Source organism: Numenius arquata, chromosome Z, assembly GCF_964106895.1.
Source record: "Numenius arquata chromosome Z, bNumArq3.hap1.1, whole genome shotgun sequence".
In the NCBI taxonomy this organism is placed as follows: domain Eukaryota; kingdom Metazoa; phylum Chordata; class Aves; order Charadriiformes; family Scolopacidae; genus Numenius; species Numenius arquata.
The window spans coordinates 1,175,475-1,236,422 of NC_133616.1; the positions used below are offsets into that span (position 1 = coordinate 1,175,475).

The window sequence follows — 60,948 nt, forward strand, 5'->3', positions numbered from 1 at the left end:
CGGGGAGCACGCCCTGCTCTTCTGCCTGCAGTAGCACAACGATGCTCCTTCGCCTCCCAGCACACCGCGTTATTTACCGTGATTTATGCCCTGGGACCAATTGGGAGCCTGGGGCTGGGAGCTGGAGAGCCATGGGGAGAGGGGAGGGCTGGGGTGGTGAGTGTGGACACCCCCCCAGGGTATGGGATCCCCCCAGCCCTATGGGTGCACTGGGCATCATCCCTTGAAGGATGATGCCTGACCCAGAGACTGATGCTGCTGGGTCACATCCCCGGAGGGAGGGGAGGCAGTGGCAGGAGGGTGCAGGAATGGCTGTTTCACCCCAATTCCTGGGCCAGGGTGACGTGCAAGAGCGTGGGCCAGACCCCAAACTGCACCCACTGCAGGTCTGGCTTGTGGGATGCAGCCACCCCCTCTACCTCCCATGCCTTGGCCCCCAGGGGACCAGCATTCGGCACTTTTTCTCTCTACATCAAGTTTTCACATTGTGCTTGTGCAGGAATTGTCTTTATTCCCGTGGCCCACCCCCACTATGGCTATTTTAACAGCTTTTTTTCTTTCCTTTTACTGCCTTTTTATTTTTCCTCATTGCATTTTCCTGGCAGGGGATAATCTCAGGATACTGATGGGCCCTTCTCTGAAACACCAGGGTCTGTGTGCGTTACCTGAGCATCCCTGAAAGGGGTGGGCAGAAAATCCCACCGCACAAAGTAGGCTTGAAACGGCGCTGAGGGTACTTGCAGCCAGACTTGTCACTACAGCAAAAACTTCATACAATTGTCTAGATTGGAAGGGACCTTTCAGATCATGGAGAATGCGTTTCACTGCTCTGCAGAGCCGCAGGCATCCCAAGCTGGATTGAGAATAGTGCCTTTAAAAAGAAAATAAAATAATAAAAATCCCCAAGGTAGTACAGCAGGGGGACGGCAGGAAGGCCGGGGCCAGCTCTCCATCGGCGCTGTGTGGCGAATCACAGATGCGTGTCTAAAACTGAGCCTCAGCCTGCTGCATCCCACAGTGCCATCTAGCGCGGTCCAGCCCGGCGGGACCAGCGGGATGCTGGGGCAACTGGTCCCAGGTGTGGCCAGGCACCTGTGGGATGGGGACCGCATCTCCGGACCCCCACCAGCGTTAGCTCATGGGAAAGCAGTGTTTTTCCTTGCTAAACATACTTGATGCTGTCATTTTGTAGACTCTCCCATCCCTCCTCGCTCTTGGTTTGGTTTGCAGGGGGCAGATGCGCTCGCCTCCATGAGCGTGAGACTGTGCTGGGGAGTGAGAGGGAAGGATGCTCTGCTCTGCTCTGCCACGGCACGCTGGCAAAATATCTTTCCAGGGTCCCCAGAGTCCCCTGGCAGGGTCCCCTGGCTGGGTCAGCCCACGGCGTGTGCCGAGCCACAGGGTGGCAACCAGCAGAAAGACCTGGGAGGGTGAGTCAGTTTGTAACCTCTTCCCGAGCACAAGAGTCTGTTTTAAACTTCTAAATGCCACCATAAATGTAGTCAGGCATATATTTCCATACTGATACTGGATAATAAACACAGTAGGAGCCCAAAGTACCTTGAGGGACATCCTGCTGTGCTTATTATCCTGTACTTCTCCACTAATTACTAGAGCCTAAACTTTAATACTCATGGATTTGTTTACCTACCACTTTATCAGCTGCTCTATCGCTGTTTTGCAGCTTCCCCGTGACTGCGCTGACATTGCCATGTTTTCCCTCCCGAGGGGCTGTGGTTTTTGGCTGTTCACACGTGTGTGGCTCCGGTTCAGGGAACTGTCACCACTGTCCCCGCTTCACCTTGGCTGGCTGTGAGATGCCGGTGGGCTCCCTCACCACCCAGCCACGGGGCACACACAGCCAAGGAGGTGGGATGGAGGCAGTACCGAGCAGAGCTTCAAAGCCACCAACGTCACTTCGGAGCTCAGTTTCCATCCAGGAGCGCTGCCACTGCCCACTTACCCAGAAAACTTCCTTTAGGGAGAGCTGAACTCCTTAAAAACAAGCAGAAGAGGCTGCCCCTGCCCCAACCAGCTGATGAATTGAATCCGAGAGGAAGATGGCACGAGGTGGGGAGCGCCGGGGACCAAAGAGACATCGTCCTGAGAGATGGTGGGCTCAGCATGCTGGTGGAGGTATGGGAGAAGAGCAATGCAGTGTGGTTTTGCAGAGAGGAAGGTGGCCCAGGCAGGAGAGGTGATGTGGGAGGCTCTTGATGATGGTGGATGATGCTCACCTGCGTGGGTGATGCTCACCTGTGTGGGTGATGTAGATCCATGGGCTGCAGAGATGTGGCACTGACCTGCAGCACTGGTGGGGTGGTCTATACACAGAGGACAACACACCATGCAGGTCCCTGAGAGACAGGATGGGTATATATTGTATGTTGTGATGAGGAAAGGGCAGGCAGGAGAACTGGCCATGGGGGGAAAGCAGGTGGATGGAGCAGCCGGTGGATGAGGAGCTCCTCAGGAAGCCCACTGTCCCCAGACCATGAGCTGGAGGTGTTGGGAGCCATCCTGGCTTCCTTGCAGGAATGAAAAGGCTACTGCCAGCCCATGGGAGGCCACCCCAGGGCTGTCGGTGGTCCTTGCTGCCCCTTCTCCTTCAGCTGGCAGGCCAGGCACTGCCACACCACCCATTTAGCCGACAAAACTCAAGAGCATTCATGTCCAATAAATTGGATTATCGCCCTTTTGTTGGATTAAGATGAATGACTTTCCAAATTCTTGGCCTGTTTACTTTGGCTGTGCTCAAATCCTGTGAACTCGGCTTCTGATAACTGTGTTAGAAAGAGGGATATGTGGAAAAAAAGATTGAAATAGAAATGTGTAATCACCAAATGGCTTTCTGGTTGGCTTTTGTTTTATGTCAGAGCTCGGAGTCCGTCCATAATTACCTTCATTACTCTTGACCTGAGAAACAAACTCAAAGGCACTTTTTAAAACAGATTAATAAGAGGATTTCTGAAGGAAGGGAAGGCATTGCAAACCACACTCATGTCTGTCCCACACAAATTGAATCAAGCATCCGTGTGGCCTGTCTGTCTGTCTGTCTGTCTGCCACCCGCCTGGCTCCGTCCCCGTGCAGGGCAGAGGCCTCCCAGCAAACCTCTGCCTGTGGCCCCAGTGCTGCAAAACTGCTTTCAGATGCCAAGTTCCAACTGCTGAGTCGTGTCCCCAGCCAGAAAGGCCCAATTTTAGATCCGCAAACCAAGCTGCATCCTCCACCTTCATTCCCACGGAGCCAGCTCAGCCCCTGGCATGGAGCACCGCAGGACCAGGCACAGGATGCTTTTCCCTCGGGCTGCACAGCCCCTGCATCCCGTGGCCCCGGCACTGGGAGGGGTGACGCTGCCCACAGCCACCCTTTGCCATGTCCTTGCACCCAGGGCACTGATGGAGAGACTCGAAGAGCTTTGCAGAGTGAGTGAGCACAGCGTGGGGGCAGAACGAATCCCTGGCAGCACCCAAGCCAGGCAGAAAGGTTGCAGAAGGCAAGGTCTACCCAGCAAGCCCCCATGCCCACCTTGGTCGGTTGTATTTTCCCCTCCCGGGTCCCATCTGCCTTCTCTGGAGCTGCTGGGGGGACACAAGGCTCAGGCTGTGCACAGAGCTTCCAGCAGCTCTTCCCTGGTAGATTCTAGCTATTTTCAGGTCATTTCCTTCTTCTCTCCCAGCCTCCAGCAAGATAAAGCAGAGCTGGTTGTCCAGGACCATGTTCCAGACAGCTCTGGAATATCTCCAAGGATGGAGAGTCCACAGCCTCTCTGGACAACTTGTTCCTACCATTCATCCACTCTCACAATTTAAAAAAAAAATAGAATCATAAGAATTATAGTGGGATTGTTTGTATTTTGAGCTGGAAATGACCACCGATATGTGCGTGCCGGTGACTGTGGGTGTTTTGGTGATGCACACGAGTGTCTGTTTTGGGGAGAAAGTGACAAATGTGCACTGGGACCCCAATTGCAAAGGGTTTTCATGTCCTACAGCAGTGTATTTTTATTTGCTTTCGAGCAAATAAAGCCCCAGCTCCTGAGCCCTCCTCTCCCTGGGCTGCTGCCTGGGAACCGCTCACATCTGGATGGGGCTGAAGTGTGGGCAGGGAGAGCCGCCAGGTAGCCCCCACCACCCCATGAGCACCCACACCAGGCAGCAAACCCAGACCAGGGCTCGCTGTGAGCAAAAGTCCATCGAGGGAAATGCAAGAGGTCCCCCCAGCGAGCTAATTATCAATGTGATGCCCTCAGTCAGCTAATTATCGATGCAAATGAGGGGTCTGCCCAGGAAGGTCTGCACCCCAACAGGATGCCGCGCTATTTTGGGGGTGTTGGGCAGAGCTGTGAGCAAACTGCAGGCTCTTGGGGAGGAATTTCCACTTACTGCCTTCCATATGTGCGCAGGGAGGAAGGACACGATACGGCACTTCAAAGCCGGCTGGGGACCAGCGTGGTGCGGGGAAAAGGTGCCGAGCGATGCTCCGGCTCCGGGAAAACCTGGCAAAAGTGAGGCAACACCACTCAAACCAGCAGAAAAGGTTTTCAGACAGGGCAGTGCCTGTTACAATCCGTTTTGCAAGAATAGTGCATCTATTTTTGGGGGGTTAAGCCATCTGCTCACCTTGTTTCTGTTTGGAGAGGAATTAATTACAGGCCATCTCCGTTACTGGAAACAGAACCTGCCTAATGGGTTTATTATCAGAACCTGTTTCTAAAGGGTGTCCCGTCCCCATCTGATGCAGCCAGCTAATTACAAAAGCTGGTTTTGATTAACTTGAAAGGTATTGTGACATCCAACTTTGAACATCTGGAATGAAAAATGGGATTTCTTTTAAAAAGGAACTGCCCGAGACAGCTAACGAGGCAGTAGGAATATATTATTTTGTTAAAAAACAATACCCGCGGAGCTGAGACGTTCACCAAAGCACTCCGAAGACATGTGCTAATCCTCCCATTGATCACTGCTTACCTCCCTCCGCATTTGTCTTTATCATTTCCAACGCTCCCTGCAACAAGGAACGTGTTGTTTTATACGCGTAAGGTAATAAAAAGGGACCCTGATGCTAATTAATGACTGCAGGGCTGTGGGAGGACGCAACTTGTCCTTCCCAAATGAGGAGGGCAGAAGGTGGGCAGGGCGCGGGACCCCAGGATCTCCCAGGACACGATGTCCAGCGGCAGCAGAAGAGCCGGCGAGGAGCAGCTTTCGCGCCGGAGAGAAAAACGAAAGGCAACCAGACGCCTGACAAACTGCTGAAAGCAAAACCACAGAAATTCTTGAAGAAAAGGCTTGTGACACCCACGAGGAAGGAAATGGGGGAGAACAACAAGAACGACATAAAAATGTTGGAAATGACAAAAAAAAAAAAAAAAATTAAAAATTAAATATCAAAGGGCATCCTTCAGGCAAGGGGAAAACTTCCTTCCTCCCATGCTGCGTGGGAGGCTTCTCCCATCGTGCCCGTGGCCACAAGCACCGGGGGATGCCTGGCCATGGCAGGGGGTCTGGTTGCCCCTCACCTCGCTGCAGGGATGCAGGATCAGGGGCGTGTGCGGAGGGGCTCGCTCTCAGGGCTCGGGTTTTGGCTCTCTTGGGATGTACGAGGTGTCCCAAGGCACCACCCGACACGTGTGGCACCCAACAGGACCCGCTGCTCCATGGGGGTCTCAGCTCCGCAATGAGGATGCCCCAGCCCCGCTGCTGGCTGGTACCCAGAGAGCTCAGTACCTGCTGTGGATGAGCCCCTGGGGGACACCAGCCAAGACCCTGACTGTCCCCATGCTCAGCCTAACACCCTGCATCATTGGGTCATGGAGATGCTGGGAGGGCTGGAGCCCCTCTGCTGGGAGGACAGGCTGAGAGAGTTGGGGGGGTTCAGCCTGGAGAAGAGAAGGCTCCGGGGAGACCTTAGAGCCCCTTCCAGTCCCTAAAGGGGCTCCAGGAAAGCTGGGAAGGGACTCTGGATCAGGGAGAGGAGCCACAGGATGAGGGAGAACAGCTTTTAACTGAAAGAGGGGAGATTGAGCTGAGATCTGGGGAAGAACTTCTTTGCTGTGAGGGTGGTGAGAGCCTGGCCCAGGTTGCCCGAGAAGCTGTGGCTGCCCCATCCCTGGAGGGGTTCAAGGCCAGGTTGGAGGGGGCTTTGAGCAACCTGGTCTGGTGGGAGGTGTCCCTGCCCAGGGCAGGGGCTGGGACTGGATGATCTTTAAGGTCCCTTCCAACCCAAACCATGCTTTGATTCTATGATTCTATGATTCTCATACTGCAGGTAGAGGGTTGCTGTGCTCCTCCAGTCACCTCCAGCCAAAATCCAGTGACAGTGGCACCTACACACTGAAACCGAGCAAAGAAACAGCCATAAAGACAGAGCGGGATCGGACTAGACCACCTTTAAAGGTATCTCCCAACACCAACTATTTTGTGAAATAGCCAGAAACTCCATCCTGATCATTTCCAGCCTGTCCTGCGTGTTCCCTGCCAGACGGAGCAGGACCAGAACGGGCGTCTGCAGGAGCACCATGCTCTGGTATGAGTGCTACAGGTATTTTGCTTTAACTAGTTTTGCAATTTTTTTTATTCTTTTTTAACTCCCGGGAGAACTAATTACAAACAATTTAATTAAGATCTCTCACTCATTAATGTTCCCGTAGTTTGGCAAGTTTGGGTTCGCTCAGCAGGTTGCAAAGGTTTTATTCTATCCGTTATCCCCCCATTAATTCAGCCTGTGTCAATGGGGTGTTTGCTTTATCCCCCATGGCCCTGGGGAGTTTGAATTCCCCTCAGGCAACAGGTCCTGGGACATCTCTATTTTGGGGTGCACGCCTGGCTGCCGCAGGGCCAGTTCTGTCCCTAGGGGGGACTCGGCTGACACATCCCCCCCCACACCCCAGCATAACTCCAGCAAGCACTGGGGAAATACCAGCACCGTGGGTGATGTAGCTCTGCAGGCACGAGCCTCGGTGTCAAACAAAGCAAACTGGTAGAAAACTCTCAATTTGTTAGAAAGGACCAAGAAAGTTAAAAAAACCCCACCGAACAGGTGAGAAAGGAAGGGATACAAGGAAAAACCGGAACCAGTTCCTTGGGGAACCTCAACCTTATCTGCCCAGGAGAAAGAGAAATCTGAGCACTGAGCCCTGGAAAGTAGGGGGAAAAAAAACATCACAAGTGACTGAGAAAAGAAAGGAAATGTATTTTTAGTCCATTTAGAAATCTGGTTTGGTTTTGTTTTAAATTAGCTTAAAAATCTGGTTTGGGTTTGGCGAATGCTTTAAGTGGAGCGAGGAGCTCTTGAGCAACACACCAGCTCTGCGGCCCGGCAGTGGCCACGTCTCCGGTGGGAGAGCCTCAAGCATCCCGCCGCCGTTGCCGGCTTAACGAACTTTGTTAATTTGGGTGCTGGGTGGGGCCCTGAAGAGCACCATCCTGTTTTCGAAGCCGCGATAAATGCCAAGTCACCCATCAGTCGACGTCGTGCTCCAGGGTCTGCCCCATGGAGGCTGGAGGGGAAGTTCTCTGGCACGTGGAGCTGGGTTTATCCCACCCATTGCCGGGCAGGATACACGTATCGACTCTTTTTTGTTTGGTTTTCCTTTGCTTTTACAGTAAGCGGGCAAACGGCGTATATCTATATCTATTAGATCAGCAGCGCCTGCTCTCACAGCTGGCTGTCAAGTGGAAATGAATACATAAATCATTAAAAGTGGTCTCGCAGGAGACCATAGGCCAATGGTATTTTATTGTGATTTAATGAAAAACTAAAGCGCTGAGAGCACATGGCGCATTTCTCTTTTCATAACAATTGATTATGGGTTTATACTGGGGGACGTGCTGCTCCCGGTGTGGGGGGGGCAACTTGGTTGACCCCTGTGTCCTGTTCCAGGGCTGGGTTCCTTGGTCCCTGCAGGGAATTTTTATAGAAAATCTTATATTTCATAGAATCATAGAATGGTTTGGATTGGAAAGGACCTTAAAGCCCCCCCAGTGCCACCCCCTGCCCTGGGCAGGGACACCTCCCACCAGACCAGGTTGCTCCAAGCCCCCTCCAACCTGGCCTTGAACCCCTCCAGGGATGGGGCAGCCACAGCTTCTCTGGGCAACCTGGGCCAGGGTCTCACCACCCTCACAGCAAAGTTCTTCCCCAGATCTCAGCTCAATCTCCCCTCTTTCAGTGTCAAACTGTTCCCTCTCATCCTATGGCTCTCCTCCCTGATCCAGAGTCCCTCCCCAGCTTTCCTGGAGCCCCTTTAGGGACTGGAAGGGGCTCTAAGGTCTCCCCGGAGCCTTCTCTTCTCCAGGCTGAACCCCCCCAACTCTCTCAGCCTGTCCTCACAGCAGAGGGGCTCCAGCCCTCCCAGCATCTCCGTGGCCTCTTCTGGCCCCGCTCCAACAGGTCCATGTCCTTCTGCTGTTGTCCATGTTCCAGAGCTGGAGGCAGCACTTGGAGGGGGGCAGGATTTTAGGTGAGTTGGATCACAACACACCACTTTGCACTGCACTGCTCAGACGGAGATTAAACCCGAGCTACAGAAAATACTCCCTTTCTTTAAGCAGTGAAGGAGCAGCCTTCGCTCTCCTGTGTCTCTTCCCATCAAGCTAAGGGTCATCCCTGTGGGAAACCGATGCCCTGTGGAGCGGAGAGGTTTCCCAGGACACATAGCCAGGTTTGCACCTCTATAAACTGCCAAGACTCTGCAGAAAAAGCCAACCTTGAGCTGCTAAATATTTTCCGAGCTGGGCAAGAAACCTCACCAGATCTCCCCGGGTGCTTTATTTACGGCGTCCGCTTAGAGAAGAGACAAACCTCGGCTGCCGCGGAGCTCTGAGCAAGGGCAGGCAGATGTGCAGCCACATCTGGAGGGGATCCGCTTGCAGCCCCAGCCTTCTCTCTGTAAACAATTGTCACGTTGAAGCCCGGAACAAGGGGAACCCGCCCTGGGTTGGCAGCTCACGTCCGCCTCCTGATGCCTCCTGGTACCAACAGGAAGGTGCGGAAGCTGCACGCGGGGCTATCGGGCCGACGCGAGTGTATAAATCTTCCACCCAGTTCACCCCAATGCCTCCCATCTGCTTTGGAGCACAGCGTTTAGCCCAGCAGCACACTCGCAATAAAGAAAAAAATATATTTCAGGTAGAGCTACGGCAGCCTCTCTCCCCAGCCTGGGAAATGTTTGTCTCCGCCGCGGAATAAGCCATTAAACTTGGCGGAGAGCTGCCTTTGGTGTGAGATGAAAAGCCCTCGCTCAGGAGGAACTTCTCGCCACCCCTCACTGCCAGGCTGGAGGACAGGGATGCTCCGGGGCACACGGGGTATAAGGTGGGGGGGGGGGGGGGGGGCTTGGAGCTGCTGGTGGAGGGGGACAAACAAAATGAATGTCCCATCGCTAGATGCAGGTGATGAAAAAACTAGTGTACGTGGGCATCTTCGCAGGAAAGACGTACCCTTCTTGGTGGATTGTCGGTGGTTTCTCAGAACTTGTTTATATCGTGTAGGAGCTGCCCTTGGAGTAGTGCCAATTACTGGGGAAAACCCCAAAACAATTGTGTATATATATATATATAAAATATATATATTTATAAATGTTCTGACCAAAACTTGCAAGTGGCAGATGTCTCAGTTCAAGGAAATTTGAGGCATCTGTTATAGGGTAAGGATGACAAAGCTGGGTAGGAAAACCAACGAGAACACTACATTTGTGGACCAGCATCGAAACATCTCCAGATGTGCAGAGGTAGGAGAGTTTGCTAAAAAACTGTGTGCAGGGGACAGCTCTGGATGAAGTATGTCCATTGAAACTCCTTCTGGTTCTAGAAGCATCCAGGGAGGTGGGCAGAAGTTACACAGGTTGCAGCCTCAGGGCACCTGGGGCACTCTGGGGAGGTGCCTCCATCCTGGGGACAGCTTGAATCCTTAAAGGATTTAAGGAAAAAAAAAGGCTAAAAACAAGCCTGGGGCAGAAAAAAGATGCTATAAGCACAAAGACTCCCTGATCTTGGGGTGTCTCAAAGCCCAGTGTCCCCGACCTCTTGGTGGGGCCTCGACCACGGTTGACCAGACGCAGCATCTGACCGGGCACTTACAGTTTTCACCAGGAGATGAGTCTTTTCCACCGGGATATGACTTTATTTCAAACTGAAATGAATTCAAATCACTGCCCAAGATAATGATGTCAATGCCGCCGTATAATCTCGAAGAAGAGCAATATACTGTGAAAGGGCGGCGGGGGAGTTGCTAAATACAATAACCATGCAGAGGGAAAAATAGATGTTCAGGGAGTCACCTGCAGCCTTGATTGAAAAATCAGAGTTACATTAAGATTTTTCCTATTTAATTATCTCACAGATAATATCACTTAGATTGAGTTTCATATCTGAGCAAATTAGTTGTGCCACTATTATTAAAACCTACTTAGGAAACTCAATCAGCGAAAACTACCACTTTGAGGCTTAACACGTGCTAGGAACAGAACTGGAGAGCTTGGCTTTTTTTTTCGATTTGGAAAATGAGCTAAAGTAACTTTATGATATAGATAAATGTAACGTGAGCGAATCCAAATTAACCCTGCTTTAGAAATTGCTGTTCCGCTTAACATTTCTCCGCAAAGTCGGGCTTGAGAAATTTAAGGAGGTCACGATCAGGCTGCTGGAGATGAGTCTCCTCCGCTCCCTGCAGTAAATGGAAATGTCATTTATTATCTACACCGGGCTGGAGGGCTCTCTTTTTGAAGGGTTCTTGCCCAAGTGATGCAAAGAATAGTATGGAAATTGAATTTTTTTTGGTTTTGTTATGTAAATATTTGTTATGTAAATGCAGGCATCCCGGATGGGCTGGAGCACTCATCATTTTCCACCCTTCCATGGTCCTGTCCATGGGAGGAGAGCTGCATCCCAGCCTGGTGCGGTGCAGCCCATCCCATCACACCCAGGAGGTTTGTGCTCTGCATCCCAGCCCGTCCTTCCCGCTCCTCCGCTCTCTGCCGGAGCTGCATCCCGTCCTCGCTGCATCTTCACCTTGCGGCAGGAAAGGCCTCTCCAAGATCTTTATATTGGCACAGCTTCAGGCTGCACGACAGGTTCATTTCGTTCTATATTTTTTAATTGTTTATTTTATGCTCCAAGCAGAATTTTTTCTTCTTTTTTTTTTTTTTCTTTTTTTTCCTTTCTTTTTCTTTTTTTTTTTTTTCCAAATGAATGCTGTCTCCTATCGTTCTTTATTTGCAGAAGTAAGCGGTCTGGGCTTTCCCTGATTTCCCATTTCAGCAAATATCCTGGAATTGGCCTGGCTGCCAGCCCCGTCCCCTCCAGAGAGCTCTGTTTCTGCGGGACGTGGGTGACAGTGGGAGCACTCCGGGGCCAGCATCACTCTCCAATTCCCTTGAAACTTACTGGGAGACCAGAGCCCTAAACCCCTCTGGGGTGATGATTCCCACACCACTGTAAGCAATGGGATGAGATACCAGAGTTCCCTCCCACACTCAGTCCTGGGATGGGCTGAAAACACGGGGAGCCCTGGGGGACCATGGGGATGGAACCACCATGTCCAGCCAACACGGGACTGTAAAACCAAGTAAAACCACTCGGTTGTATGAAGCCATGCCAGTTTGCAGGCGCTGAGGGGACCTCCCGCAGCAGAGATGATGGTGAGACAGCGCAGGGATGTCACCTGCATGGTACAGGGCCTGGGATGTGGGAGCTTGTTATGGTTTGAGGAACCCACAACGATTTATTCTCGTTTAGACAATTATTCTATCACACGATGACCCCTCCCCACCCAGGAAAGGGAGCTGAAAAAAGATAAAGAAACCCGAGGGTTGAAATATAAACAGATTTAATAGAATAAGACTAAATAATTAACATTAATGATACTAAAGAACAAATATACCAACATAAAATACCCAGGGACTCTCCCCAGCCCATTCCATCAGCAAGAAGCCCTGCACTCCCTGCGGGGACAGCCAATGTGGGACACTGTGACCACTGTGGCTTCGGGAGGAAGGGAAGGGCTCAGGGCTCCGGCACCAGGGCAAGGAGTTCTCAGGATGGCAGCCATCAAGGAATAGAAATAACTCCTCAGCAAATTTTCTAATTTCTATTGAATGGGATATTTGTGGTATGAAATAACCCTGTTGGCCAACTTTGGGTCAAGTGCCCGGGCCTCGCTCCTCCTCATCCTGCACCTGCGGAGCTCGAAAATACCAGACCTTGAAACTCACATCCCAGAGCTGGATGTAAAGTAAATATTCTCACAAATTCAGACAGTAGAGTTTCCTCTGACCCCAGATGTCAAACTGGCCCCAAAAGCCCTCCCAGTAGAGGGGATGGGGCTGGCAGGAGGCTGGGGACAACTGTCACCAACCCTGCATCACACATGCGGTTGGATTTTTAAAATCAATCCAAAAGTGGGAATTATTTCATTTTTTTTCTAATTCTGGCACCTAAAATACATGTTCAGGCTTCTATATTCTTAATATTAAGCCAGGCGTATTAACTTTTTAGCTGACATAAGAAAAATACCATTTCAAAGCACTGCAAATTTAGATAAACCCCTCACATTTTGATGTCATCCATTCTGTACAAAACAAGTGGTATTTACAGGAACACTTCTCTATGTAATTACACAATTATTAAAAACATAGTAGTGAAGTAGGAGCTTTTATCAAGTCATTCAAATTAGAGCTGTTTCATTCTAATCACTATCTACTTGAATACGTATCGCTTGGATGAAACTGTAAAAAGCTCATTAAATAAATTTTTCTTTAAAATTTAATTACTGGGAACTTCTTCAGAGAATAATGATTTTGGATCATAATTAGGATCTTTGTTTCTGTTTGTGTTTCGCCTGAAAGGTATAAAGAGTGGGAGAAAAAGAGAGAAATTGCAGATCCAACATTTGGGAAAGAAGCTGTCGGGAGGGGAACAGAATATTAACCAAGCCCGATCCCACGTTACAGAGCAGAAAGACGGTGCTGTAATTTGATAGACTTATTAAGCCCTAAGTTGTCGTCCCCTGCGAACGTGAGATACTAATTGGGTGCTGTTTCCATACAACGCATTTATGGGCATTAACTTGGTTTAAGCGACGAGGATGCCTTTCCAACCCGAGTTTGAGAGTCTTCTGTGTGACGGGTTTAGATCCCAGAACTGGGGAAAAAAATGATGTAAATATTTTCCACTCTATGCCAATTTAAACTTATATATAAAGAAAAATAAATCACCACATTTTTTTTCCCCAGGATGGTGACACGGGATGGAAGTTGCCCCGGAGCAGAGCTGGAGATGGGAGGTGAATGTCAGCGGGCATTGGTGCTGGCAGGGGCAGAATGAGGAATTCTTACAGGAACTGCTCCAAAAGCAAAAAGAACAATGAGAAAAATAGTAATAATAATAAAAAAATGTTCTTAAAAAAATAATTAGGAAAGGAGGAGGGCCTGAGCCTGCAAACCCTAATGCAAATACCCATTTCACTCGCATTCGTGCACACTCAAGTCAGGAGAACTGCTCTCTGAAGGCTGAAGACTTAGATAGTAATCCTAAAATTAAAAATTAAATGCGAGTGATATCAATTGCCTGCAGTTTTCTTGTTTGTTAAGGCTTCATTTTTACTGATAATTTGAACTCAGTTGAAAAAAAGTGGTTTTCTTTACAGGAAACACATTTGGAGATGCTGGGAAACGCTGCAGGTACCAAGCGCAAGATGAGAAAAGCTGGAGCAAGGAAAGGGGAGTTGGATGCTGATCCCCCAGTACCACACTGGGAAACAGCGGAGATGCTCCCAGCTGAGCACGTACCCTTTGCTTCTCTTACCCCATAATTTAAACGCTTCCATCATCTGCTGAAGACACCTTTCTAGTTGAAGAACTTGGATAACAACAATTTATTTTCAAATAGCCTCTGCCCTTCATGTGGAGGAGCCTTGGAGTGGTTTGCCTTCATTTCCTGGGGAACAGGGCGACACCAAACAACGACCCCAGCACCCATCAGGTTTTACAAATATTTTTACTGCCTGCTTCCAGGGTGCCATCAGGAGCCCCAGTTTCTGACGTATCCTGGTAGAAATGACAGAGGTATCACCGCGCTCAGTTTTTTTAGAAAAGATGCATCATGGGCAGGTCTTCATCTGCGCTAAAATGTGGGGAGAAAGTATGGGTTGGACAGAAAGTGAAACATGTCTCTTCCCATGAAGAGTGAGACATTTCCTCTGGTGAGACTCTGGCCCAGGCTGTCCAGAGAAGCTGTGGCTGCCCTATCCCTGGAGGGGTTCAGGGCCAGGTTGGACGGGGCTTTGAGCAACCTGGTGTGGTGGGAGGTGTCCCTGCCCAGGGCAGGGGTGAGACTGGATGGTCTTCAAGGTCCCTTCCAACCCAAACCATTCTATGATTTAGTGATATAAGGGGATGCAGGTTTACACTTGACATCAAAGTACTGACCCAGAGACTCTGATCCTCATGTTGAGGCTCATGAAGCCAACCTTCTCCTGGGCAGGCGTCTTCCAACCATCGCTCCTTTATCCTGGGCATGAAATGCATCTTCCACACATCCTTCCATGATGGGCATCTCCAGGGGTGGCAGGAGGGTGGGCACCACCGGCTCGGTGCCGCACAGGGCTGTCACGGTCCCTCCTCTGCCACCGATCCCACCATTCAATGGGTGCAGCAGGACCTGCTGGGGCTGAACATCTGATAACACCGGTTTTAATGGGATAGTGCCAAACTCGTCCTTTTTCGAGGTGATACGTTGAGGATACCCCCCCTCAAAGCTGCTAGCTGTACATTTTTCTTCTGGAGATGAATCATAGGCGATTAACAGGAACAATTCTAATTAACTGACATAATTAAAAAACTAATAATGTTTAACATTATTGTTTTATACAATGACATTAGCTTTAACAGCCTAGCAACACATCAAGGCTTCATTTGCATAGTCACTGAGTATATTATTTATTCTTGGTTTCTCTGGTAACCAAATTGACAATAAGAACTGCAATGTGAATTCCTAAATTGTTTTGCCATATAGCTTCATAATTTATGCCATTGGCAGTAATTGTAATGTCGGTATAATTTCCTTTTAATTATCAACTAATGAAATTTACATTCATTTGGGTAAAAAAAAAAAAAAAAAAAAAAAAACCAACCGAAAACCAAAACAAATATTCGCATTGCACTTCCAATCACCTGTCCGAATTTCCAATCAATTTGCCGGTGTTCGCTGGGCCTGATGTTTATTTAGATTTTCGAATGTCAAAACGGGGGGAGAAGTGCTGAAACCTCTTTGGCTGTTAATGGCTGGAGGAACGGTGATTACTGGAGCTGCTGCCACTGAGCTCTTCTTCCTCCCGGATTTAGGAGAAGCTCCTTCCCAAAGAAAAGACAGAAGATACAGACTTTTATCACGTTAAACTCTACGGATTTTAAGTGGAATTAATTCTGTAAACTTTAATTGCAGAATAATCTCTGCCTGTTCCCTTATCTCTTGATTTATTACAGACATTTATTTCTAGTTTGGAAATTTCTCATCAGTTTCCCAGGGAATTAATTTAGTTTTTCAAAAAGAAAAGAAAAAAAAAAAAAAAAGGAGAGTTGGGGGAAGGAAATGGCTTCTAAATTCAAATTGAGATGCTAATTACAATAATTATTTCATGAAATTATATAGAAACTTTATACATATGAGTATAGTCATTTCGTAAAAGAAAAAATAATAATATTTGCACATAATCCTAATTGAACTCAACTTCTGAACGGCACAACACTTTTATTTTAGAGAAGGGCAGGTGCTGCACCAGTCCCGGGGTGGGGGGACAGGGGTGCCCTGGTGTGGACCCCCCCCATCGTGGTCCCTGTCCCCAAGGAGACCCCGGGGGTGACGGCCCCGGTGGAAAGTGAGCGATAGGGGTCCATTATCCCCCCTCACCTCGCCGGGATTTCACTCCAGGCTTGATGCGAAGCCGCGTGAGACAAATTAAAACAATTAATGGACAATCTGGGCCGGTCCTCGAAGGGAAGTGCTTATTGTTTGCGGCTGGGTTTTTCTGTTCCATCAAAGATGCCTCCCGCACATAGAACCTATTAACTCCTTTCTGATTAGAAAAAGGAAGCTTAAGAATAATAATTGCTAACGACATGCTGCGCCTCTCCGGGGGGAGCGGCGCTGTGATTTGCAGGACCTGATTCCCAAGAAAGCTGCCCCGGAAAGGGAACGTGTGAGAGTTTGAAAGCTGCTCCCGAGGCGCAGCCCACGCGAGGGGCTCAGAGAACAGGAGCTCCTGAAAAATCCGAAGGAAGGGAGGTGGCGAAGGAGGGAGCATCTGCCAGCAGCCTAATGTCACCCAGCGAGCGGCAATTGCCAGCCCTGTTTGGCTCCGCTGAACAGCGCTCCTACAGCAGCCGAAAATTCATTTCATTTCATTATCTGAACCGTTCGAGCACCCCACTTCGGATCCGCCAAATCTTTTCCAAACCTGCAGGAAACTCATTTACCCCTGCTGAGGCTCCAGCTTCTCTTCTCCTATTAAGGTAGCGTCGCCTTCCTTAGGAATTCTGGCAGATACAGAGGCAAGATTTGTACGGAGGGAGGGAAGGCCCATTTGCTGAAATCCAGAGTGGAAAGGAGCAGCATTATTACTCTTCCCTGCTTTATTTAGGTCTGTTTCAAGGCTACTTTACTGATCTCTCATCTGTTGCAAACACAGTTTGCGATACGTTAGAAAGGAGAGCTGCCTTTGAGGGGATGCGATGTAGAACAAAGAACAGACCATCTACCCGCCGAGATTTTGCTAATGAAGAAACTTGCAGTGTCATTAAGTTGAAAAAGACCGGGAGGGGGGGAGAAAAAGAAAAAAAAAAAGCAGTAATCAAAGTGGGATGTTTTCAAATTAGGGACAAATTAATGCATGGAAAGTCTCTGGCGCAGGAGGTCCCTGGGAGCAAGCACCTTCCCTGCCCCAGCATCGCAGTATTTGCTGAGCCACGCTGCCAAACTTGACCGAGTTTCCTGATTACGATGATTTACAAACCTACAAAGTTGGTTGAAATCAATACGTCGACGCCAGGAATGCACCAATAAAGATTAGCCTGAAATCGCACAATCTGTATTCGTTATATTGAGTTTCCACATGCACATATAATAGATTTGTACATTTTTGTGCCAGACTTCCAGCCTGTGTATATCCATATAAATAAATCCAGTGTTAAGCTCAGGAGAGAGATGATCCGATCACAACCGCATCCCTTGTGTCCATCCCGGTGGCCCGAGTGACATCCCACACTTTTACAGGTGCCACAAGCAGTGGCCATCAGATAAACGACCATCATTGCTCCCAAGTGCCCATTCCACCACACCTGGAACAAGTTACCGAGTCCAATTACTCCAGCCAAGACCAGAGCGGTGCGTTTCGGGGGGGAATTCCCACATGGCGACGTGTTTCATGTCTCACGGCGAGCCACATGTTCCAACCTTGGGTCTTTTGGATCTGGGAGGGGGTTCCTTTGAGTCTAATCACCTGGGATGACCCATGAATGGATGCGGATCACCCAACTTTTCCACCTCGTCTTTTTCCAGAGGCACTGCTGGGCACACCGGGAGGCGGGGAGGAGAAAGAGAGGGATGGAAAGAGAGCAAAGATGGAAAATGCTATGGAGGTGTAGGTGGGATAGGGGGGAATCAGAAGGCAGAAAATAAAAGCAGGCAATGGTCAGACCCAGGGTTAGAACAACTGGAGTTAAATTTCCTACTGCGTGGTTAAAATTGCCTTTCTTCTTTTCTTTCTAGTGGCCACTGAAAAGCAGCGATAAAAGCCAGCATCTGAGATTGTCCTTTCCAGTGTTCACTGACACGAGATGGGTCAAGAAAGTTCTTCTTCAGGAGGAATTGGGAGGGCAGAAGCGCACCGGGGGCTCTGGGGTGCAGAGCATGGAGCCATCCTTTGGCTTTCATCCGGGGTTGGTGGTGGCCATGCATGGGCTGTCTCTCTGGAAGTGCTGGGGAGCAGGATGGGGTGCTGGACCATGGGGCTGATGTGGGTGCTCCTGAATGTGGTGCCAGCCCATGGCCAGGGATGACTGGGTCTCCATGGGGTCTGCACCCACGTCTGCGGCCCAGGTCATCCTCCTCATCCTTCATAATGGATAACCTTGACGGATTCAATAGGACCACACAGTCTGGTTGGGAAAGGTCTTTCAAAGTCTTCTTGCGCAGTCACTATCTCTTTGGGTTTCCTGGTTTAGAAGGTACTAAGGTGACACCAGGGGGACACCAGTGGCATTTACTGTTTTGGAGAGCCTTTTAGTTGGGAAGAACTTTTCTGCTCCAGTGGCAGCTGCAAGGACAAGGGGATTCTTCTTGTGTGTCTGAACTGTGTCCTCGCTGCCACCAGGTAGCAGACACCGCATGGCGTCCCCCTCCCACTAGAATGTCCCTTTTTTGCTGCCACTTTTAGGAGGCTAATTAACTTTTTGGAGCTGGCTAGATCCATCCCTACCTACCTCGCACTGCAAGGAAGCGGGGAGAGAAGAGACCACAAGTGGTGGATGCAGTGAAATCACCGGTGAGGGGCTGGGGCAAGAGGCACTCACCATCCCTTCCAAAACTCAGGCATTTTGGGGAGCCTCCCACTAGAACTGAGCAATGGAGGGAATGAAACAGAATTGCTGCCTTGTCTTTCAGAAAGGGCATCTGTTCTTCAGTTCCTGTTTTATTTAAAAAAAAAAAAAATTAAATAAAACAACCCAGAGCAGGAATGAGAGATGAAGTGGATTTTTTTATTGGGTTGTTTCTTTGTTGAAAACCTGCAAACCAAACCCCTTTGATTTCCAGAAACATCTGATACCGGAACATGGAGGTCGCTTTTGTCTTTTTCAGGTATGGAGGTATTTTTTCAATTTGGAAAAATCTCCCTCCGTCTCTTGGGGGTTTCGTGCCCCCTTTTGACAAATGGAAAAATTTCACGGCATAATTAACGTCTCCGGTGGAATTTAAGAAATAAAAGAACTTTTAAAATGAGTCTTCACAGGAAAAATCTGTGGGGGAGGAAGGGGAAGAAAAAAAGATGAATGAAATGTTTCATCTGGCGGTTCAAGGTAATTATTTGAGCTAAAATATGAAGACCACGCAGAGAGCGGGCTGGGCCGCGCAGGCAGCGCTAGGGGGCACCGCCGCTCCGCGCATCCCCCGCGCATCCCCCCCCCGCATCCCCCCAGCCGCATCCCTGGGCACAGAGGTGATGGATGGGGCAGCTCCAGCGCCTCAGAGCTTTCCCCCACGAGGTCAAAGATGCTTAAAGAAACTTTTAACAAGCAAAAACTTCCCAGCAAAGCAAAAACCAGGATCAAGTTCAGTTAAAAGATACGAAACGCCATCACATCATCTCTAGAAGCCCCGAATGATGAATTTTAAATTAATTAAATGTGTCAAATAGGATGAAAAAATCCATACTGTCATGCAGCCTCCCGGGTTAAAGAATCAAGGCTTAAATAATTATATAAACAAACATCACAGCAACAAAACCCCTAAGGGTTTGGTCAAAAGTCCCTTGGAAGTCACAGGTCACATCCTTTCCTTTGCCCCTTCAGCCTTTCACGGGGGAATAAAAGCAAGAGATGAAGATCTCCATGTGGGGAATGGTAGGCATCACCCCGTCATCTCCTCAGGACCCGTGCTCGGGTGAGAATTGTGTCACTTCCCAGAGGGAAGCTCCTCGCTAATTGCTCATCCATCCCTCTCCCACGCGTCTCTGTGGAGAGACAATCAGAGGACGTGAGCAATCGGTGCGGCTCCCCGACAACACATGTCCTGAGAATGTGCTTTTGTCTCATAGACACCTCGAGAGACATCCAGCCTAGAGCTCTAAAAATGCCCGTGGAATCACGGCCACTTATAACCTATTTGCTGCCTCTTCCAGCTGAAGGACTGTGACTCTGCCTCTGTGAGAGGAAACGGGTGATGGACTCCCATCGCTGATCCAATTTTCACGTCATGTGTGCGTGGGTCAACAACCTTATCTCCTCCAATTCACAGTGGTCCAATCCTGATATTCCTGATTAAAGAGCCAAAAGCAACAGAAACTCCAGGTGCTGCAAGATCTTTGGTTTCACCTTGTCATCTCCTCATCTACCGTATTAAAGAAGAAGATAGACCATGAAGAGCTTGAAAGTGCTGGATGCCGTCTCGCTCGGTGGCTGTACTTGGAACAAGAAGAATCACAGAACCATAAAATCATGGAATGGTTTGGGTTGGAAGGGACCTTGAAGCCCATCCATTGCCACCCCCTGCCCTGGGCAGGGGCACTTCCCACCAGACCAGGTTGAGCAAAGCCCCCTCCAACCTGGCCTTGAACCCCTCCAGGGATGGGGCAGCCACAGCTTCTCTGGGCAACCTGGGCCAGGCTCTCACCACCCTCACAGCAAAGAAGTTCTTCCCCACATCTCAGCTCAATCTTCCCTCTTCCAGTGTCAAACCCTTCCCCCTCGTCCTATGGCTCCCCTCCCTGATCCAGAGTCCCTCCCCAGCTTTCCTGGAGCCCCTTGAGGGACTGGAAGGGGCTCTAAGGTCTCCCCGGAACCTTCTCTTCTCCAGGCTGAACGCCCCCAACTCTCAGCCTGTCAAAGAAGCTGGAGGGCGACAAGATCAGAGAGTCTACTCTCCAAAACCAGAAGAAAGGCTAATGGGAGGTGGTTTTAAAGTGAATGATGGCACATCTTAAGTCCTTAGGATGTTGAGTGTGTGTTGAATCATCAACCACTGCTGGAGCTTCGCTGCTGAGACATCGCGCTTCCCTCCAGCGAGAGGCCACGAGGGGTTTCATCGTGTCGCTACCGCAATGCCATGCCCAGGAGACAAAATCTGGTGGCGTGTAAAGAGCCGTAAGCAGCGCGATCATTTCTCGAATGCGGAATTAAATGCAAGTGGCACATTTTCAAAACTGTTAGAACAGAAACCCCAAATTTATCACTGTCTGTCATTTTTCAATATGCTTCTTTCTAAGCCGCGCTTTCTGATGAGTAGAATAATTATAATTTAGCTACAGTAACTTGGGGCTCCATTTTCAGTTAACAGATTGTTTATCAAAATGAGGACCCAGAGCAGCAGCTGTAGGACGGGGAGAAGGAGATTGCCGTGGATCGCGGACCAGTCTTGTGGGAAGCAGCTGAACAGAAGGGAATTTAATGACTACCCCCCAACACAAGTGATCGATTCGCCGAACCCGCTCAAGCAAAGCAGTGTGGAGTGATTGCGTTTGGAAGATTCATTATTTTTTTTTTGTGTAAATAGAGAGAAGAGACACTTTTGGATAGAAATTCAGACCAAGTGGTCTTGGCAGAATTAAATTTGTGAGGGCGATTTTATTTTAAAACTCAAGAATCTCCAGTAAGACACCGAGACACGGGCAGACTCACGTATCGCACGCCAGCCCGATGGTTAAAATCATCATGGGGTCATTAAAATCCCATCCAGTTGCACGTGGGCATGTGCATTGAGCCCCCCCCAACCAACTCTCATCACACGGGGGGGTCAGCCCAGATCCTGGGCCCATGCTTATGGATGAGGAATGGCTTCAAACTGGAAGAGGGGAGATTGAGCTGAGATCTGGGGAAGAACTTCTTTGCTGTGAGGGTGGTGAGAGCCTGGCCCAGGTTGCCCAGAGAAGCTGTGGCTGCCCCATCCCTGGAGGGGTTCAAGGCCAGGTTGGAGGGGGCTTGGAGCAACCTGGTCTGGTGGGAGGTGTCCCTGCCCAGGGCAGGGGGTGGCAATGGATGGTCTTTAAGGTCCCTTCCAACACAAACAATTCTCTGATTCTATGAAATCGCCGGCCAAGATCCAGCCCCACTGATGCCAGCAGCAAAGTGCCCCCCGACCAGTGACTTTGAACCCTTTGCTGGGAACGAAAGGCTTTCTGTGGAAACATTTTCCAATTTTTTCAGTTTATTCTCACACTCGTGTCTAGATGGTAAAAATGACATGGAGTTCACATGCATCTCATTTCCACTCTGCACAGCAACCCTAGCAAAATAAATGTAAGTACTATAAAAACACACAGGAATTATATTTTTAACCAACGTTTTTAACTGCAGTTTTTGCAAGTTTTTGAGCAGTTTTCTCATTTTCCATCTGACATTTACTGGCACCGTGTTTCCTGGCAGGAGGACTCTGAACATAATGCCAAGGTATGAAGGCAAATGAGTTCCAAGCAGCAGAAAAGACGCTGACATACAAACTGCCACTCAGAAAATAACATCGGTAACGGAGTTTAAACACAGTAATTCCCAACGTATGGACTACAGGGTGCCTGTAACCCACAAGGAAGGCTATTAAGGGTCCAAATCTGTGTCATAGTCATGTTGGTTTTGCTGTTTTTTCTGTTAATACTTGATACAATTGCTTGAAAATCAGTGAGGAAACCTGATGGGTGGTAGGATCAAGAAGATCATGTAGATCTCCCGTTGCCTGGCTCCCAAAGAGGCGATGTGATACGGGAGGGTGCAGTAAGACAGCAGAAATCTGAGATAACTCTGTAAAACGACGCTGATAACTCCTCCTTGCTGCAGCGAGTAGCTCTGTGGTCATGATGATGACGACTTCATCTTTCCAAACCCCAATCCACCAGGTGGACACCACAGCATTCCTCCACCCTTACCCAACGCTGGCTCCTGAGCACGGCGGGGGCTGCCCCATTTGCTGAAGCCCTCCTGGGCACACATTTCAAGCACCTGACTAATGCTCAAATAAATGGGGTTTTTCCTGTGCCGAGAGGCAGGGAAATGCCCCAAGGCTGAAGCTACGAGAAGAATTAGGTGTCCCAGCTAAGTGCTGCTTCAAGAAACCAAGTATGAACGTGCATCCTCAACACCAGGGAGATTTTGGGGTAAGCCCAGACGTTTCTCCTGACAGATCTCCAGGTCAAGCAGCAGCATTTGCTGCCAAGCGCGTGGCTGGTGCCGACCCACCAGACCCCTCAGTCACGGTTCAGTCACGTTAGGACTTCAGGATGAGGCCCTGCCCTGTTTATCTCACCGGCCAGAGCTCCTTGGGCGTATCTGCTGGGTGAGGGTCAGCTGGAAGCACCTCCAAAAGGATGGTGTGCCCAGGCACGGTCCACTCACACGGCATAAATCCCCCTTTCTGCTCAGATGGGTGTAAAAGCACACCACGCATCTACAGGCAGGGTCCCCTAGGTCCCACTTCAGGGTGGAAGCCACACTTTGGAGCTCGTTTCCTCCAGGATCACTCGACATGCAATGCTGGAGGCTGTGGTCTCCTCCAGGCAGCAAAGTGGTCGGGTCTGGGGCAGTGGTAGTGGCCCATCTTGAGTTCCTCTGGGCCGAACTACAGGTCAAACACAGATTTTTGTAACCCAAGGGCTGTGAAAGGCAGATTCGAGTATTTCCTCTGTTTCCCGCAGCTGAGGGTAACACCATGCAACACAAATCCTAGAAGATTTATATATTTGTGTGTTCCACCATTTCATGAGGAGAAAAAGGTCTGGAGGAAGAAAAAACCATAACTTTGCAACCCAGAATGGAAGAAGACAGCTTATTTATTAGTAGGTAAGACAGTATCACTGAATCATTTATCATCCTGAGTGTTCACTGCAGCAAGAAAATGTGTGTCTTGGATGTTCTTCAGCATCAGACCATGAAAATAGTTCTTTTCTAAAAGCAGTCCCGTATGAAGGTTGAAAAAGCCCCAGGTGCCTGTGCTTTCCTGTGCCATACACCTGCACAGCAGATCCCGCTGGAAACGGGTGAGTCACAATTTCCAGACTTCCTTTCCCTCGTCACTAAGAGCAGAAAATCATCGCTTTTTTCTATCGCAGCCGGGTGCAAACATGACCATAGTGGTCCAGGTCAGGTTTTTCCTGATTCCTTTGAATTTCTTTGTGTAAAGACTCTACCTTCCTAACCGGAGACCCCTTTCTAGGGTGGGCTCCGTGCACTGGCTAACGAGATGAGTTGGTTCGTATGATCTCGTTAGCCAGCCCTGTGCTGGCCCAAGGAGCCTGTTCAGGAGTAAGGGCAATGTGCCGCTGAATGATGTGCTGGTGATCTTGGGGTAATTTGTAGAATTATAGAATTATAGAAAAGTTTTCGTTGGAAAAGACCTTTCAGATCATCGAGTCCAACCATGAACCCAGCACTACCAAGTCCAACTCTAACCATGTCCCTCAGCACCACGTCTGCCCGGCTTTAAAATCCCTCCAGGGACGGTGACTCTACCACCTCCCTGGGCAGCCTCTGCCGAGGCTTCACAACCCTTTTGATGAAGAAATTTTTCCCGACATCCATCCTAAACCTCCCCTGGTGCAACTTGAGGCCATTTCTTCTTGTCCCATCGCCTGCTCCTTGGGAGAAGAGACCGACCCCCCCTGGATACACCCTCCTTTCAGGGAGTTGGAGAGAGTGAGAAGGTCTCCCCTCAGCCTCCTTTTCTCCAGGCTGAACACCCCCAACTTCCCAAGCAGACCAGGAAGACACCCAGCCTTCCAGCCCCCCCTCCATCGGCTCTGGGACCACATATGGGTGAGACACCCCATCACAGCCACCCCAGCACCCTCTGGGTGGCCCGGGAAAGGCAAGTACAGAGGAAGGTTCTTCAAGAATAATATCAGTCATGCCTTAAACATCACCTTTCGCATACACACTTGCCCAGAGCAGTGACAGAGACAATTTGAATAGGCTACTGGATAATTAAATATACAGGACTCCTTTGAAAGGCAAGTAAACTTTGGTCAGATTATTTAGGACCATCAGAGCGTATAAATCTTGCCAATAACCACCCCTAATTTTAATTACAGCGAAGCAAGTTTTATAGGGAGAGCATTTTGCTAGAACAAATGATTTATTTGAGGGGAGAAATAAAAAAAAAAAAAGACAAGCTTTTCGGTTCACAGGCTCTTCTGTACATATGAAACGGAAGGAACAGATTCCAAGCTTTGGTTTCTAATTTAATTAATTCAAATTAGTGGTTGGTTCGACCAGGCACAATATTTATGTCATTTTCAAATAACAAATATTGCGAGAGGACCTGTTTAGTCAGGAGGGAGCAGGCGTTTCCCAGTCTTGGTTAGATGCTTTTAAAATGTCTCTATAAACTGCAGGAAGAGTGAGGGCTTCATTTTCCCGCTAATGTCGTGTTTTCAGCCCGGGCGAGATAAGAAACGCTCTTTATTCTTGCCCAAACTACTCATGCAACAAAACTCTTATCTTAAAAAGACATTGACAGGAACAGTTAACACACTGTATAATTAAAGCAATAAATTAATTACCAGGCTTCCCTGGTGACTATTAAACACTTGAGGCAAAAGAGCTGTCTTTTGCTTCTTGTTGAAGGATTATTACTGTTTGGTTTGAACATTAGCCCAACGATCCAGGTTACCTTCTCTGGTAGCCACAGACCCCCTGGTGTTTGCAGACACGTGAAGGTTGGTGACACAGCTTTGTTAACGCGTGTGTGTGTCACCTGGGAGGTGGGACGTCCTCTAACATGTTTTTGGGTTGATTTCAGTGGTTGCAACAAGGATCCTTAAGAGACACAGACATCAGCTGTAGAAGGATTTTCATTGTGGGAAATGAAAGGGGCCTGGAGCATCTCTCTTAACGAGGAAAGGCTGAGGGACTTGGGTCTTTTTAGCCTGGAGAAGAGAAGCCTGAGGGGGGATCTGATGAAGGCCTATAAATACTTCAAGGATGGGTGTCAGGAGGATGGGGCCAGTCTTTTTTCAGTGGTGCCCAGGGACAGGACAAGAGGAAATGGGCACAAACTGGAACATAGGAAGTTCCACCTCAACATGAGGAGGAACTTCTTTCCTGTGAGGGTGGCAGAGCCCGGGAAGAGGCTGCCCAGAGAGGTGGTGGAGTCTCCTTCTCTGGAGACATTCAAATTCCACCTGGACATGTTCCTGTGCAACCTGCTCTGGGTGGACCTGCTTTGGCAGGGGGTTGGAGGAGATGATCTCCAGAGGTCCCTTTCAACCCCATGTGATTCTGTGAAAATGCCTCTAAGCCATTGCCCAGGGTCGGGCCAGGGGAAATGTCACTGGTGGAACCCCAGGAGCGTGGCAGCCTGGGGCATTTGGCACCTCTGGTCTCCTGGGTGCTGCCGTGGGAGCGCAGGGTGACTCACGCCCGGGCAGCAGGCGAATGACTCACGGTTTTAGTGAACCGACGGGCTTGTCAGAGCCAGAATGTAGTCTGACATCCTTATCTACAAACCCTAACGTTAAATCTGTGGTTAAATACCTTCTTTCTGGGGTTTATGCACGGAAAGTATTTCACAAGCCATCAACAAAAGGCTGTTTATGCCCGGGGAGCTTTGCTTGAAGGAATTTCGGATCTCCTTTACAATCGATAAATCTTCACTTTAAGTCTTCCTCGCTGTTTTCCACGGAAGCTGGCTTCAGACAAGTTCCTTGGGGAACGGAGGGTGAGACGTGCGGGTAAAAGCCACGTTGGGAGGAGGCATGGCCACGGGACACATGGAAGAGCCGGCTGTTTGCCGTGGCCAGGAGAAAGGTGAGTCAGGGCAAAACCGGTCCCTGAAGAGGGACGTGTCATGTCATATCAATCAGCAGTCTTCCCGCTAAGGAAATCCCTAACGATGTTAATTGAGACGTGGGACACGATGGCAGCAGCTCGCAGGTCTCCGCTGTCACACCCGTGACAGAGCCATCGTGCGCAGGGGGAAAAAGCCATGCACCCAAGTCACCGGTGGCATTTTCAACACGGCCTCTTTCGCAGGCCTAGACAAAGCTCCCTCAATCAAGGTTTGGGTCAAACCTTGCCCAAATTTGCAAATCAGCTTAACGCTCTGCCCAGCAAAACACGCAGCTGAAGTTTTGAGGGAAAACCTACAGCAAGATGTTAACTTCTCCACCCTCTTTTTCATGAGTTTGTGGATGCAGCTGTGGTTTTCTGTAGGTAAAAATAAGATATTGGAGGAATAACACGAAACGGTCGCCTAATTGAACAGGCTCTCGGAGCTGGAAGAGCTCCCATCCATATGCTGAGCTCCCATCCATATGCTGAGCTCCCGTAAAACCCGATGGGCGTTGCGACAGCTGGAGCAAAACGAGAGACCACGGCAAGGAGGAACGAGGATCCCAGGGCAAGACCGAACCGCCAACCTTCATTACCAGGGTTCGTTAGCCCCTGCTGCCACGTGGGTGTTACACGTGTCCGGGACGTGGGTTAGTCCCCGGATCCAAACTGTCCAGTGATTAAAAACGGAGCGAGGGGCTGATGGGGAGTTTTAGGAGGAGCTTGTTTTTGCGTGGTGGATCTTGACAGCGTTCCCACACGCCACCACGGGCTTCTGGTACCACTGAGGTGGCCCTGCGTGGGCACCCGGCTGGGGGGGGGGGGGGGGGGGGGGTGTGTCAGCTCAGTCAATATCTCATAAATCACCTCCCAGGGTCTTCCCCATCAAAAGAGGTATCCCCACACCACCCTACAGCGATTTTCCACTCACGATTACGTTGCAAAGTGCTAAATCCTAAATTCTCAAGAGACTTCCCGCGGTGAAACGCAGTGGAGTTTGCAAGCAACTCTATACCTGGCTTCCAGCTATACCTTCAACTCTACACCTGGCTTCCAGCTATACCTTCAACTCTATACCTGGCTTCCAGCTATACCTTCAATTCTACACCTGGCTTCCAGCTATACCTTCAACTCTACACCTGGCTTCCAGCTATACCTTCAACTCTATACCTGGCTTCAAAGACAGATCAAGCTGGGGTTTGCCTCACCTTTCTTAAGCAATAAATGCCAACGAAGCCACCCGCCCCCCCGGATTCAGCCTCTCTGGGCGGCAGCTGGAGCCCGCCAAGAAGGTTGTTAGCCCCAGGAATGTGCTAAACATTAACCACCAGCGGTGAGCTATTTAAATTGCCCTGATAACAAGAAAAGCCACCTCTTGGGCTCCCCGTTTTCCAGATTTAAGAGGACGAAACAGGCCGGGCGGGAGGAGGAGCTGGAAGCGGGGCAGGAGGAGGTAGGTGAGATGGGGTCGTGCCTGGGGGGGGGGGGGCTGGCAGCACCCACCCTTCGCTCCACGCGACCGACCTCGGCTGGGTGCTGCCGGTCTCGTCTTTGCTCCGTGGTCAGGGCTGGGACCGACTTTGCCCTGGAGGCTCCTTGGGGAGGGAGATGACAAAGTGGTGGCACGTCCCAGGCCGAAGGAAAAAAGCAGCAATACTTCTTCCCCCCCCCCCCATTTCTAATTAATAAGAAAAACCCCCTTCCACTCCGACGCGTCCTGGTGTCAAGCATCGCAGTGACCTCGCTCAGAAACGAGCCTTTAACCCCAGGGAGGTGCTGGGTGTGCACAGCAGGAGGGTTTGGGTCCCCCCCTGGGACGTGTGGTGGGGGACGTATGGGGGGGCACGTACAGGTGTGCGGCACCTGGGTCTCTCTCCCCTGCCCGCCCCGAGATCCAAAATGCTGCTGGAAAAAGGAAACTTGAGTGCAAGTTGATAAGCTTTTTGAGGGTGATGTGACCGGGAGGGATACAGATCCCGGGGGGAGCCCGAACTTGCTGATCAGGACTTTCCTGTTGGTAAAGGACTTTATTGGACACTTTTGGCTTTCCCTTCCCGTTCTCTGTTTCACCTTCTCCCCCTCAGCCCCTTTCCCAGGACGTTCGTGGCTCTCTCCCCCGATTCCCATCGATGCTTTTCTTTAAAGCCCTGTTCCTCAAGGTGTTCCTCTTTTCCTTCGGGACACCCCCTTGGCCGTGCCTGGCTTTTTTTTTTCCGCTATTTACCAGATTTTCAGCTTTTTCTTCCTTCCGGTTTCCCTTCCCCCTCGCTGGCACCCGTCAACCCCCCCCCCCCCCCCCCCGGCGCAGCCTCTTCCCTCCACCCGTTTTTGTCCCTGTAGAAACCAGAAGTTTGGTGACGAATCTAAAAGGGAAAAGCCAGGGCGGGGGGGGGGCGTGGCCTCGTGTGGGGGGCGTGGCCGGAGGGCGTGGCCAGCAGGTGAGGGCGTGGCCAGAGGGGCGGGGCCGCCGAGCCCCGGCAGCGGAGGGGGAAGCGGCGCGTCCCGGTGCGGGGGGGGGCCGAGGGGCTGCCCGGGAGCGGCGGTGGGAGCATGTCCGCCCCCTCCGGAGGTGAGTCTCGGTCCCGGCTGCGGGGGGTGGGAGGGCAGTGGCGGCCATTCTTCTCCCGGTCCCCCGGGGGCACCCAGAGAGTCCCCTACCTGGGTCCCCGTGGCACCCAGAGAGCCCCCTTGCTGGCCCCCTCCACGGTGGCAACGAAGGAGCCCACTCCCTGGCCCCCAGTGGCACTCAAAGAGTCTCCAGCCCCCAGTGACACCCAAAGAGCCCCCTCCCTGACCCCTGGGTGGCACCCAAAGACCCCCTTTGCCAGCCCCTGGTGGCACCCAGAGAGCCCCCTTGCTGGCCCCCTCCCCCGTGGCAACAAAAAAGCCCCCGGGAGCAGCCAAAGAACCCCCCTCTCCAGCCCCGGCTGGCACCCAAAAGCCCCCTCCCTAGCCCCTAGTGGCACTCACAGAGTCTCCAGCCCCCAGTGACACCCAGAGAGCCCCCTCCCTGACCCCTGGATGGCACCCAAAGAGCCCCCAGGGGCACCCAAAGAACCCCTCGCCAGCCCCTGGTGGCACCCAAAGAGCCCCCTCCCTGTCCCCCAGTGGCACCCAGAGACCCACTCACTGACCCTCTCCCTCATGGCACCCAAAAAGCCCCCCTGTCAGGCCCCTCCCCGGTGGCACCCAAAAAGCCCCTAGTGGCATCCAAAGAGCCCCCTCCCTGACCTCTGGTGGTACCCAAAGACCCACTCGCTGGCCCCCTCCCCGGTGGCACCCAAAGAGCCCCTCGCTGGCCCTGTTGTGCTGGGGGGCTGCTGGGGGGCTACTGGGGGACGTGTCCCGTCCCCAAGTTTGGGGCCCGAGCTGCTGGTTCCCACGGTCCCTTCCTGCCGGCTGGGACCGCAAGTGCCTTTTCAGCATTTCTCCCAAATTAGCAACCCCCCGAAAACCCAATGCTGACAAATCCCCGTCCCCAGAGCGGCCCTTTCACCCCCCACCCCCAGGGATTGACACAAACCCCATTCCTCTCTTTCCCGAGTCCCTGCGCTCGGTAAGGAGCCCGTGTACGGAGAAAAGTGGGTTATTTCTGCTGGCTGGGGCGGAGGTGAGCAGATTTCTGGTGGCCAAAAGCCTGGAGGTTGTTGGCAAAGTGTCCCCGCCGATTTTTTTAGGGGTTTAATTGTGTTTTTGCGGAAATGCTTTGGTGCGGCGGGAGGAGATATACCTTTTTTTTAATATATATATATATATATATATATATTTGCCTGAGGAGAGAGGGTTTTATTTACATGTGTGTTCCTGTATTCAGAAAAACTGTTCTTTTCCACCGCTTGTGAGAACAACCGGTAACAAATAACCGCGTGTCTGTGGATGTGCATTAAAAGGCGAAGGAATATTGTCTAAATTCCTGCTGGAAACAGCCTGGGATTTATTTACCTGCCTGTTCCCGGGGGGAACACACACACCCCCCCCCTGCAGAAACCCTGTGTTTGAGTTACAGCGCTCAGCTGGAGAGTGACATGGAATTACTTTACCTGGCTCCTCCCAATAATTGCCATTAAATGGATTCATTTCAACTGGAATTACTCCCGGGCAGCCCTGCCTTGGTTCCGTAACTGGTCACGCTCCCCAGCATGGGAAAAAAAGGGATTTACGGGGAAAATACCCGGCTGCCGTGATTGCGGGTGGGCGGCCGTCGGTCCCTTTAAATTCTCGGGTGTCCCCAGCCTGCCCTGGCTGTGACAATCCTCCCTGTCCCCTCATCTATCAATAACCTATCAATAAGGTGGCCGAGGCGCCGCGCCTCTTCCCGGCCAAGGGTGTAAGAGCAGAAACACTCGTTTCTACTGGTTCTTGCTCAAAATAACGTTATTCCCAATAAGTTGGGCTGTTCCTTATGTAGGCGAGGGTGGTGCTTTCCTGCTCGGTGTGTCCTGGGTTCCCGCCTGCGGGAGCTTGAGAGGAAGCAGCCCGTCGTAAGCAAAAAGAGGGAGACCTGCTCTTACAACCATAAAAATATAAGCGGAATACTGCCGCGTTTGTCACACCTGCGGTGGTGACAATCTCGGGCCTGGCAAAGAGAAAGGCCGGCTGTTTGACGGGTCACCGAGAGGTGAGTGTTTGTAAAGGGTGGCGGCGGGATTTCTGGGCGAACGTTGAGCCTCTGAAATGGTGCCTTCTGGCAAGGAGAGCGGGTGAATAATAGATGAACTTGGCCCTTCTTTTCCACGCTTGGTTCCCGAGCGGAGGGAGCGTTTGCGTGGTGCAGAGCTTCCCCCATGGCCGGTCTCTCTGGAGGGTGTTTTGGGGGTGCCAAGCCCCTGAGCACCCTCCCCATGCGCTGGGGAGGCAGGGCGAGGGTGCTGAGCTCAAGGGTGCTGGTTCTTGCCATGAAGACAGAGGTGCCCAGAGGAGTACTGAGGTCCATGTGGTCCAGCTGTGCAGCCCTATGGGCACATCCAGCTGTGCAGCCTTTTGGGCTGCTGCCCCACTTCTGGTGGTTGCCTGGAGGAGTACTGAGGTCCATGAGGTCCAGCTGTGCAGCCCAGTGGGCTGCTCCCCTGCTGCTAGTGGTTGCCCAGAGGAGTGCTGAGGTCCATGAGGTCCAGCTGTGCCCTATGGGCATGTCCAGCTGAGCCTCCCTATGGTCACATCCAGCTGTGCAGCCCAGTGGGCTCCTCCCTTGCTGCTGGTGGTTGCCCAGAGGAGTACTGATGTCCATGAGGTCCAGCTGAGCATCCCCATGGACACATCCAGCTGTGCAGCCCAGTGGGCTGCTCCCCTGCTGCTGGTGGTTGCCCAGAGGAGTACTGAGCTCCAGCTGTGCATCCCTATGGGCACATCCAGCTGTGCAGCCCAGTGGGCTGCTGCCCCGCTGCTGCTGGTTGCCCAGGTGGGGAAGCAGGACCCTCCCAAGGACTTCTCCCACCCAGCCTGGGGCCAGCAGGTCAACTTAGAGAGCTGGGCTTGTTGTCACTGGCTTCTCCTGGTTCAAATGCTTCAGGGCTGGAAAACGTTTCCCTTCCAGAATTTACTCCCTGGGGGTGAGTGGAGGTTTCAGCCTGGATTAGCAGAGGCTGGAAGGAGAATGTGATCCTGCCGGATGGAAACCAGCAGCCAGACAGAACAAACTTTGTTTAACCCCTTGTAGCGTTGGTGAGAACCATCCTCTGTACCCGTGAAAAGCCACGGCTGGAGGCGCCTGGGATTTCTGCCTGGATAAACTGTGGAATCAGGGGACAACATTTGGAGGGAGGGATTTTTTTTTGGCTTGAGGTCAAAGTCCTGGAGGGTTGTGTTTGGGTATCCAGCTCCTCTCTGTGGAAGCCATGGTAGGAAAGGTAGCTCACTCTTGTGGAACCCGATTTTCCTCCTTTCTCCCATGTCCCAAACAGACCGGCTCCATGATGGCCAGGGATGGGGCATCTGCTGATGCTCCTGACTTTTAGAAGGTGGAGAAAAAGGGAAGCAATAAGAGGTTTTTACTTTGAATTTGTAAATCACCCTAGAACGGGAGTCCTAATAGCCCTGGGGCACTTAAAGCTCCTGTGTTAAATTTCTTTATAGTTAATTCCTAATTTAGCCTTCTGTTGTTTTCTGCCTGGGACACAAGGTGACACGGAGATGTCCCTGCTATGGGTGAGCTGCTGCGGACCCACCCGGGCAGTTGTGGAAAGCAGCTCCGCCGCCGCGCTCGGTGGGAACGGCGTTCCTCTTCCGCCACAGCAGTAAATGTTTCAAGTGGCCTCATTATATTTTATTAGAGAAGGAGCTCGTTAAGAAACGTGCTCAACCTTCCTGGGAGTGCTGCAACGCTCGGTGTTGGGATGACTCAAGGAAGAGGAGGGTTTGGCCCTCAGCATCCGTGTTGCGCTGCCACTGCGGGAGCCCCGAGACCTTCAACTTTGGAGTGTGAAAACTAAATCTATTTCTAAAATGAAATATTATTGTAAATTAGCTGTAAGCTTTGTAAAGTGCAACCAGGTTTTTCTCTCTTCCACTGTGAGCCCACCCACGCCCTCCACGCTCCCTAAGTGGCTTTACCACCCCTCTGTGCTGACCTTAATTAGCTCCGGATCCTTCAAACGCGCTGGTTAAAAATCGGCGGTGTCCTCGGAGCAGCCGGGACGGGGCTGGAAACCGGCGTCTTTTGAGATAGAGGCGCTGGGTTCAGAGCCACGCAGCTGACACTGGATGTCACCATTGCACAGCGCAAACCCAGCCCAAGGTGCTCGGGGCTTCATTCTCCCTGCGTGACAGAGGGAGAAAAAAAGCCTTATTTTACGTTTCCCATCTATTCTGCCCTCGTAGGTTTGTTTTTTTTTTTTTTTTCTTTAGAGTTACAATATCATTCAAGCTTTGTGCTGCTTCTGGCGTCTAAGCAGGATGGGGATAATCCTCCTGAACCTGGTTAAAACCAGTTCTGCTCCGGTGGAGTCGCTGGGAACTCTGCTGCGTGCAGAGCCGAGCGTGGAGTGAATTCCCTGGCGTTGGGATTACCACGCGCGGGAGAAAATAAGAGTAGAGACTTCGCAGGTGGATGGCAAAAGTTTTGGTTTGTTCTTAAACTGTGTGTCTGGCTGTGAGTTATTCCCTGATTTTCTGCCTGGGAATCTCTGGCCACATGTTTTCCGAAATAATAGAGGATCGGGGTGTAGGTTGTTAGTAAAAAAAGCAATTGAAATCTTCAGTGAAAATAACGTGTGAAAGCATCTCTTTTCCCATCTATTAAAAAAAAATAATAATCAGGTTCCTGCTTTGGAAGGGGGTTGAATTCGATGATTTCTGAAGGTCCCTTCCAACCCCTATGATTCTGTGATTCTGTGATTTACTTTTTTTTAAGTGGTCCTTAATGGTGCTTTAAGCTGGCAGTGCCTGCCTGGCTCCGGCGTGTCCCTAAAGCTGAGATGGAATTAAACAGGATGGAATAATGGGATTATTCTCCATCCCTGGGTAATGAAACCAGCCCCTCTCTTTCCTCTCGCCCGCACAGAGCAGCGAAAGGCGCGTATAGTGATGACCACCCTGCTCCTCACCGAGCAAATCACACGGGAAGACCACGGCTCGGAGGGAAACTACGTCCTTTATGGATCCTCCTGTTCCCAAATCACCGAGGAAGCCGAGTATGTGAGAAAGGTATTTCCGCATCGTCGCTCTTCTGTTCCTTCCTTTGCTCCAGCAGGAAACGGGGGGAGGAAAACTAATAACGACTGAACGAGAAACTTGTGACAACACACACTTGGGAAACCTTTTGATTTGCACATGGGTTCCAGAAATGCTATTTACGCCGCAGCGATGACTTAATTATAGCATGTGCCACCTTAGGTTGGGTGAAACCACTTAAAAAACCGGTGAGGTTTTCCCACCCCTCGCTTAGGAGTGTTGCGAGAGACAGCCAAGCGCGTGTCCCCACCCAAAGTCACCGCTCCTGGGTGGCAGAGCTGTTTGCTGGGAGATGCGAGGAGGAGGAGGAGGAGGAGGATGGAGCCTGGCCCTGGGCAGTGTTGGTGCTGGGAAGGGCTCTGAGGTGCCGCGGAGATAAATGTGTCCACGGTGGGAAATGAAAGGGTGTGTGGTAGCGCGACTGATGAGAAGATTGATGTTGGGCTAATGGTTGCCCTGGGTCCATCAAAGGTTTATCAGAAATTGGCCATCCTGTGGAAAAAGGTGGGAAGATGGAAAAGAGCATGGATGAACGCGAGGTTGGAGCTTCTTTGCTTGCTTTGCAGACAAAACCAGTGACTAAGCAGTTAGAAAGGGCAGGATGGACACATTATACTTTAAAAACAATAAGAGCAATGTGAGATATGATGCATAAAAAAAGAATATATATATATATATATATATGTATCTAAGGCTGCTGTTCCACCTGCTAGCCAGTTTGAACATCATGCTGGTGGTACCTGAAAGTTTTTATTTGAAGCCATTTGCGATACGGCATGGATGCTGAGCTGAGCTGCACAGCTGGGCTTGGTCCTTGGAAGAGCCAAGGAAGCTCTGGAGCAGTGAGAAGCTTTATATGAAGCAGAAGTGTTGGTCTGGGGTACCTAGAGACCAGTATCCCAAGGTGGAAGAATGACTTGTGGGACAGGCAGAGCCTGGGCCACGAAGATGCTGGGAGGGCTGGAGCCCCTCTGCTGTGAGGACAGGCTGAGAGAGTTGAGGGGGTTCAGCCTGGAGAAGGCTCCAGGGAGACCTTAGAGCCCCTTCCAGTCCCTCAAGGGGCTCCAGGAAAGCTGGGGAGGGACTCTTGATCAGGGAGGGGAGCCATAGGAGGAGGGGGAACAGTTTGACACTGAAAGAGGGGAGATTGAGATGAGATCTGGGGAAGAACTTCTTTGCTGTGAGGGTGGTGAGACCCTGGCGCAGGTTGCCCAGAGAAGCTGTGGCTGCCCCATCCCTGGAGGGGTTCAAGGTTGGAGGGGGCTTTGAGCAACCTGGTTTGGTGGGAGGTGTCCCTGCCCAGGGCAGGGGGTGGCACTGGGTGGGCTTTAACCCTTCCAACCCAAACCATTCTGTGATTCTATGATCCTGGAGGTGTCAGTCAACAACCAAAGGGCTCCTTGGAGATCACAACATGCAGTAGTTTGAAATAGTCTTGAGTTGTTCCTTTCCTGAATGCCAGAGGAAATGCAGGAAGAATGGAGTTTAATGAATGGATTTAATCGGCTTCGTCTGTAATGACAGAAGAGAAGACCTCAAACTGAAATCAAAAGTTAAATAAGATTTCTTCATTCCCATCATAATTACCTTTATGAAGTTGCAGTTTCTTTCCGCATCCTGGAATGAGGTTGAAGAAAAGCCTCCGTAGTGAAAAGAAAGTGATTTATGGTTTAAACCCTTTTCAAAAGGTACAGAGTGCCCTTTGTTTGGGGGAGTTTGTTTTTAACAAATGAACTCGGCGTAATGGACGCGGGGCCTTATACATGGCCAGCGCGTTCTGGCAGAAATTGGACCGGTTGCAGGTCGTGTTCCTTGCACGTACCGGCTCTCAAACCCGAGCACGCGTTTGTGAACACCTCGGGGAGGCGGGGGGAAAAAGTGGTTTTAAGCAACTTAAAACCACTTTAAACACGTGGTTTTGTGCAAAGAGGCAGCCCCCGGGAAGCCAGGAGATTTGGAAATTGAAATTATTCAAACGATTAAAATAGGCTGGAGCGAGGAGTGGTTCTTTTAACGGGCAATGTTTACTCACGTGCATTTGATGCAGCCTCGCCTGCGATGGAACATGCGCTGCGGTAGTGTAAAAGCCAATTAATCTGTGGAATAACCACTGTAGAGAGTGGGAGAGAGAGATTAATCGGAATCGCCACGCAAATAATTTCCCATGTAAAACCCCGGAGAGCGGAACACGCAGAACATTTCAATCCCAGCTTGGGAGTACCTCCGACCCCGTTCTCCAGAGAGACCTTTATAAGAAACCAGGTCTTTTAGAGCCAGTTTGATCACTCAAGCTGTTTTTCTGTTGTTTTTTAATTCATTTCCATCCTTTAGCAGCATCCTCAAGTCTCGGGCAATAGAGGGGAGGCCAAGAGCAGCGGCTGGAGCCACAGGCCCGTTGCGACCACCATGAAGGAGACAGAAGAGCAGCTGCTGGTGGTGAGCAGGGAGAACCAAGTGCTGAAGATCAAGGTGCGTTTGGGGTTTTTGGTGGGTTTTTTTTAAGGTTTCAGCTGAATCTGTGTGCCTGGCAGCCCAGTTAGAGTCGGGTCCCAGCTGGTGCAGCCCCATCCCGTACCGGAGCCTTTCCTTTGGGAAAGGGGCAGATTCTGCTGCGCTTTCCCAACTGCTGCAAAACTCTCGTGTTCCAGCAGGCAACAAAACTGACGTCAAAAATCTGCTTTTTGGGGACACATACCATTTGGGGCTAGAGAGACAGCAGGGTCGGCTCTGTCGGTAGTTGACATCTTGTAGAGAGGGTTTATTTTCCAGCATGGGGTTATAAAATCACTTTTTTATATAAAGCACAATATATATGTGCTGTATTTTTCTCTCTAGCTGGAAGCCACGCGAGAAGCAGGTGTCCAGGCTCTCAGATCCGCCTCCCAGAAACTCTATGAGAATTACCAGGCTCGCTCAGAAGAACTGAAAAAAAGCCAGGAGAATGAGAAGCAGCAAATACAGGTACAAATCTTCCCATGACCATCCTGTTCATCAAAATACTTACGTGGGCTTTGCCTCTCTGTGCTGCAAACTCAACCTAGGACCTGCTGAGCATCTTCTGGTAGCCCAGTGGGGAAGTTAAATAGGAAAATTTTAAATATTTTGGTTTTATTCCTGATTTTTGGAATCGGTTTGGCTCGAAATTCCTTGAGCCCCATCTCTGTCCATTCGCTGCGTTTGCCGCCTCCCAGCATAGCTCCATTAACGCCCTTCTTTGGTCCCAGGCCTACAACCTCCAACAAGAAGAGAAGCTCCAGCAAAGCTCGGAAGATGCCAGCCGCCTTGCTGAAGGCATCAGGGAAAAATGCACCCGCATCGCGGAGATGGAGCAGCGCGTGCAAAGGATGGAGGAGGTATGTCCGTCCATTCCTCCTGTCCGTCTGTCCTGGCACCGGGAGTCGGTGCAGGCTCTTGGGAAGAGGAGCTGTTTGCTTGCAGGGTTTGGGGCATGGCACCTGCTGGGAATTGGGACTAAAAAGGACCAAATTGAGAACCTTGAGCCGTAGCTAGAAATAAACCGCGCAATTTGAACTCTCTCGCTTATTTTGGAACTTGCTTAAAACCTGTAGAGCATCAGGAAGAAAGTCTCAACTTGTAGCTATTAATGATCTCTACTCCTGAAGAGTTGCTCTTTCACCTTCCCCCATCAGTGTGCTTTGAAATGTAAAATGTAGCCATCCTAGCACTGAAAACTGCTCCTTAACTCTCAGAAAAATGCCACTGTAAGCACCCGAAACCCTGGGCAGGCAAATGACTGCGGCAGCAAACCGACGACTGCCTGCACAGAAACTTGCCGAAAATTTCTTCTCCCTCACTGGGAATTTTCTTTGGAGGTTTTGGTTGAGTTGGAAGACTCCACGTACGGTATTTTCTCCCAGAAATGGCTCCATACGTGGTATTTTCTGATGTACGCGCTCAGCAGGGGTGGGAATTCCTCCTCTAGAAGTGCCATTTTAAATCTAAGTTTTTCCTGTCCTGCGGTTGCTGCAAACACAGGGTCAATGAATATATTTTCGCCCCCATCACATGCAGGTAATATTTCTGATACCGAGAGTTTTGTCATCAGTTTTATTCAGATTTTTCCCTCTGTGGCCAAGGTTTTGAGAGGTGGATGTAACAGTCATGCGGTATCCCCCGGCCGCTGAGCATGGAGTCCTACAAGACCTAAGAATTTTGGCTAATTAATTAAAGAAGTGCGATTTTAACAGAGTTTGGACTGTTTCCCATGGTAAATCAGTACGACCACCCCTTTGGGATTCGATTCCCAGAGGTCAGACCGGTTGGCATCTCCAGCTGATGTTGATGTGGGTGGTTATTGCTGAATTCTGTCTGCTTGCAGAGTGAAATTATTGAACATACAGCCAAAATTCTCTCGCTAATCAAACGGTAGGAAACGCAATTCAACTTTTCTATCACTTTGCTTCCTTAGGAAAAGAAAACTCTGATAGAGAAGAAGATGTCATTTGAAAAGATGCTTCAACAGATGATGTCAAGGAATGAAGACAGCAAACGGTGATTAAATGCATGTGATAAAAGTGTTTTTCTTTCTTTCATGAAAGATTAGTTCACGTAAAATACCAGACAATCGCTCGCTCAAGTTGCTTCTGGTAGTAAAATTATTCATGATGAAAGCAAGTGGTTCAAAACCTGATTTACTGTGGTTGCTTGAAGTCACCAAGACAGATGTTGATATCCTGCAGCTCTTAGATGGTGATTCTACTCAAATTCCTAGTACTTCTCCTTCCACCTTGTATTCCCTTTCCTGACTTTTATGTGGAGCTGATGCTGCTTTGGTGACAGCCACGCATCTTCAGGAACACCCAAGCTCTCGCACTGACTCCGAGGTGGGATGGGAAAGCGGCTGGGTGGGTCAGCGATCCCTTGGGATTGATTGAACCCCGGGGTGCTCTGCTCTCTCCCGCAGGTGCCTGGATCTCCAGAGACAGATTTCCACCCTGCAGGAGCAGATCTGCCACCTCCAGCGCGTGATCCAGGCGCAGCACCACGGCCTGCGGGGCGTGATACAGGAGGTCAGAACTGGGAGATGCCCAGGTTGGATGGGGCTTGGAGCAACCTGGCCTGGTGGGAGGTGTCCCTGCCCATGGCAGGGGGTGGCACTGGATGATCTTTAAGGTCCCTTCCAACCCAAACCATTCTATGATTAAGGTGGAAATGGCATCACTGAAAATGGGGTTATTGTGGTGGAGTCAGTGATTTCAGGCCAAGCCCTGAGTTCTGGAGCGTTCCTGGGGGGACCTGTCTCCCTGCTCCATGCTGTGCTCCCAGTGGGGACCCTGGGATGCTCTGCCAGAGGCTCCCACCCTGCAGCTGGTTTCACGTGAAGCTGCTCCCACGAGCAAAGCCAACAGAGGCTTTTCCCAAGCAGCTAAGGCAATGTCCCACGCTAATTAGCTTTTGTAATCAGGTTTTTGTACATACAACAAGAGTAGACTTGTTATACTAAGGAAAACGTGACGCCGTCTGTTGAGAAATTGTTTTATAAATCAGTTAATCAATTAGTTTGAGTTCTTCTATGCTAAAAGACTAAGGATGTGAATGGTCTGTGATTCCCCTGGTGCGGTGAGACATTTAACTCGGTGGTTTTGTTCAACACGGAGACGTTTTTGATGTATTCAGGTTCCAAATCTCTTACAAACATTATTTCCTCCCTCTTAGGCAGAGGAACTGAACAAGGAACTCAGAAGCCAAGATAAAAAAATCGAGAACCTGACAGAGAAGCTGACTGCACTGGAAGCACAGGTAAAGTCTGAAAATAGAAAGATATATTGAAGGGAGAGAGCAAAAGTACTTCTCTGCGGTCAGGGGCCCCTTCACGGTGCTGGGCTTGTGTCAGTAGGACGCTGTCGGGTTGATATTTCTTTGCACTGCATCTTTTAATCGTTTTCTTCTTAAAAAAACCAACCAAAAACCACAAAAAAAATCCACCCAAGCCCCCAAAAAACCTTTCTGGAGGAGTAGCAGGTCCTAGCTGGCATCCAGGCTTGTCCCTTCTCTGCAACGTTACATTGAGAGGGGTTTATTTTATTCTAATTTTTTTCCTTGCAGAATAAAGAGCTGAAAGACAGAGTGGGGTTCTGGTCCGGCCAGCCCAAGGCTAAAGTTTCCAGAGCTGTGGGAACAGAGTGAGTACCTGGGGAGGTTCCATGGGGAACACTGAGCCTGTGGCTCTTGCAGGGAGCAACCAAACTTCATCCTCCAGTAATTACCTTCTGTATAGAGGAGAGGAAAAACTGAAGCTCTGCTTCAAACTTAGTAGCCGGTGGTGGGATGGTGGTAGCCCAAGGTCCTGAGTCCCACATAGCCATCCATCTGAGATAGGGCATGCTCAATGCATCAACCAAGGGTACCTGCAGAAGCCTGGACATGGTTATAGATGAACTGGAGGAGCTTTTCCCCCAGGAACTTTTCCTGGGGGATACAGTCCTTTGCTGGAGATCTGGATACCAGTTTCTGCTCTCAGTCAGCTCCTCCATATCCAGGGCCATAGTTATAAACCTCTGATTTCGTATGCAGTTGTGGTGGGTTTAAGCCAGGTCTGAGTGATCTCTATCTCCTTGTGCTTCACTCTGCAGCACCCCAAGAGCTGTTGGAGCTTTAGGAGCATCATCCCCTTACCTGATGCTTAGCAGGCTGAGGAAGCAAGAGAGCTAAAGGCAGGACCGGATGTTTGTCTCCTACCTTTGTCAGAAGGATTTTGTGCTGCAACCTGTAACTCCTCCGGCCTCTTTGTTACTGCGAAGCACCTTCAGCACGTGCTGCCTCTCTCTCCGAAATGTGGCCCAGGAGCGGCCCTGCGGAGCTGCACTTGGAAGAATAAACCTGGAAAGAAGGGGAGAGCTGATGAGAGAGGCGGTGAGCTCGGCCCAGATGGCAAAGGCAGCCCCGGCCGTGCCCTGGGGGTGTTGCATGGCCGCATCGGCTGAGCCAGACCTGCCCCGGTGCAGAGACTCAGCTTAATGTGACTCTCATTTAGGTTAAGATTATAAAATAAACCTTTGGCTACCTGGCACGCTGGTACAGTTGCCACTTCCCCAGCTGTGGTTGGAGCTGGAGCCATGGTCCTGCCCTTTCAGGCGGTCACACAACGTGTTTCAGGCGTAACAGCAGCGTAATGTCACCGTGTCCTCGGGCAAGGAGGGAGCAGATCCCCTTCTGGGTTAACCCGGATCTTGCTTTCCTGAAAAACTTTCCATGGCAAAGAGTAAGTTTTCTGCCCACGTCAGCGTGAAGTTCTTCCTTGAGCCTTCTCAATGGCTGAAATCCCTTTTTGCAGAAGAAAACCACAGCTGCAGGTGGGAGGGCTGGTTTTTCTTCCCCCTACCCTGGGAAAGGTGCTGTGGTGGTCACCAGTCTCCCTGTCCAAAAGATGTGGCACCCTTCAGGAGCTAAACGGTGTCGCCAGGGGAGTGACAGCGGCTTTGCACACTCACGTTTAGCTCCGTGCTGTGGGACAGAAGGAACGGCCGTGTCCCTGGTCTGTCTTCTAATCCCCGACGTGCAGGCGGAGCAGCGTTTGGAAAAAAGATAAATAAAGATAAATAAAGAACAGCGTTGATACTTCGATAAGGCGTAAAGGTATTAAGTTTCAGTTTGTTCCTTTTCTTATCGAACTTTAGGTAAATTCTTCACACATGGTGTCACTCCAGGATGAAGGTGCAAATAAAAGCCTGGCACCTGATTAATAGCGGGGCGAGGCAGGTTGTGTGTGTTTGGGCAGGTGCCCGCCAGGTTATTCTCACCATTTAAGAGGGTGAGTTTTGTAAATTGTACCGTTTCCTCATCAAGGAGCTGGTGGCCAGTCCTTTCCCATCCCTCTTTTGGGGGAAACTGGCTGAATTTGAAGTCAGGGTGCCATCACTGAGCTGTCCCGGGGCAGGACGGGTGTCGATGCCCCCTCGAGCAACCCTCTGCCAGCCTGAAAAATCCCTGCTCCTCCACTTATTTCCCTCAGCTGCCTAATTAGGCTGTGCCTCTGGGGGTGAAGCCTCTGCTTCCCCCCCAAAAAAACCAGCTGAGACACCAGCTTTAAAAATGTACTTTTATTCTGGAAAATAACAGTGCAGAAACTGAGTCACAGGATACATTCCTCAGCTGTTTTACACAAACCCAGACACCAGTGACATCGGTTGACAGTATGTTTTAAAGCCACGGGTACTTTGGTACAACAGAGTGACATTAACACCAGGGAAGCAAGCGCCACACTCCGATCGAGGGGCATCTATAATAATAATAATTAATAATAATAATAATAAAAAAGGCTTATTTGTGTTCAAGATAGTTTCAAATCACACTCAGAGCACTAGGCATAGCACAGATCTGTTGAAGACGAACGAAAAACATGCTTTACAGGAGCGTAACAGAAGGAAAACACTTAAAAGGTCATTGATACAGGCTGCTTAGTGTTTATCCAGAAGGTGAAATATACCTTAAGAAAACCAAAGAAGAACCATTTAACTTCCATAAGTAAATTGAGTCAAATACAACAGGCTTTTTTTAAATATACAGTTTGTCCATTAAAGCCCTATTTGCACAATGAGGATGGACAACTTCAGGGTCTATGTTCTAAAGTTCTAGTTTAACCAAGTAACCATAGAGAACAAAAGCACATAGCAAAGAATCATTTCCTCTGTTGCCTTTAACTAGTTCAGATAGAAATAATAATAAATTAGAAACAGATCTGCCCAGCATCAAAGAGAATAGGCTCAAGTCAACAGCATCCTCTGGGACAAAAAAAAAAACAACCACCCAACACAAAACTTATGCTACAAGGAGGTGTGGGGGAAATTTATGTCTAAAGTAGAAGAATTAAGACAGGAAAGAAGCTGGGAAAATTTGGCTTTCTCTTTAAAGATGCCTCAAGCCAGGTCTCCTAGCAGTCAGGTAAAAAAATTATTCATTTTAACAGCTTGACATCAGTTCCAACACTTTTTTTTTTTTTCTTTGTAAGAAAGATCAGAGCATGGTCTGAAACTCCTACAGCGTTCACACCCGTATAAAAATAGCAGTCACTTGAGGTTATTTTTACACTTGCTGCTTTTCTTCAATTATAGTGCCAAGAATACAAATTTTAAAATAACAGCTCCAGATTATTATATATATATATTTTTTTTTTTTTTTTTTTTTACTTTAGGCTGAAAACTTTAATTATATCCATGGGATTGAAATAGTTCTAGGAGATAAAACTTCTTACCTTGAAAGAGTCCCTACGGAGCAGGTATCAAAGTCACATCTTATACAGCTTTTAATAAACATTCTTACATGACCCAGTCCTCGAAAATGTAAACGTATGTATGAGAACCCTTCGCATCCAGCATGTTAAAGAAGATGTAGCCTTCGGAAAACAGTTAAGGCAATCGGGTTTTAGAAAACTACCAAGACGACGAGGAAATATTTCAAATTATCTTTTGCTACATCATACCCACTGCCAGTCACAGTCGGCAAATCGTCTGTTCTTGCCTTATGTTTCCTCCTTTTTAAAAAAAAAAAAAAAAAAAGCACATTTCAGGCACCTAAACCCCCCTTTTTTTCCTTTTTTTTAGAGAAGCAAATACCTTCCCTCTTGCAATCACCTGTAAAAAGCCACAGAAGGCAAAGGCTATAGAAAAGATGAGAGTTACTTAAGAGTAACTGCAGTTTGGTACCTGCCAGGGCAGAGCTGGCTCCTGCCAAATGTTTCGATTTGGAAGTGAGTCACTAGAACAAGGGAAAAAAACCCACATGGTACTAGCCGATCACAGATAAAAATACTTCATAAAACGAAAGCAGCTTAAATGATGGTGAAGCCTAAAATAGATGATGTGCCATACGCTATCGCCTGGCCCCCAGCCGTTTTGAATGCTCTGGTGGCTCTGGACGGGTATTGCTACACGTCACCAAGAGATCCTCTAAGGAGAGCATCTGCTTAAGCATCTAAAAACCATGCCCTAAAGAACAGTCATTAATACTCTCCTGGCCTTTTTCAGTTGATGGCATAATTTTCTTCATGGCTGGACAAGATTTAAAATAAAATAAAACTAAGCTCATTCACATCTGTATGTTCGTGGAGTTGGTACTTCTGTGCAGGTTTTGTTTTTTTTTTTCCTCATTTTACACCATTTTAGCTGTAGTTGTTTTGCCCTGGCAATAGCTCCTGACTTCGAAGAGACCCAATTCAACCATTACACACAAGCTTAAGTAACTTTGCAAACTGGGCTCTCTGGTAAAAAATTTAAGGGCATTTCTCTTATCTAAACCTTTAGCACCACTTCTATCCTGCAATTTCCAGCCAGCCCTAGGTATTCCCACCCCTCCGCCTGTCTGCCGTTTTATTCCTGAGGATGGAAAGCAGCGCAGGACCCTGCCCTGGCACTGCCCAGCATCTCCCATTGCCCAACTGGTGGCAGGGCTGGCCGAGGCACCATAGCGGCGTAATGTAAAGGCAGGCGGCGTAAATTCAATTTCAATGCATGCATGAAAAAAAATTAAAATAATAATAATCCCATTTGACAACAGCACATTTCCCTTCTCGCCCTCCTCAAAAAGGTCTTGGCACTACTACTCCAACAGGGGCCGGGGAAGGTGAGGGCAGGGTCAGCAGAGGATGCTCGAATGGCAAAGTAAGAGCAGCAGCATCAGTTTGAGGACATTCCCTGCTGACCCTGAGCTTCCTCCCTCCTCCAAGGATGACCCACAGGCTCTAAATTCACTCAGTTTGGCAGTTCAGAACCAGAGCAGTAATCCCAGACTTTGGCACCAGACTTCTGGCCGCGCAAATATTTAGCGACGGGTACAGGACACCATTTCCTCCACGGCGACAGAGCGACCCGAAGGCTGCAGGCAAAGGGAAAGAGCGGTGACCAGAGGGCCATTAGTCCCTACAGCCACAGACCAGCACCACTTTAACGTGGTGTATTAACACCTTTTGATACCACATTTTTACATTCATGCTTAAAACTGGGAGAGCAAAAATACCTGTGGATCAGGACGAAGAAGGGACTACGGTGAGCTCTATGCTGTGTACGGGAGGTAACTGGGACACACCAAGAGGATTAAGGGAAGGGATTCAACAAGAAGTTGGGTAACTTGAAAGGCTGCTGGCGACGAGGAAGGCAAGGAGAGAGAAAATGAAACCAAAATTAATTATTCTCAGTGTTAAGACGCCACAAGTCACACCTCGGAAGGATGGGGATTACTGTCACCTTTGGCAGTGCACAGCACCGTTCCGGTCAGGAATTACCCCACACGCTGCCCCATAAAGGCTGCAGAGAGAGCACTGTACTGGAGGGACGCTGGAAAACTGAAATAAGGGATTTCTAAAAGGACACAAAAAGAGAAAACAGTGCCTGGACTGAAATTTAAGACAAAAGCCCACAGGGTTAGAATAACTGCACTGACATTTAATTTTCAGTATCACCCTGGATAAAGCATCACAGGACCTTCTCTCCTTCTCCAGCCCTGATGTGGGATATCGAGCAGGCTTGCAAACAAGCTGTATCTGTGCTCAAAACGCTTAACTTCCAATTCAAACATGTAGAAACCCAATTTTCCAACAGCAGAATCTGGCTTCAAGTCCTAGCAGGATGGATGGGATGAGGCTACATCCTACCAGAGACGTTGAGGGAAAGCAAATTCATTTCCCAGGGTTGTGCCCTGGAAGAATTGATAGGGCTGAACACATCCAAATGAAACATTTGGAGCAAGAGGAGTGAAAAGGATGGGAACTGTAGGATACGTGGGCTCCAGCAAGGGATACATTCAGGAGCTCCCAGCACAGCCAGAAGAGCTGGAACTCGCAGAGTGCTGTGCCACCACGCTGCATCTCACTGGTGTCACAGCAGCCTGTACGGGACAGCACTACCCACCCTAGGGGTGACTTAGCACCAAAAAATCCATTCCAGAGCTACAGCAGAAGCGGAGGAAAGCCCTTCAAACCAGTAAGCGGGCCCTGGATAGAACAGAGAGAGGGTCTTTCAGCTCATGGGATAGAAAAATTCCTTTCCATATAGGCACGGCTCTGTAAGACTGTGAGTAGCCCCCTTGTCATGTTCATTCTTTGCTGCAGTGACCATTACTTCCTGGAAATCACATAGAATTTGTGAACCTTAGCATTACTATCGCTTTCAGTTCCTACCAGGGCAGCAAGGAGTGGCCCTGAGTCATCCCTGCAGGGCTGCAGTTGCTTGGCGGGGAGGTTCGCAAGAGCCACGACGCTGCAGGAAGACAAACGGACGTTGCCAAGCGGATGTAGAAGAATGAGGACCTGCTGGTGGGCATGGGAAACCCAAGAAGAAGAGTTCTGAGGAAAAAAACGAACAAGAGTCAAACTATGATGGAGAGGGGACAGAAGGCAATTTTGAATAAGAGTTCATTATCTAGTTTTTTGCAGAGTTACCCCGATAAACCACAAAGCTATTAGTAACCATTTAGAATCACTTATCACGTTCCTCTTTTCCGAACTTAATAATCGAGAGCTACTAAACCACCTACCAGGAAAGGATGTTTCAACTTCTCTTCCTTTCCTCCAAAGTTCTGATGGCAAAATCCTTTGGGGATAATAGTTTCACGTGCATTAACAGGCTTGGGCTTTGAGCAACCTGGTCTGGTGGGAGGTGTCCCTGGCCAGGGCAGGGGGTTGGAACTGGATGATCTTTAAGGTCCCTTCCAACCCAAACCATTCTATGATTCTACTTTTTAAAAAAAAACACAGAATAATAATCAGTTCCTTGTATTAGCAATTACATAAATCCAAACCAAGCAATACTACAGTCACTTCCCTTTCATTCCTAAACAGGCCTCTGGAGCCACACTGGGCTGTGGCGGGTGGCCGTGCCCTCGCTCCATCGGCACTGGGGGGTGTTGGAGACTGTATCCTTACGGATCGCAGATAAATCGAGGCAACTGGGCTTCATCGAGGTGCTTTGAAACAGCGCCCAGCTTGGGATTTCACACACCTTTTGCATGAATCATCTGCCTGCTACTTCCAGCTCTGTAACAGCGTTTAAACAAGAGATATTTCAGCCGCTCTGGGAAACGCGCTTTGACTGTGGGTAATTTACTGTTCTTAGCAACTTCTTTCCCTCCTGCTCAACAGACAGAAAATCCGAGGCCACAAAACAAGGGATTTCTTTGCAAGCGAGACAGGGAGCTCCTCAGATCATCATTTTCAGGAATTCCAGACATATTACCATCTTTTCTTTTTTAAATTAAGTGTACATTTCATGCTACATATTAAAAAGCAATACAACTTCAAAGAAAACCCTGAATTTCCAGTCATATCTCTCTGGTAACGGAGGGATCTATCTGAACATCAGCCTAATTACACCTTATACCCGGGAAATCGCCTGTTGACCACCACAACAGCTTTTCCACCCCTTGAGGCTGTTTATAGCCTACAGAAGGACCTGCATTACGCCTGGTAGAGTATACACTGCGTATCGCCTTTAGGTACAGTCCATCACTTATATAGACTTTACAGCCTGCAAGTTAGATCTCTGGCATGGTAATCGCAGCTATTTGGTTACTCACCCAATGGGTCTGCTCCTACAGATGTACCATCTGTCCTGTTAACACACCAAATCATCGAGTAAACATCAGTTTAGGAGCCGGGCAGAAAAACCTGTTATTTTTTCAGCAGCGAATCCAGTAAATTCTCCATTTTTGGGAAGCACCATAACACTTTACGAGCTTGCTATTCACAAAAGTTTGTCATTTTCAATCAATCAAAGCTGTAAATATTTAAATAGATGAAAGCCTGCAATCCTGCCAACCCAACTTAAGCAGCTTGACTTGTGAGTTCCCCCCCTCCCCAATCTGCACCCTCCCAAGTGATTTTAAAGTAGCTTAAAGCGCAATAAACACAAATAGACCTTTAACTATCACCTGTATCAAAACAGAACGGTTATTCTACAAAAAAAAAGGACAGGAAAAACTAATAAATATGCTGTAACTTGGTTTAGAAAATGAGCTATGCTTATAAATATAGTATTTTTCTTTATTTTTCTCCTGTATTGGTCTTTGTCTGTGATAACCAACTTGTTATTTCACTAGAAGAAGGTGCATTGCACCCTCTCCTGCAGCACAGAGTCAGCAACCTACCCTCGGCACCAAGATACCTACAAACTTCTGCAATTCACTTCTAATCCCTCACATATTCCAGACTCCCGTCATTCCAAGTCCCCACCTCACATTTTTTCCACGTCGAGCCTGAGAAAGCTCTCCTCTGGTGAAAACCTAAGCGTCCAGAGGACCCCACAAAGACACAGCACGGGGGAGTTTACAGTTCCCTTCCAGGCATCGCCAACAGCTGCAGGTTCTTCCCTATGTCCTACCTGCCATATGCAGTTGCCCAGAGAAAAAGAAGAAAAAAAGACAGTTCTCTTAAGGTAAGGGGGGCAAAATATTCTTTGCTAATGGTAAGAAGTTATTTCATAAAATATAGTTTATCTCTGTTCCCGTACATTATACTCTCTTCTTTATAAACTGTCCCTGCAGCGTTACAATATCCCTCTCCATACTTTTTCCCCCCAATGCTCCAATTCCCGCTTGGATTATCTGCAACACAAGCAATGCTGCGCAATTCCCTGATAATTTTTATATATTTTCTTTTTTTTTTTTTTTTTTAAATTAAATGCCCTACTTCCTGCCCCCTAACCCAAAACACACACACACCCCCCACCCCACCCCCCCTCAGCCACCAGTGATTCAGTCAGGACGGACTCACAGCATCGCTTAATCTGTGCAAGAGATATAGGTTTTTCTGAATAGGCCACATAAAATCTTTTCTATCTCTGCCTTGGAAAACACATGGTCCCTGATGCAGATTAAACATTATAAAGAAACAGGATTCTGTGGAATAAATGGCCCAGACCTAGAAAACCACCCACCTCCATTTTAATTTCAGTATCCAGTGTATGCAGACAATAGGGTCTTTCCCTCCTTTTTTACAAAAATAAAGCTACTTTCCTCTATTCAGTATCCTGAACCCATGAAAAATAAAGATGAGGGCTGGGGGAAAAAGGAAGGGGGAAGAAGAGGTGGGAGAGTTTTCCGTGATGATGGCACCGTATCAGGAAGAATCATTTCAGCACAAGAGCCTCACCGAAACACAGCTTTAAGTTTTAAACCAGTTCTTTGGAGGAGAAAAAACGCACAATCCCGATAAAACAACGTTAACTTTGCTTCCGTGCAGGGCTCCAGAGAGCCGGTTTGAATTTGGTGGTAGGTCAGCCGTATTCTGATGAACTATTTTCCCTTGGTTCTCACAGTTTAAGAGGATGACGTTTAGCAGGCACACTTTTTCTCCTCCGGTTTTGCCGAATCTAGTTTTCCCGAGCTGCCTCCGTTGGCTGTGTCGGAGCCCTGTGTCTTGTCCACGCACTGCTCCATACGCTTCATTATCAAGTCCAGAAGCGTGTCCACAGCCTTCTCCACGCTCTGGCCGGTAGCAGCGCTCGTTTCGAAGTACGGAATGCTACAGGGAAAAGGAAAAGATTGGCTGGAGAGGCTTTTAAAGACAACCGAGACTCAATTCTTTCTAACACTCTCAGTGCAATGAATGGGACAGAATTCCGGTTTTTTAGGACTCTATTTCCCTGCTGGCAGAACCCAAACTCCCGTTCCAAGCACAAACTGGCGTAACGACACCAGCACAAAAACGCCCCATTAATTTACAAAGCGTGTCCTGGCATTTTCACTTCAAATTGAGGTAACATTAGAACAAACTTTGGCTGCTTTCAGAAAGTCTATTTTAAAGAGAAACCTAGGTCTGGATTATAGAAAATTACAGAATATACCAGAAAACTTTTTTTTGGGGGCAGACAGTTAAACTATTGCAATTTAGCAGTCCCTGTAAGCGCCATCTCCCTCCCTTCCTGTCTACTTATAAGCACAACTGAGATGTTTCCATTCTGAAATCCCCTTTGAGTGCAGAATATTGCCTTCCAAATCCTCTTTTTCAGAAGAGAAGATTATCGATTGCTCCAGCACTTCCATCTGATGGAATCTGGCATAAGCTACCTTCTCCTCAGTATCACTGTTCTCCTCACCTGCCTGCACACAACTCTTTAATATTCTTTTAATATTTTTAAGTCTGATTTACTTATCACTTACTTATCTACTTATCACTAGAAGTCTCTCAGCTCATCTCCTGCTGCTGGTGCAATTCTCTCTGAAAATTTAAGAGTACACATTCTTTTTGCCCATGTAAGGGCACAGCACTCTTTGCTAACTCTATTATACAGCCAATTTATCCAGTTTCAGGAGGTTCTGCAGGTATTATTAGTGCAAAGAAGTGTGGAAGGCAGGCTTATTAGAACAGGAAAACAACCATTAACACCTTTACTACCCATTGGGAAAAAACAGAATGAATTCAGTTCGACCATACACCTAGAACCTGATGAAAATCCACAGATGTCTCCACTTCCAAACTAACTAGAAAAGCAAATTATAAATATTGTTAGTTATTTAGTACATGACAGAGTGTTCACCTGCCTTTGGTGTACTCTGCCCTGAACTCTCAGGACAAGCCAACATCCCAAGAATGTAGTTTCCCAGGAAGAATGTTCCATTCCAGCCTTAATTTTCATGTTGTAATATTTTGGCCAAACTACAGCAACACTGTGGTTCATTCTATCTATTTCCTATTCAAACAGGTCGGTCTGAAAGCGTGACAAGTTGGATATCACTCTAGATGTCTCAGCTACACATACCACACAGTTATAGACTAAATTTAGCTTCTCTCATAATTTGCTTACCCGTATTTGTCTGCTAGATCTTTTGCTTGCCTTTCGTTTACCTCCCTTTGGTCTGATAAATCAGCTTTATTACCAATTAAGACTATATCTGGATTCTCACAATACGCATTGGCTTGTAGCTGACCTAGAAACAAAAATAAACAGGAGTTAAGAGAAGGTTGGAAGCGCCTTAGAGACCAAGATTGTTGACAAAATAATTCAAAACACCTTTCTTGCTCACCACCCCAAAATATCCTGGACTAACCAGCCAACCACTTCGTGCCAAACACGTTTCCTTGCCATACATTTACTTGCTAAGGGGAATTTTTCAAAATAGGAAGGAGAAATGGCACCAGAAAATTATTTGCAGTATTTATTTTACCAACGTACAACAAGAATTAACCGCAATGAGGCGCACTGAACACGATGCTTTGGAAAGCAGCGGCAGATTGTGATGATGGGGATTGTTTAGTGGGAGGACGTTTACTCCTCCTTAGGACGTTAGAGGATTGTTTAGTTCTCTGACAAAGAAACGTCGCTGCTAGATACGATCCCATGGAGCAGTTTTCACAAAGCTATCTGGATTCTCACATTATTCCCACTTCAGCTTGTTTGCTGGAAAAACAGCTGGAAATGTCCTGGCCTCTGTCCCTCCAGGACTCTAAATACCCTCAATTAAAAACAAATTTTAAGAAATAAACTTCTGTTTCACTTTTAGTCTAGCTGTTGTCTGAAGGAAAACCAACAACAGCAAACACCACGCGCTTTCAAACCAAATCCTGAAAGCCCAATCTGAATTTTAATTTAAACCTCAAAGCAGACAGGAAGGAATCACGTGTTGCTTTACAAATAGAAACCGCACCATAAAGATAACAGCGATATCCAAAGTACACTTTCCAAACTCCTGTATATCACCTAAAATATGGGGTATGGCCAAGGAAGTGCCAAATGCCACAAATTTTCAACAGGCAACAGAATCAAATTATACCAAATCCCAACAAGATTATCAAGAATATGCCCCAAACCAGTCTACTGTGCAAAAAAAGAGCATGTATCTTTCCAATTTGCTGAAGCTTTCACCCCAAATTACAGGCTGCAAGGACCCCACTTATGGCAGCACTAGACATAACTACTTTCTTTAAGCACTTTCCAGCTCACAAACAATGATGCCCGTGAAGCCTCAAAGCCCAAAATACCCAAGAAAGCTTCAAGTCAACCGATAAACGCGAGCTCCACGCTTCTACTTACTCATCCAATTTCTGACATTTAAGAAGCTCTGTTGGCTGGTGAGATCAAACATTAGCAAAAAGCCCATAGCATCTCTGAAAAACGCTGTGGTGAGACTTCGAAACCTGAAGGTGGAAGATAAAAAGACAATGTGGCTCTATTAATACAAAGCGATCTCGAAGGGAAGCAACTGAAATGAGCAAAGGAAAAAGCCACAAAGTAAACGTTTTATGAATTGCTTGTGGAAAAATTCAATTTAAAAAACACCTTGAAATCTGAAGAGTCTGCAAGATTTAGTGGACGTACGTTCCCTTGGAAGTAGAAACTAAATAAAGTAATCTTTGACTTTCATTTTAGCCACGATGCATCACACCAGTCAACATTTATTAATCAGTGTGTTAGTAATTTACCAGAGGAAGCTTATATGTGAGAATATAAACATTGTCAGTGACTAATCTATTAGTTCAAATTCTGCCTGATTTAACCCAGAGTGAGACAGAGAGAGGAAGGTTGGTTAAAAAAATTCCAAGATACTGAAGCATTTAGTGTTTCACAGATCACAGTGATAGAAATGGATTCACCCACTGAGATTACACACACTTAAATCAATGAATGTGCACTACTCGATAAAGCCAATATTAAAGAAAATAAAGGAAATTAGGCGTTTGTTTACATGCTTCTGGTTGTTGAATGTGACTGACTGCTGGGAAGCTCAGCTAAAAGGAAGAGGTAACCTCTCCTTGGTCACAAGCTTCCTGCAAAGCCGTGGAGCTGGATGAAACTACAAACCAGGAAACGTCCCTGTTTGTCAGCAAAAAGTCACAAGCCTGGTCAAATCAGACACATGAAGAAAGCCCAAATAACATTAAAACCTTCGGAGCGTGCTGGAAAACTATGCATTGATGCTCTGGTGTTCTGTATTCAGCAGGGATCTATCACATCACAAACAAGCAGTACCAGAAACGGTAACTGGTATTTTATTCCACACATCCATGACAATTTCAAAAAAGCTGCCACAGAATCATGTCAGACACTACTTTTAGGATTTCTTTTCAGGGAGTCAAAAAATGGAGCCTCAAAATGTTCAGCCTCTTGCAGAGGTTTTGAGAGAAAGGGTTTGAGAGTAAGGGAGAGATGCAGACACAAAATTCCAGCTTTCTTCTGCTTTTCATCCAGCAGCAGCCCTTCCCACAGCAAAAAGCCCATGGGATCTGCACTGCTCACTCCGAAAACCTGAAATCCGCCTCATCACGACTTTCTTTCCTCCCCATTGGGCAAAGAAAAAAAAGTCCGCTTCAGTCGGCTGCTCTTCAGTCACGATGACACAGCAAATAGGCGTGAGTCACATTTTCATCCCTCGTTGACAGACGAGAGCAGTAGTCGCACCGAGGGCAACCTCATGCACTTTATGAGAGCAAAAACCAGCGCACGTTAACTAGCCAGGGGAAGCTTAAGAAAGCAGTATGCACACTTCTCCCTTTAAAAACCAAAAATGGGACAAAATTTAATAGTGCCAGGTCTTTGGGAAGAACAAACAACTATGCACACAAAGATGGGGAACAACTGGTTGGGTAAAAGGATCCTTCTCCAAGGAGGATTCTGCTCAGTCGTGAACTTAAAACACCAACCATGGTATATTGCTGCAAAGAAGGCAACCAATCCAAACCATAAAAGTAAGATAAGAAGCAATTCTTCCATACTACTCAGCACTAAGACTTAAACTAGAATTCTCCATCCCGTTTGCATGAGAGAGGCTGGAACAGGCCTGGGGCAGGACGGAACAGAAAGCTTGCTCATCACAGCAAAGTCTGAGCAAGCCCGGGACATGCCAACTGGAGAGGACTTAGGGGTATGTCTCTGCCTCCTGACCTGTTCTAACAACACCCCACGGGAATTCAGTTTATCAGTAAGAAGTATCCGGCACCAGTGTTGCCAAGAATGGAAACAGAATTCCAGATGTGGCCCTAGAAGTGCTGCGTGAAGGGGAATAACCACTTCCATCAGCCCGATGGCTACACGCGTGCCAGTGCAGTCCTGTACGCTGGGCACCTCCAACAGAACAGGCCTCACCATCCAATCTAGCAGAAAATACATGAAATACAAGCACGAGACACTTAGGTAGCTTATAGAGTATTCTTCCAGAGGAGATTTGGAATGTGTTATGAAGCCAAAATAACAGCATAAACCAAAAAAGCTAACCTATGAACCAATAACCCACGTGTGGCAGAAATGAGGCCGTGTCCTGTTCACCTTCAGTTCCTCCAGGCCTGTTTTCTGAGATCCTCCAATCACTGCATCAAAGCAGCGTCAGAAAAAGCTTTATTTCTGGAAGATCTTTTTCTTGGCCTAAAATACAAGGATTTCTACTATTTTTCACCTGCATGGACTGATGGTTTACCCAGAAACGTGTGAAAACTGATAAGTGCTTTGCGATGAGCCGAACTCTGTTACCTTTCCTGGCCGGCCGTGTCCCAAAGCTGGAGATGGACTTTGAAGGCTTTTCCTGGAGATCCATTTGCTCCTCTGCTGTTGTATACCTAAAAAGACAAAGAGTCAAATCATTGCAGCCCACACCAAAATCCATCCCCCGGGTCGCAGACTGTTCTATTTTGTGCAAGAAATAAGCAAGGAGTAAAAGTCCTTCAGTAAAAGCTGACTCTTACCTCTAAAAGCCACTTCAGAGGCTGCTTATAGTAATATTTAAAAACCCAGGAGCCACATGAAATGCCTCTGAAAGCTGCACTTTAAAGATAATTTGGTCATATTTAGTAACTTCAAATTAGATACCAATTCTTTAAAGCTTGGCATAGCACTGTGCTGAGCCAGCTTTGTCTGCGTTCTGTTTCGTTGCCGTTCTTACAAAATTTACAGCTGGCTGACAGAATTAACCACTATTATAAAAAGCTATTTTTTCTTCATTAACTTCTGTTGGACATTAATGACTTCCTCACTGACTGCGACTGCAAACTCCCAGCGGTCAAAAAAAAGAAAAAAAAAAAAAAATCACTGTGACCTTTCGCCGGGGCTCAATTCTTTCTTAAACAGAAAGAAGGTGTAAATTAGCTGTTGCAGTAAAAGGCAGGGGGAGAAAATGAGGCGTTTTTGTTATCGGAGGTACTTTAGCAGACTCTCAGCAATTTTACTATGGCTTTTACACAACAGAAAACCACCACCTATTTAACCTTTTGGACCTCTTTTCTTAGAAGACAATTTATTAGATGGAACCTTCAAGACATTTCAAAGCTGGTAATTTTATGTAACATGTAGTTTCTTCCACGCTTATAAACTATCTTACCCCAAAAATGTACGGTAATGGAAAATCACGGAAGAAATCTGTCTGCAACCTTTAGCAGAAAAGTTCAACCTTCTGGAAAGAATCCAGCGCCCATGTTCAAAGCCCGTTAATGAGCGTCTGACCAGCCAGGAGAAGAATATCCTGGCAATTTGCATGTTCAGACATTTCCTTGCAATAAAACTGTGGGTTTTTTTAATATTTTACTCTTATTATATCAGTGCGATTCCACCGCGCAGAGAAGGAGCCAGGCTCTACTCCGACCTGAGCATCGTGTTTAACCGGCCTGAACCGGTGTAGCACAGACTATGAGAAATTGAAGACGTGATCCAGATCCATGGCTCTTTTATTTGGGGGGACCCCTGAACCCCTGTCACCAGGGCAAAACTGAACTCCCAGCAGCAGCCACAAGTACTGGTGGTCGTGAAAAAGTCACCAGGGAAGATGAAGGTGAATAAGGGAGCGATGCCCACCATTTCATGGAGTTCTAGTGAAGTAACAGAAGCTTAAAATGTTAAGTTAAAAAAAAGCAAGTTTAAAGAGGTCCCCATCTTTCAACTGGGCAAGTATTTACATTTCTTTTTATTAAGGAAATGACTAAAGTAATTGCCCAGGGTCTAATATCTTGTATTTATTATGTTTTTAGTGTTCAAGCAAGCTAGAAGGATTCCTATTAGAAAGCTGAATTTGTCCCCTGTACTTAGCCTGTATCAGTTGTCAGGATCTATGAACGGATACATTAGTCACGTTAAATTAAAACAAAGTGACTGCACTCTCATAACCGCAAAAAGCATCTGACTGACACTACAGAAGACTCTCATCTTTTTATTTAACACCAAAGAACCAAAAGCATGGCAGACTAGGCTCATACACCGTGCATTAAGCAGAACATCGATCCTAAGCTATCAGGAGGACTCCTGATGACTGAATTGTACGCTCAGCCTCCGGCCTGGCCGCTGGCAGCGACTCCGAGAGGCAGCATGGCCCTGCCGGTGGAACCGCTTCTCGTGCCTTCACTGGTTTCCTGAGTGATGTGGAATGAGCTGAAAACTTCTGTGCTTCTCTAAGTTTCCATATTTCTGTTTAAACTCTATGTTTAGGGACTAGAGTTATTCCTAGTCAGAAACACACCTCATTCACTAGCACTATGGAAACCTCCTCTTGGAAAGATCCTTTTATACCAACGTGCAATAAACCACTTGACGATCCAACATCAGGATAAGGATAATGACATTTTTCCCCTTTATCCAGTTCCTAATTTTCTTTCAGCCAAAACTAGACCAGGAAAAGCATTATCCACCCGTGCTATACCCTGCAGTTAGAGAGGCAGTACACATTTACAGAAGATTTGTTCTCAGCAGAAATGAATAAAGAAAAAAAGAATGTCTCGCTCGTACGAGACAACTTACCACTCGTTTTTCCCGAAAATCTATCCCTACTGTCGTGATGAACTTGGGGTTGAATTTGTTATCAGTGTATCTGTACAGAAACGTTGTTTTTCCAACCCCAGAGTCTCCAAGGGCCAGGAGTTTGATCAGATAATCATAGTCTCCATCAGTCATAGTGCTAATTTTGAGTAACCTACGTAAAGAGGAAGAAAAAAAAAACGATTTAATGATAACAAACCCCCTTTTCTGTTTGTTTTTACCTCACTTCTATTTTTGTTCATCGAAATGCCACTGCCTGGGCTTGGGGTTGAAAGTTGTGTTTGTGTGTTTTAATGCAAAGCAGCAGCAAAACTCACAATTTCAGTTCAGGTGCCAGGAGAGAATACAACTTACACTTTCAATTTCCTAAATAAATAAAACTGAAGCCTAGAATGATGGAGTTTGGAACAAAATGATTAATTTTGTTCTGAGGATAACAATAAGGCCTATAATGAAGATATGTATGAAACCTAGGGGTAAATCCTTCTGCTCAGAGGATTTTATGACGATCTTGAAGGAAAAGGGCAGTGCGGAAACAGGCGTCAAAAGGAACCTCAGACATGGCAAGGACCGTTCTCAGGGCTCAGTATTACATGACGTTATCAGGGCTATGTATTTTTATCCTGAAAGAAATATTTCCCCCCCTAAGCTCACACGCCTCGATGGCCGTTGTAGGCTCTTTTCTATACGTAGCAGTGAACCAGACCAGCAAAGCCCACCTCATTAAGCCCTTGTAAAACAAATACACGTGTCAGAAAGAGGAAAATCTTGCCAATCTACTGGCAAATACTCCTGCTGGTGTTTGCTATGAAGCCCTACAGGGGAAGGAAAGGGGACCTACGTAAGAAATAGACCTACAACATACTTATTCACATGTATGAAATACCCTGATGATAAGAAAACTGGAATAATATGAAACACCACCTACTCGACATCCTCTCTTACCTTGTTCTCAACATAATCTAAGCCTTCTCTTTTCTTCCAACATCTTGTTAATCCTTAGCAGGGACGAACATCCGTTCCATTTGGATTTCTAATTACTGTGGTATCAGAGCAGGAGACCCTGGGCCATATCCCATTCATAAAAACTACTGCTCGTTTCAGTACAAGACCTCCATTTCCATCAGAATAAGATCTACCTTTCTGAGCATTCAAATTAGCACGTACTGACCTGCTTTGACTAAAATAGCAAACTAAGCCCGTTTTGATTATCCTGTATTTCAACAGCTTTAAGGATAAAAAAAGCTGGCAGCGTACTGAGCAGTTTCATTGTAGGAGATTTATACCTTTGACAGATGTAGAGCCACCCAGAGAGGCGGGACAAGCTTTTAAGAAATTAATCTTCTAATGATAAAGGTTTAACAAATCTAGAGGAAAAAAAAAAAAAAAAAAGCCCCTGATCCCACAGCGCTGCTCTGCCTTTGGTCTGCACCAGGCAGGGGAAGGCAAAAGCACTAACACAGCAGCCTCACAGAAATTAATTCAATGCTTTTAATCCTTTCCAGAATATCCCAAATTTACCACAAGGCTCCAGTGAGCAAAAGTAATTTCTCCCCAGAAGTTTGAGGATTATCAAAATCAAAGTATTTCTGATAAACGCAGTAACTGTTCTTTGGGTATTTCAGTCAACAAATCCGAAAAAGGCATCTTGGGAGATGATACCTGGTAATATAAAGTATTGATTTGGGATTAGACACTACCCCCAAATATCCATGTTCCAGGAGCTGAAGTTCAGCATCTCCTTGCTATGCAAAGCAGAATATTCAGAATTTACCAGACCTGTAAATGTTGAGCAAAATATACATCAGACGAGGATGATTAAAAACCTATTTTTATAAGCGTGTCACGAGCAGGCAGCTGGCACTCCTATTCCCTGGCTGCTTTTCCAGAAATTCCTGCCCGTTTGCAGCAGGGGCTGCCCAGGCGTTGCAGCCTCTCCCAGCCCAGCGCTAGCCAAGGCGGTCACCCCGGCCACCGCGGCACGGAGACAGCCTGGGAACCAGTGGCTTTTGGCAAGATGACTTCGCTCTCCTCCTCCTCCTCCTCTGTACCGTGTGGGAAAATAAAATAGCAATTGTTGGACAAAGGGGTTTTTATTCCTTCAGATTTTAACCTAAGGCCACCTAATAGTTTTGCTATGTGATGGAGGTGGGAGGACCAGGCTTCATAAAAACCCGGGTGTGGGGAATTTCACAGCCCAGACCGATCCACTGCCGTCACTCTTTTACCACTTCCAAAATGCCGTGGTGCAGAAAACTAAGGTCTTGTTCCCCAGGAAATATTTGCATTAAGATTTTAATTTCATTTAGAATGAAACAGTTAAAATTACTAATAATTGCTACGAGATAAACATGTAAGCACGCTTTTAAACGTGTCTGTAATTAACTGAGTTTGAAAATTCCAACTGTTTCATTTTGTTTCATGACAAATGTTAACTGAAATAGTACACACAACTGGAGTATAAAAATCATACACCATGATCCCTGAAACAAAACAAGTTCTTCGGTGGAGGAGGTTTGAGGTACTTAAAGAAAAAAAAGATTTCATTTCAAGACAGTTTCCTCTAGCAAAAAATCTGAAAAACACTACATAAATTTCTATTAGGAGATTATTAACAAGGCATTTTAATAAAAGTGCAATATAGTTCATTCAACTCTTAATTTTAAATGGCTCAATATATTGAGTTACTGAAAAGAAACACCCCTGGGCTGTAAGGTGAAAATCTAATATTGTAGAAACAAAGTAACTCAACTCAGGATTTTCCATGATGACACTCAAAAAACCCCCCCGTGCCTGGAACCTTAACTTTCTCACCATCCTGAGAGGACCTAAATGGATGTGAAGTTGTAATACCAGGGATGGTGACTCACTTTGCCATGATGGTGTCTCTACCACAGACCACCTGCAGCCAGCCCCAGCGAGGTCTCCCCCGCCGTCTGTCCTGCAAGGCTCGCTCAACCCGCGAGCGCCCACGCAGACCGAAAACCAACTTTCCCCACCAGGAACGCAATCTCACCCTCCCATTCCGCAGCCCGTGCCGTCTCTCTAACACCACGTTACCAATTAAGCTTTAGAAAAACCCAAACAGGCCTCCTGACCATCCCTCCCAACCCTCTCTGCCAACGCGGCCAAGAGCCAGAGGATGATCAATGTGACGTTTTGATGCTGTTCTTCCAGGCTGTGCACCCAGACGGAGTCTGATTTAAAAAAACACTTTTCTGCTTTCTTGGCAGACAAGATTCCCATCTAGATCAGAAGCGGCATCTTGTTTCTTGATTGATTATTTTGTTCCACCACTATTTAATGTTCTCTAACGACAGCATGAAAGATCATTTAAAATCTGGCACTTGTCAGCAGACGCTCCAGAGAAGATCTTCTCGATAGAGAGATACGGCTCCACAGAAACCAATCAAACCTTAAAACATTCAGTTATAGCCTACAGGGAGAGGAAAATCGACTCCTCAGGCATCGTGCTTTTGCTCTGCAGCTCTCCCTGAAGTAAAACTCAACTTTGCTCCAGTGCGCAGAAAGGGATGCGGAGGAGAAATGTTCCTAAGTCGAGTTTTCTTCTTCCATCAGTAGCGTCTTCCATAAAAACTGGGAGAAAGGCAATTCATTAAAATCTAAACTAGTAAAAAATTTACTTTTGGCTGGGAGCAAACTCAGCAGAAAGATGGTTTCAAGTCAGAAACTCTTTTTCATCTCAAGATGTTTATATGTACAGCAAAAACAAGTTAAACAGGCCAAAATTCTGATGAACCTAACCTAAAACCACCTCCTGGCAGTCACACTTTCAGCCTCTCAGAATTGGAAAAGATTGAAAAACTTTAAAGCTTCTAAATTTCAAACTTTGCAGATTTTTAAATTTTAAAAGACTTTCCTAATCAAATAGACTATCTACTACATTTTCTTAGAACACATTTTCTCATTAATTGAGAGAGTTGTTGAAAGGAGTTCAACAATTAGGTATGTAGTTAATGGGAACATCAACAGGGAGCAGTTATGTGAGCAATGAGAGAAAACTCAATTCTGGAAAGTAAGATTTTATTTCCCTTGACACACTACTAGTTAGGAGTTGA

At 47.9% G+C, this 60,948-nt stretch overlaps 2 protein-coding genes across 2 annotated transcripts; one reads left to right on the top strand and one right to left on the bottom strand.

The window, feature by feature from the left end:
* Positions 1–29,075: 29,075 nt before the first annotated feature.
* On the top strand, positions 29,076–40,865 carry LOC141477550 (coiled-coil domain-containing protein 68-like). Its single transcript, XM_074166759.1, has 10 exons — positions 29,076–29,094; positions 34,024–34,166; positions 36,525–36,662; positions 37,029–37,154; positions 37,418–37,546; positions 38,623–38,705; positions 39,118–39,223; positions 39,870–39,953; positions 40,260–40,336; positions 40,787–40,865. The coding sequence occupies exons 1-10, from the start codon at positions 29,076–29,078 to the stop codon at positions 40,863–40,865; spliced, it is 984 nt and encodes a 327-aa protein (XP_074022860.1).
* Positions 40,866–48,812: 7,947 nt separating this feature from the next.
* Positions 48,813–57,004, bottom strand: LOC141477139 (ras-related protein Rab-27B-like). The gene is made up of 5 exons (XM_074166215.1): positions 56,852–57,004; positions 54,602–54,687; positions 52,172–52,275; positions 50,945–51,068; positions 48,813–49,662 (listed from the first exon to the last, which is right to left on the bottom strand). Exons 1-5 carry the CDS (start codon positions 57,002–57,004, stop codon positions 49,473–49,475), a joined length of 657 nt encoding a protein of 218 aa, XP_074022316.1. The 3' UTR covers positions 48,813–49,472.
* Between the last annotated feature and the right edge of the window lie 3,944 nt (positions 57,005–60,948).

Excerpts from the sequence above, each read along its gene's own strand:
- LOC141477550 (XM_074166759.1), top strand. Across the intron at positions 36,663-37,028 it reads ACCAAGTGCTGAAGATCAAG|CTGGAAGCCACGCGAGAAGC; the intron begins GTGCGTTTGGGG and ends TTTTCTCTCTAG. Across the intron at positions 38,706-39,117 it reads AGGAATGAAGACAGCAAACG|GTGCCTGGATCTCCAGAGAC; the intron begins GTGATTAAATGC and ends TCTCTCCCGCAG.
- LOC141477139 (XM_074166215.1), bottom strand. The coding sequence starts at position 57,004 with ATGACTGATGGAGACTATGATTATCTGATCAAACTCCTGGCCCTTGGA. Across the intron at positions 51,069-52,171 it reads AAATGTCAGAAATTGGATGA|GTCAGCTACAAGCCAATGCG; the intron begins GTAAGTAGAAGC and ends TTTTGTTTCTAG. Across the intron at positions 49,663-50,944 it reads GATCTAGCAGACAAATACGG|CATTCCGTACTTCGAAACGA; the intron begins GTAAGCAAATTA and ends TTTTCCCTGTAG.